We start from the raw sequence: 72,089 nt of genomic DNA on the forward strand, positions 1-72,089 counted from the left end.
ACACATGATTATTGCACCACTTGGCCTGGGGGGTCTAGGAAAGGAGTTAGGTTTGGACAGAAAGAACACTGTTACATGGATATTTAGAGCAAATGATGCTTAGATGGATTTTCGTCGTGTTCTTTGGTTGACGGGAACCCAAGAATACGACACAAATAAATCCAGCTAAGTATTTGCACGTAAAAAGTGCACTTAGGAGTTGTGATTTCATCGCAAACTATAATTTGAACGGCTAAACACTACTACAAACTTAACCGAGGTGGTTAGAAAAGATTTACTGAGGCAGGCAACCCCAACCGCCTCGGAACTAAAGTCATCATAAACGATCTATTTTCCGAGGTGGTTTGGTGTCCGCATCGGTAAATAAAAATAAAAAAGAAAAAAAATCCATGAACAAGCCCGGTGAGCCCATCCACGGGCCCGCCAGTCCCATCGGCAGCTCCGCCGCGCGGCCGCCTCCTGCTACGTCCCGTGCCGCGCAGCGCCCCTCCGGATGTAGTCCGGCATGTCCTACATCACCCCCTCGCACGGGACGGCGCCCACTACTACAAAACTGATTTGTAGAACCCGACTTTTTTTCAGAGACGGACCAAAATTCCACTCGTTGCTACAAATGAAACGGAGTTACTGTAGCATCCGACCCGCCCCTAAAAAATATTTTTAGGGGTGGGTCACCCCCTCACCCGCCCCTAAAAATGAGCGTCATTTTTAGGGGTGGTTCATGGCGTCACCAGCCCTTAGAAATGCTCTTTATAGGGGCGGGTGGCGCCAAGAACTGCCCCTAAAAATGGTGGCATTTGTAGGGGCAGGTCATGGCCTCACCCATTCCTACAAATGCATTTTTAGGGGCGGGTGATAGCATGGCCTGCCCCTACAATTAGTTCCACACACAAAAAAAATCATAACTTTTTTATATGATCTTGAATGAAGTCAAATTTTATATCAGAATTGTAGAAAATGGAGAGATCTAAAACTTTGTAGTTGATGACTTTTTCATTAAAGGTCGTCAAGTGGTCCAAAAAATTATTATTAGTTCTCTAATAGTTATAACTATATAGTATCTCATATAAGTCAAATCATACTTTGAGGTTTCCACAATCTTAATCTTTAGATACACTGAAATATAATTGACATATTTTTTTTGTTTCTATAGTTCACAATAACCATAGTGTAGAAGTTTCACATTTTTTTAATTTGTTTTGCTATATGTAAACAATTAAATGAACTTTAGATAAAATAAAAAATATTTTTAGGCGCGGCTGATGGCATCACCCGCCCCTACAAATCAATTTCCGAGTTAACATAAAAGAATAGCATAACTCATAGGTCACAATTGTTTGTGTAGTATAGTGGTAAGGATGAGTGCGAGGCTGGTGGTGGGCGGTTCGAATCCCAGGTGATGCAAGTGTGTATGTTTCATTAAAAAAATCGTAGGTTGACACTACAGGGCTAGTGGTGGTGGCTGGCTGGCTAGGATATTTTTTTCTTTTTTATTTTGCTATTTTTGATTTTTTTTAACTTTTTTATTTTTTGGACAAGGATTTGTAGGGGCCGGAGAAATCGATTTTTAGGGACGGGCCATGTTGTGACCTGCCCCTAAAAATCATTTGGGTGCATTACCCGCCCCTGAAAATGATATTTTTAGCTGCGAAAATTAGGAGCGGGTACCACATCCGCCCCTAAAAATGCGTTTTTACCCACCCCTAAAAATCGTTTTTGCAAAAGTGGTCAGGTGGTGACGGCGAGCCCACACCGCCGGCGTGGCGATCTGGAGCCCGTGCTACTGCGGAGGCCGACAAGCTTGTGGCCGAGTCCTCCGAAATGCCACAACGAAAACCAACCTCAATGGGAACTCGAGCACATCAAGATCCGCGGGGGAGAAAGAGAAGATGCGCGGACCGGGCGTGCGAGGCATGTACGTACCCTCGGTGACTGCAAAGAAGCCCTCGTGGTCGGCAGCGCGGGAGGGAATGATGTTATTGCATACATCAGATACTCTCACCGTCTTCCTGGCGACCACAACTGGCGAGGAAGCGGTGGGGGGTTCTGCGCATTCCCAGCCATTGCCACTTGCATCTTCTTCCATCGTGCGGCGTGCCAACCCGTGAGTCCTTGAAAACCCACGCGGGGACTGCAGGGAGGCGTGGTGGATCTCGAAGGGAGAGGGGCAGATCTCAGAGGGAGAGAGGGAATGGAGGAGCAGCGCTATCGGGCTGAGGGAGAGGGAGGAGGGTGACAAACTCTCTCTCTCTCTCTATATATATATATATATTGGAAAATTCCTTTCTACACTCGCTTGTAGCTACTCTCATATGTGTATCTCTCATGATACATGATGTATCTCATCCAACGAAGAGTATGTATGTGAAGTATGTGTTCATACTAGAATATATATGATGATATATATGTTAGGTATGTGACCATACATAGAGTATATGGAGATACTTATTTTATATACTAATATTAAGGTATAGTCATAGTATATTTAAAAAATAGGGCTGCTTTTGAAATTTTTCATGTATATACCTTTGAAGTATCTTAGAATAAGTATATGAACATACTCAAAGTGATAAATGAGTATGCGGACATACACACGATGGTATACTGATGATGAGAGTAGCTACACGCGAGTGTAGAAAAAACTCGTCTAGAAAATTCCTTTCTACACTCGCTTGTAGCTACTTCCACATGTGTATTTCCTGATACATGACGTATCTGATCCAACGAAGAGTATGTACGTGGAGTATGTGTTCATACTAGATTATTTATGATAATATATGTTGGGTATGTGATCATACATAGGGTATATGAACATACTTATTTTATATACTAATACTAAGATATAATCATAGTATATTTAAAAAATATGGTTATTTTTGAAATTTTTCATGTATATATCTTTGAAGTATCTTAGAATATGTATATGAACATACTCAAAGTGATTAATGAGTATGCAGACATACACATGATGATATACAGATGATGGGAGTAGCTACACGCGAGTGTCTACACTTGCTTGTAGCTACTCCCATGTGTGTATCTCATGATACATGACGTATATGATCCAATAAAGAGTATATACATGGAGTATGTGTTCATACTAGAATATATATGATGATATATATGTTGTGTATGTGACCATACATAAAGTATATGGACATAGAGTATATGTATATATGCTAGCAACTGGGCTTTTTGGGCTAGACTTGATTTACCAAGGCGGTTGAGTTACAATGCCTGCCTCAGTTAATATATTTTGCGAGGTGGTTGTTGTAACTATCTCAGTTAATAAAATATGATCACCTCGATTAATGCCAGGCATTAACCGTGGCGGTTGGAATTCATGTCCGCCTCTGAGGTGGTTTTCAAAGGTCGCGATTAATCTATTATTGTAGTAGCGGAAATGGACAACATGATCGAAAACTTTCAAAACTGTGAAATTCTTCGCTAAAAATGAACAAAACGTTAACACACGTATCTTGCGAAAGGCTCATATAAGGTCCTGAGCGAATTTTGCTGATCCGATGGGGAGCCATGTTGGTAGCCCTTGCACTGCCGGAATCCGGCTCTTTGCATCCTTGCACGGAGAATTGCGAGCGCATGCCTCTTCGGAGATTGCTTTCACGGGTGCTCCTTGGAAAGTTGGCCCAGCTATATTATCAGACGATGTATACACAACGTGCGTGCTTCGCTGCAACTTGGATAATTGGCATGGTTAGGTACGGACAACTTGAGCACGGGGCGATCGATGGGAGCACAAGGAAGTTGGTTTTGCTCATTCCCACCCTCTATTTATATATTTAGCTATATTAGGTACGGTGCATGGAACTTCTAGTTAATAATGTTTGTCACTCATGTATGTACGTATGGACACTCACCTCTTTCAACATACACAAATACTATTTCTTAAAAAAACATACACAAATTCTACTCCTATGAACACTTCTAACAGACGTGGCTTGCAAATCTTGAGATTGACAAAATCACAGTACCACTACATGAAAAGTGCTGCAAGTTTCATGATTAAATCCAAAAAAATTGCGAGCACCTAGGCTAAGTATGAACTTGAACCTAGTGGGTAGGTTCCACTACATGGGAACACAAAACCATCTGTGCTTGGCTCAATAAGTGCGCTGTGTCTGGTGTTTCTACATGAACTTGTTGACGAAATTAATTAACCGCTCACACAAAAACATATCTTGTTCTTAGTTTAGAACTACTCCTTTTAAATTTTTTTATTGACATGTTGTATTAGCTCCAACTTTGACCAAATTTATACTAAAATATAACAACATCAATACCAAATTTGCTTAATTGAATCCATTATGATATATACTTTGATATTGCATATATTCGATACTATACATATCATTATATTTTAATATAAACTTGGTTGTCAAAGTTGAACATATATTACTTAGGACAAATCTAATATAACGTAAAAAAAAACAGGAGTACTAGACTATAGACAATTATCAGTTTCTGATTATTACGACATGTTCCATAATATAGGTACTGTTAAATTAAAAGATGGAATGTGTGTGTCTATATATATATATATGAAAATTCCTTTCTACACTTGCTTGTAGCTACTCCCATGTGTGCATCTCATGATACATGATGTATATGCTCCAACAAAGAGTATGTACGCGATGTATGTGTTCATACTAGAATATATATGATGATATATATTGGGTATGTGACCATACATAGAGTTTATGGACATACTTATTTTATATACAAATACTAAGGTATAATCATAGTATATTAAAAAATAGGGCTGCTTTTAAATTTTTTCATGTTTATACCTTTGAAGTATCTTAAAATAAGTATATGAACATACTCAAAGTGATAAATGAGTATGCGGACATCCACACACTGGTATATTAATGATGAGAGTAGGTACACGCGAGTGTAGAAAAAACTCGTCCTATATAGATTAGGTACGCATAAATTATTCCGACCGGCATTCAATTATTGTCCTAGTTTGATGACAAAATCATTTGGGCATTGTTTATACTGTACGAAACTTGTGAATAGGAGCAACACATCACTTGTAGATCTGAATAAACCATTCTAGTTTCCAACTGGGCAGTTCGCTGGTACTACCCACGTTTATCTTGGGAAGACATACGACTAAACAACAAAGATTCTGCACAATAACAACTTCAGAAAAAGTACACATGTAGATGTAGTTTCTGTAGACAAAACAAAAAATAAACTACATGTATATATTGCAAGAGACAACAGCAGCTGAATCAAAGTACAATGCTACTATTAACTAGGTTACCTACTCCTTCTGCTATATGTCATTAGATGGCCTTTCTTTCCACTAGCTACACTCTTAAAATCTAGTAGTTGTTGCTATCGCAGTCCTAACAGTAAGCTGCACAGTCTATCAAGAAGAAAAAAAAGGAGGGTGTATTGTGCCCGTGAGCTACTAGTAACGTTCCATGTCTCCTTCACATGATCCGATCCAGACAAAGTAGTTGCTGTTGTCCTCTCAAGTCTCAATATGACCTGTGTTTGGACGGGGCAATTTCTCGCGGATTACCTCCTATCCAAGGAGGTACAATAAAAATTGCAACTTTTTCTAGTCCCTAATGGAAGAGGCATGGATAACTCCTAGTTCACTAGCTGATCACATGTTGATCAAAAGGTCACTTTCTGATGTGGACTCTGTGCTATGGAATTATCCTAACAGCCAAAATTTTCTAATTTAGACTTAGTTTTTAGGCATGAGGCTGAGAGGGACTAAAAGGAAAAAAAAAACAAGTGCACACGCATCCATGGATGTTGATGTTGAACTGCCCAAGGCAAGGCACTACTCTAGTGGTCCTTGCAGGAATTTAAAACAGAAAAGATGCCTGCTGACAGACAGCACCTCCCTCCTCTAATTTATAGCGGAGTCATCGTTGGCACTGAAATCCATCTCTCCAAGGACAGAGCTGCTATATGTGATGCAGGACAGCTACCTAATATAAAAAGAAATAAAAGGATCAGCAATTCATTCATGAGCAACACACACAAATGTTTAGGGGTAGAGTACTTAAACAAAACCCAAAAGCGTGAAAGGGCATGTAGCCTAGTCATTACATGATCCCCGTAGCACGTCAGGTCCTTTGTTCGACTCCTTGTGGGAGCAAACATTCTAAGATTTCACATCATTGTGCTTTCAGTGGTTGATGACATTTCTATTGACAGCGAGGCGCCTGTGGTGACTTCGTCAATATTGAGATCGAGCTGCACTGAGGTTGGTTTGGGTTGCAGATCCATCTGGATGACTTGTTGGAGCATATCAAGAAAAGGAGAGATAAGAATCCCTACAAAATGCTACATAATGTATGAAAATATGTTTTCAGCAAGCATTGGTTTTAAAATACTCGAACAATTAAATATGGGAGATAAAGTATTATGTGATAATAAGAAACCATCAACAACATCTAGGTGTATCAGAAAGTTTATGATGATTTATTCCTTTTATTTGTTCAAATGTGATGTTCGTATCTATATAATATGTCCCTCCCATTGCGCACACTACGGCTTTCTATTGTTTCTCGAATAATGTTTGTATTGCTTATTTTTTGTTCATTTGCAAAATGTAAAATGAAATTTGATCTCAAAATCTTGAAAATCATAGCAGATCTCTCTCCTTGAACATGGCATTGAGTTGGAATACCTTGTGCTCCAAAGAACTGATTATAGAAATCTTATCATTGTGATAACACTACTTCAAAAAATGATTTGTAGCAACAGCCTGATTTTTCCAGAGGAGGCAAAATATAATTGCTACAACTGGAGTGGTATTACTGTAGCTTTTGATCCGCCCCTAAAAATGCATTTCTAGGGGCAGTTAACGCCATCACCCACCCCTACAAATGACCCCAATTTGTAGGGGCGGGTGATGGCCTCACTCGTCCCTAAAAATTTATTTTTAGGGCGGGTGACGGCATGACCCGCTCTTACAAATAGCTCTACGCATAAAAAATTCATAACTTTTACATATTATCTCAAATGAAGTCAGGCTTTATATCAAAATTGTAGAGAATGACAAGATCTAAAACTTTGTAGTTGATAACTTTTCATTTAAGGTCATTTTGTGGTCAAAAAATTATTATAATTTCTCTAATAGCTATAAATGTATAGTATCTCATATAACTCAAGTCATATTTTGAGGTTTCCACATTCTTAACCTTTATATATACAGAAATATTCTTGGTATATTTTTTATTTCTGTAGTTCACAATAACCATAGTATAGAAATTTCACTTTTTTTCTAATTTTTTTGCTATATGTAAATATTCAAATGATATTTTGGATAAAATAGAAAAATATTTTTAAAGGCGGGTGATAGTGTTCTCGTCCCTAAAAATGGATTTGTATGGGCGGGTGATAGCATCACTGCCCCTACAAATCAATTTCAGATTTAATATAAAAGAATAGCACACCTCATAAAGTCATAAGTGACTGTGCAGTGTGGTGTTAAGGAAACAATGCGTGAGGCTTGAGGTAGGCGGTTCGAATCCTAGGTGATGAAAGTGTACATATTTGGTCAAAAAATTGTAGCTCAACACTATAGGGCTAGTTGGCTGTAATATTTATCTTTTTTATTTTGCTTTTTTTATTTTTCTAAAAAATTCATTTTCTGGACATAGATTTGTATGGGCGGACCATGACATGACTCGCTCCTAAAAATAATAATTTTAGCTATGAGAACTAGAGGCGGATACCGCACCCACCCCTAAAATTATGATTTTACCCGCTGCTAAAAATGTGTTTTACACAAGTGATACTACCTAGCTAGTCAACCTTAGCTTGCTTAACTGTAGACTTCGTGGCCTGGTGACTTGGGCTCTTCGGAATGAATCCTAACCTACACGTCTTTTCCACCCAATTGAGCATCTTAGTCAGGAATTCGAATTCGAATTTCCTTTCTTTCCATGATCCAACTACTGCTAGCTCTTACTAGGTAAACTATATATAGAGACAATCGGGATCATGATAGGGATCGGACCAGGCCTAATAGTCGTCCCCAATGTAAATATGTACTAGGAGCCGCCCCTCTAAATTTTTTTTACTTCTTGCAAAAACAAATAAAAGGAAAGAAGAAAAATAAGATAAACTGGTGGTGGTCCTGCTGAGCTGAACTTAACTTGAGTAGAAAAAAGGCAGCGAGCGAAGAAAATCCATGCAAACAAATTAGTAAATCATCTATTAAAATGTTTTTTTCCTAGAAATGGTTAAAACATATCAAATTAGCTAGGTCACATCCTTGACATAAAGTTTTCATAATCAATACCAGACAACTTAAATGTACTATCGACATCAACAGTATATATGTGTGTTTATGCGACCGATTTAATTTGTGTCGCAAATACGAGTAATTATTGTGAAACAAGATTTCCACAAAAGAACAGAAGAGCCCGTGAAAGGGCGAGATGCCAAACAGCACCGTCACCCCCCATGATGCCCAACCAGACAAACAAGTGGAGTCCTGGCCTTCCCCACCTCTACAAAAACGTGGGCAATAACAAGGACCCCTCAAGGAGGCATGGACCTCCAATGGCGACCCTGCCGACCTCGCACCGGCACGGCGGCCCTCTACCCTGATATGTCCACGCATATACATATATGTATCGCCGAATAGTGGGCACTGTCTCTCCCATGCTTCCTCTCTCCTCCATAGGTCCTCTTCTTCATTCGCCCTCTCACTTGGAATTCTTGTCGCAAGTACAGCATGGTCTGCTACATGCTGTGGTTGCTGGCATGCTGCCTATTGCTGCTCTTGTACAGCGTCAGGCTCAGGTCTGGCTGGAGCCATGGCCACGGGCCGAGGAGCTTCCCGGTGATCGGGTGCCTGGTCGCCTTCTACCAGAACCGGTTCCGGCTGCTGGACTGGTACACCGAGCTGCTGGCGGCGTCGCCGACGCAGACGATCGTCGTGGACCGGCTGGGCGCGCGGCGGACCGTGGTGACCGCGAACCCGGTGAACGTGGAGCACATCCTCAAGGGCAACTTCGGCAACTACCCCAAGGGGAAGCCCTTCACCGACATCCTCGGCGACCTGCTCGGCACGGGGATCTTCAACGTCGACGGCGAGCTGTGGTACGCGCAGCGGAAGCTGGTGAGCCACGAGTTCTCGGCGCGCGCGCTCCGGGAGCTGGAGTTCGCCGTGCTCGAGGACGAGGCGCGGGACCGCCTCGTGCCGGCGCTGGGCCTCGCCGCGGCGCGCGGCGACGCCGTCGACATGCAGGACCTGCTCCGCCGCTTCTCCTTCGACGTCATCTGCCGGGTGTCTCTCGGCGTTGACCCCGGGTGCCTCGACCCAGCATTGCCGGCGCCAAGGCTTGCCGCGGCGTTCGACGCCGCGGCCGGGATCATCGCCAGGCGCGGCGCCGCGCCCGTGGCCGCCGTGTGGAAGGCCAAGCACGCGCTGGACCTCGGCTCCGAGCGCCGGCTGCGCGAGGAGATCAGCGTCATCCATGAGGCCGTCATGGACCTCATCCACACCCGCAAGAAGGAGCGGGCCCTCGTCAACGGCGGCGACGGGCGGAGGAGCGACCTGCTGTCGCGGATGATCGAATGCGGCTACCCGGACGAGGCGATCCGCGACATGGTGATCAGCTTCATCATGGCCGGCCGCGACACGACGTCGTCGGCGCTGACGTGGTTCTTCTGGCTGCTCACCCGCCACCGCGACGTCGAGCGGGAGGTCCTGCGGGAGATCGCGGGCGGCGCGAGCCACGCCGCCGGCGGGCAGGGCAAGATGCGCGTCCTCCACGCGGCGCTGTGCGAGACGATGCGGCTGTACCCGCCGGTGGCGTGGGACTCGAAGCACGCGGCGGCGGGCGACGTGCTGCCCGACGGCACCCGCGTGGGGTGCGGCGACCGCGTCACCTACTTCCAGTACGGCATGGGGCGGATGGAGTCCATCTGGGGCGCCGACGCCGCTGAGTTCAGCCTGCAGCGCTGGCTTTCCCTGCCGGAGGACAGCGCGCCCCCCGCCGCCGTCGCCGGCGTGTCGCCGTTCAAGTATCCCGTGTTCCAGGCCGGGCCGCGGACGTGCCTCGGCAAGGAGATGGCCTTCGTGCAGATGAAATTCGTGGCCAGCACCGTGCTCCGCCGGTTTGAGCTCCTCCCCGTCGACGAGGGCCGCGTGCCGGTGTTCCTGCCGCTGATGACGGCGCACATGGCCGGCGGGCTAAACGTTACGGTGAGGAGCAGAGGGGATCAGATCGCCGCCGCAGCTGCGGCAGCAGGCAGCAAACCCGTTGCTGCAGCTGGAACTCCCCAGTTGAGCACTCCATCTGCCAGTAGTTAACCCCTGATTATTGTAAGTACACACCAATTAAAATCAGGATCATTTAGTTCACATATACACATTTATAAATTCATGAGGATTATACTATTGCTGCTTACAAGTAGTGTACACTTTGTACCATATATGAAAGAGATACACAACAAGCATACAAATTTCCATCCATCCAGCTTAGATACACCGGCTCATAATCAAGGGGGTGTTTGGATCCAAGTAAATGATGGCGTCGACATGTCACGAGCCTCGAGAGATCCGTTTCACCTAATACTACAATCTGTCGAGGCAGGTCGTTGACCTTTCTGCGCCATGTTTTTGGCCATGTGCGCGCAATTTGCAGAGAGGTGCCAAGGTAGCATGATGCGAGCTCTGGAAATGAAAGTTGATGGGCCTGGTTGCTATAAGAATAATTATGGGCGTAATTAAGGGCGGCCGGGGTTAGTTGAAGGACATGATGGACGTGCCCACACCGACGAAAGTTAGCCGTCGCCGTGGCAAGAACCGGAGGCCACCCGTTGTGGAAACTAATCGGCCGGCCGGAGACACACGCGCATCGCGATGGGCTGGCTGGGCAACAACCAAAAAGGCCATATGCCTTGACGTCGCCACGACGAATAGAGAAAAATGGGTTTCCGCGTTGGTTCCACGACGCAGCATGGACCACGTGCAGGATATAGAGCCAACCGCGTCGCCATCGCAATCTCGAGATGTGCCCTCCCTCCACACGGAACTACTGCTAAGGTCATGCGTATGATGTGAATGAGCATGTGGGAGTAACTAGCGAGCTAGTTGGTGGTGAGGGTGAATATATTGCTGGCGTGGCGTGTGCTATTTTTCGCGTTGGGGGTGAATGAAATTGCGAGGTATTGAAGTTTCCGCGCTCTGGAAGGCGCGCGGCGTGTGAATGTACGGGTGGATTGAAACAGAGCGGGGTGGATTGAAACAGAGCGGGGGCGTTTGATTTCCCTATGGTTTATTTTAAACGCCGTTACGTGAGATGTTTGATACTAATTAGGGATGTTAAATATAATTAATGATAAAATAAATTTTATAATCTCTTGGCTAATTCGCGAGTCAATCTAATTAGTTCATGTGATGCTACATTAATATGTACTAATCATTGATTAATTACGCTTAATAGATTCATCTTGTGAATCAGAGCTCTAGGTTTATGCAGTTAGTTTTATAATTAGCTTATATTTGATCTTACTAATTAGCATAGAAACATTCGACGTGATAAAACTTATTATAAACCTCCGTGTGACCAAACACCTCTTACTGTAACACTGTTCATAGCACTGTTTTTTTAATGATTAATTAGAGAAATTTTTTTGCGAATAAATTAATTAGAGAAATTTTGTTTGGCATGGACACACAATAGAGCGTCCCACTTCACGCACAAGCCAAAAACGGTCCCCTCCGACCTACACTACTACAGAATAAGCCTTTGTTTCAGGCTATTTGTCCCGGCAGCCTTTGGGCCCGGGACAATAGGTGGCTTTTGTTCCGGGTCCATCGGCTAGCCGGGCTAGCGGGGGACAGGGGCCTTTTGTCCCGATTGGAGACACCAACCGGGACAAAAGGGTAGCCTTTTGTCCCGGTTGTTGGATCCAACCGGGACAAAAGGCCCGCGTACCCTTTTGTCCCGGTTGGAACCACCAACCGGGACAAAAGGCCCCCCTTTTGTCCCGGTTGGTGTCTCCAACCGGGACAAAAGGCCTTGGCCCCCTTATCCCCTTCCCTCTCCCCCCGCCCGAGCCATTCAGCTTACTTGTTTCTTGCTATTCTCGGTTCGGGAGAGAGGAGTTCTTGCTCATTTCTTCACCACATTTGTGAAGATCTTTGATTCCTCGTCCATCCATCGGCGCTAAAGGTTTGGGGCTTGTTTTTCTCTTCTTCCTTGGCTTGTATTGCTCATTTCATGCTTTAGAAATAGAGAAAATGTGTAGCTAGCTCATTTCTTGGACATTTAGCTAGATTGCATATGTATGTGTGATTTTCTTTTAGATTTAGATGAGTATGTGGATAGTAGAAATTTTTAGAATGAGTGTAGACACTTCATGTGATGTACTTGTATACATGACCATATTGTGGATAGTTGATTTTTTTATTCATGAATGAATTAATGAAATGAGTATATTAGAATTTTTTGTATTATGAATGGATTATTTTGACACTCTAGTTATGTATTTATTCAGGCTCACATTGAAACCATCTAGAAGCTAAAAAAATCTTTATTTCGAAACAAGTATACGTCGTTAATCTCCATCCAACGGTGATGGCACTACCTTTCGGGAATACACGATGCGCTATAAGCACGTCGCGAATCGGTTGGTCGCATCACCAGCACTTCCGATTGATAAGAAGACAGCATTTGACGCAGTCAGCATGGCCGTTGTTGTACTGAGAGCATATCAACGAGCATGCTGACTGTGCCAAGTGCTGTGCCTATTAATCGTAAATGTTGGTGCTGCGACTGGCCGATTGGTGACATCCTTGTACCGCACCGTGTCCCCCCGAAAGGCAGTGTCATCACCGCAGGGTTGAGGTTACTGACATATACATTTTTAGAAATAAAGGTTTATTTTTCTTCTAGAGGGTTTCTGGATATTGAAAAGAGTGTACTCCTGGAACTGAAGGGTGTCAAAATAATTAGAAGTTATAGAGAATTCTTTCAATTAATTAGAGATTTCTTGAGGATTAATGATACATTTCGTCTTTTTTATATGATTTCATTGTTATTTGCAAGAGTTATTAATCTGATCATTGTAATTGTAATAGTAAATAATTTTTGCATTGTAATGGTAAGAATTTATAATTTTGTGGAAAATAAAGGTATTTTTCAGTAAAATATGGCTTCAGCAGCTGGAGAGAGTGGCGCCGGTAGGGGTGATCGTTGTCCTTCTGGAGAGAAGGGCACAACTCGAGTAGGTCGTCGGTCCAAAAAACATAGTGCTTTTCATAGGGCAGCGCTCCATTATTTGGAAAAAAGAATATAGAGAATGCATGGCAAGGGGCGAGGAACCTCCGTTTGATCTTGAGGATTTATTGCGGCGTTACGGTTCGTCACCACCAAACTCGGAGGTTTCAGCTCCGCCATCTTCTTCTGCGCCAGCAAGAAATCCGTTAGAGCATTCTACGTTCCAACGCAAGGACGGTTGAAAACCTATGTGTTGTTGACCGAATTTTTAAGTTTCATGTATAGTACTCCTTTGTTAAGTTCTGTATTGGATTAAGTACTCCTTTTAATTAATCAAGATGTATGATGGATATTGCATATCTTTTAATTATTCATGTTATGTTACATTTAGTTTAATTTAGGTTTGATATATTTTATTTATTCGATACGTGTAAAGAATTCAAATCGATTTATATAAAATGCAGATGGACCGGCAATGGATGTACAATGCTGACCAACGTTCGAAAGAATTCATTGATGGCCCGCATTATTTTTTGTCTGTGGCTGAGGCAAACAAGCAGAATGGTTTTATGTGCTGCCCGTGTGTTCATTGCAACAATAACAAGGATTACTCATCTTCAAGAATCCTACATAGCCACATTTTCGCAAATGGTTTCATGGAGAAGTATGTTTGTTGGACGAAGCACGGAAAACAGGGGGTTACCATGGAAGACAATGAAGAAGAAGATTTTGACGACCACTTTTCCGGGAATGCTGGAATCGGTGCATTCGATGACGATATTCCCATGGAAGAGCCCGAAGTAGATGTAGCAGAAAATGATCCCAGCGATGATCTGGGGCAGGCATTGCACAATGTGCAGGCAGACTGTGAGAGTGAAACGGAGAGGTTGAAGTTCCAGAAGTTGTTAGAGGACCACCATAAGTTGTTGTACCCAGATTGTCAAAATGGATTGAAGAAACTTGGCACCACCTTGGAGTTGCTGCAATGGAAGACGACAAATGGTGTATCCGACAAGGGATTTGGTGAATTACTCAAACTTGTTAAAAAAATGCCTCCTAAGGACAATGAATTACCTGCCACAACGTATGAAGCCAAACAACTTGTTTGCCCTTTAGGACTGGAAGTGCAAAAGATACATGCATGCCCCAACGACTGCATCCTCTACCGAGGCGAGTACGAGAATTTGGATGCATGTCCCGTATGCAGTGCATTGCGTTACAAGATTAGAAAAGATGATCCTGGAGATGTCGAGGGGGAGGCTCCCCGGAAGAGAGTTCCTGCGAAGGTCATGTGGTATTCGCCTATAATACCACGTTTGAAGCGTCTGTTTAGAAATAAAGATAATGCTAAGTTGATGCGATGGCACAAAGAGGAACACAAGAAAGACTCGATGTTGAGACACCCCGCTGATGGGTCACAGTGGAGAAAAATATATAGAACGTACCCTGAATTTGATTTGGATGCGAGAAACATAAGGTTCGGTTTGAGTACGGATGGCATGAATCTTTTTGGTGAGATGAGCAGTGGTCATAGCACTTGGCCTGTGACTCTTTGTCTGTACAATCTTCCACCATGGCTCTGCATGAAACGAAAGTTCATCATGATGCCAGTGCTTATCCCGGGTCCAAAGCAGCCCGGAAATGACATTGATGTGTACCTAAGACCATTGGTCGAAGAACTCTTATTGCTCTGGGGCGATGAAGGTGTACGGATGTGGGATGAATACAAACAGGAAAACTTCAACCTACGAGCATTGCTGTTCGTAACGATCAATGACTGGCCTGCTCTTAGTAACTTATCAGGACATTCGAACAAGGGATACAAAGCATGCACACACTGTTTAGATGATACTGATAATATATGGTTGACTCACTGTAAGAAGGTTGTATACATGGGTTATCGTTGGTTTCTTCCCATCAGGCATGCGGTACGAAAGAAGGGCAAGCATTTCAAAGGCCAAGCGGACCACCAAACAAAACCGATGCACCGTAGTGGTAAAGACGTCTTCAACATGGTAAAAGATCTAGAAGTTATTTTTGGAAAGGGATCTGGTAGCCAACCTATTCCGAACGAAAACAGAATGGCGCCCATGTGGAAGAAGAAATCTATATTTTGGGAGCTACCATATTGGGAAGTCTCAAATGTTCGCCATGCAATTGATGTGATGCACCTCACGGAAATTTTTTGCATCAACCTGATAGCATTCTTGGGAGTGTACGGAAAGACAAAAGATAAAGTATGGAAGAACGAGATGCCTTACATCCACAACAGCGAGATAATGGACGACAATACTTAAGTCCTACCAGCTATACTCTTAGCAAGGAAGAGAAAGAAACCATGTTTGACTGCTTGAGCAGTATAAAGGTTCCATCTGGATACTCATCCAATATAAAAAAGAATCTTAAATTTGGCAGAGAAGAAATTTACAAATCTCAAGTCTCATGACTGCCATGTGCTTATGACTGAACTTCTTAAATTACTTAGAGAATATTACTCGACCTCGTCCATCGATCGGTACTTAGTGAAAAAACCATCTAAAATATTTCACAGTCGATACTTAGTGAAATTATAGGTAGAATATTTCGTGTATATTTTTTGAATTACTTAGAGAATATTTCTCGACCTCATCCATCGATCGGTACTTAGTGAAATTATCGATAGAATATTTCTTTTATATTTCTTGAATTACTTAGAGAATATTTCTCGACCTCATCCATCGATCGGTACTTAGTAAAAAAACCGTCTAGAATATTTCATATATAGAATATTTCAAGTTTATTTCTTGAATTACTTAGAGAATATTACTCGACCTCGTCCATCAATCGGTACTTAGTCAAATGCTCGCAAATATGTGGATTATTTAGAGAATTTTTTTAAGGATTTTATTTGTATTCATATTTTAGTTACGATGGACCCGCGACACACAGACACGGAAGACGAACAGTTCTTGTTGAATATGATTGGCGAAGGTCAAGGAGATGTCCCTGAACAAGCTGATGATGGCAGCAATGCCAACATATATTTGAATATGTCCGGTGATGGAATTGAGCCACCATCTATTCAGGATGACGCTGCTGCTGAACAAAGTGCTAATGTACATATCACAACTATACTATTTGTAGTGACAATCATATTTTCATCTGAATCTATATGAATACTATGAATGTTTTTTTATAGCCGTCTGGATCATCGTCGCAGCAGAAAAAGACGAAGCGAGGCCCAACAAAAAAACTGGAAGGGCGGTTCATTATAACGGAAGTTGGTCCAAATGGCAAACCGATCACTCCAGAAGCTGTCGCCAAAAAATTCATAAGACAATCCGGATGCATTGTCAGGGACCACATCCCGATCAGCTTCAGGCTCTGGAAAGCTTCCAATCCAAGCGAGGAATGGGATGCGGTACCCGAAAGAGAAAAAGAATGGTGCTGACGGGAGCTTAAGAAAAACTTCACGGTTTCAGCTGAATCCAAAGAGATATGCAAGCGCTGGACCCTGAGTAATATGGCCGAACAGCTGCAATCATTCAAGAAAATTTTGACGAAGAAATATATCAAGACTGGGACCACACCCATATTTACCGGCGAGCTCTAAAAGCTCAGGGGTCACTGGGATGCATTTGTGGAATACAAGTCTTCAGAGCTTGGGTTTCAGAAGGTGCAGAAGGCCAAAGACAATGCCTCGAAGAAAGTGTACCATCACACTCTAGGCCAAGGAGTCTACAAGCTTGCAATACCCAAATGGGAGAAGATGGAGCAGGATCTGCTTGACAGAGGCATCCAACCTGCGACCATGAACTGGCCTGAAAGGTCAGGGACCTGGTTTTATGGTCACGGGGGAAGCTTGGACCCATTGACTGGTGACTGTATCTATGGGCCAAACATCCAGTGAGCAGCCCAGAGACTATAGGAGGCCATAGGAGGCCATACAAAGCAGCGGCCGAGGGAACATTCCAGCCGGATAGAGAGAGAGGGACGAGCTGACTTACGCCCTTGGGAATCCAGAGCATCCGGGCCGCACAAGAGGCAAAGGCGTGGTTTCGTGGAAGTATGGGTTCAGGGATTACATTGAATCATATAGAAGCCGGCAAAGAAGAAAGAATGATGAGCGGGAGCACTTGCGAAGGCTAGAGGAACGGCTCATGTCACACGATCAAAGACTGGAGGAAGAGGTTCAACACCAAGTGGCCATAGCAATGAGCCAGCAACAACAAGCGCAAACGGTGCCTCCAGAGCATAATGTCGCAGCCGATCACCTGTCTCAGCGGAAAAGCAGTCGCGCTTCCACAGACGTCGTCGTCGCCGAGCCAACGGGGATCCAGGCCACAGTTGAAGCGTCGGCCCCGCAGCGATTTCCAGTGGATGAGATCACCCAGCGGACACCTTGTGACCTGCAGACTGCCGTTAAGAACTTAATGTTCACTGTTGCGTACGGTACCGCCATGCCAACCCAACCAGGCGACGTGTACCATGGGTAGCAAATTCCGCCTGGATACACACAAGTTGGTGTGGAGCAGGTGTGCCAGGGTTGGGAGACGCTCGAGCTTCATATTCCTGGAGGCGATGGGGAGAGGACACTAGCAGAAGCCATTCATGGCTACATCCTATGGGATAAGCGCTACATTGTCCTAAAGTCGGATGATCAAACACCAAGACCGGCATCTCAGCATGCCTCTCCAAGGCCGGCATCTCCGCAAAACTCCCCAAGGGCAGCACTGTCTCGGCAAGGATCACCGGCACATTCTCCATCACCATCATCTCATGCGCCGATGAACACTCAAGCGTCACTGTCGCCTCCATGGTCATCCCCTCCGCCGCCCGCAAAGAAGTAGAAACGGCCGCCGGCAAAGAAGGTAGCTGCACCGGCTAAGGAGCCTCCAAAGAAGAAGGAAAAGGAGAAGAAAACCAAGGAGGCTCCTATTAAACCCTGGGACATGAGCCTTGAAGAATGCGATCGGATAACTCAAGAAAGAGTTAAAGAGCACTTCAATCCGAAGCCGGAGCCGGAGCCCGAGAAAGTCATAAATCCAATAGATTTGAAATTTTTTAAGGGAATGTGCGAAGCAAATAAGACAAAATTCATTCCGAGAGACCCCCCTTCAGACTACGAATTCATTAGTTTTATTATATATTTTGCGGTACGCACTTGGATGATTTGTTGCACGATTCATTAGTTTTATTATATATTCATGTAAATACCTGATAATTTCTTCTCTCTTAAAGTGTATGAGGCAGAAACAAGGCACTGTATTGTGCGCATACAATGTATGCGAGAACATCCATGGTCTGGTAGGTCCTCCAAAGGGCTGGACAGATTGGGAGGAGGAAGTAAGTAAAGAACTTATTAATATTTGAACTCGTATTTTAATTTGTCGAAATTAATTATCCCCTTTTTCCATAGGTCGGGGAGATGCGCGATAAACTCATACCGGAGGAAAAGATTATGGCGATTCAAGAACAATTCTCCGGATTTATTGTTGAGCAAGTCCTCGATCCAAAAGACGAATTCTACTATGATGGAATATCTAATATTGACAATCACAGCAAATATGACAATATACGCGTATATATGTAATTAAGAACAAATATATCTATGTAAATATATATGTGTGTCTATGTATTAAATTTCTATTTATGAGTATGTATGTATTAAATTTCCAAAAGACGAATTCTACTATGTAATTAAGAACGAATATACCTATGTAATTAAAAACGAATATACCTATGCAAATATGATGGAGTATGTATGTATTATTTATATAAGCACTCCAATAATATATATGTGTATATATATATATTTATATAATATTAGTCCTAGACATTTTCATATGTAAAGGAATTCACATGTATAGATATGTGTATACATATATATAAGTGAATTAATTTATATATGAAAACTATTTAGGACAAATATTATATAAGTAACTATATATATATGTATATATTAGTGGAGATCATACACACTGAATTCCAATACATAAGTTTAATTGAAATGCAAAAGTATAATTGAAATAGAAAAAGAATTGAGAAAAGTAAAACATGAAAAAAAGAGACCTTTTGTCCCGGTTGGTAACACCAACCGGGACAAAAGGGTGCGCCAGCCACGTGGGCGCTAGCAGCACCTTTTGTCCCGGTTGGTGTTACCAACCGGGACAAAAAGGTCCTCTTTTGTCCCGGTTGCCAAACCCGGGACAAAAGGGCACCCCCTTTTGTCCCGGACTGGCGTTCCCGGTTGGAAAACCGGGACAACAGGGGTTTCCCAACCAAGACAAATCAACGTTTTTGTAGTAGTGCTAGAAACTTCAAAAGGATAGGCCTCAGCCTAAAAGGTTGGTTGCGAGGTTGGTTTTGCAACGGTCATTTTATATGTCACCTGGTTTTTCCGCATTTCCTCTCCACGTCGTTTTCTCTACCCTTTTATCTTGTGCCTATATCTCTCTATCTAATTTATCATCATTTTTCTTTCTTTTTTTTACTCCCTTAGCTTTCCACTACGTGCAAAATACTATACCGGAACGGGCCTTTCTAATGCGCTCGCTGTGAGAACCGCCCAATTTGCACTCGGTTTAACTGAAAATTATTGATTAATTCATTAAGATGAGAGTTAACACGTGTCTGTCTCTCGACACGTAACGTGTTAATCCACATCTTAGAGACACTTAATTAACACAATTCACCTAAAACGATCGCAAATCCGGTAGTCCCGGTACGTATTTGTCGCATGCCCAGAATTAAGCACACGTATCGTTATACAAGCACGTACATTGCCGATGATCCACAAAGAGCAGTTTTACACATTTAATATTACAAGTTCGATATAGGTCGGTTCAAACTTCCTTTACAAGACTTGGGCTCACGAAAGACATATTAAACCGAAACTTAAAGTTTATTGTATTTATATACTCTCACGGAGTTCGGATACGATAAAAACATACCTAAGATAATGGTGTCTTGCTCAAGGACACCATCATAGCCTCGACGACCTATCCCCCCCCCCCCCCCCCGCACTAGAATCGGCGGGATAGAAGTGGCCGAACACCACTTCCGACTCACCTGCAACTAGGTTTAGAAAGAAACCTGAGTACAAAAGTTACTCGCAAGACTTACGCGATTAAATAAACAAGGATCATGCAAAGGCTCAATTAAAAGATTTAAGATTAAGTAATTATTGCATAAGCAAGAGCTTCCTAAACTATCACCTAGCAAAATTAATTAATCTTGTCCAACCCCAAACAATTTTAGTTGATTAAGAGAGTAATATAATCTATAATTGATCATAGCTGTAACATGAACCATTCCCATTATAACCAAAATTCTACGAGGAGTTCATGGGATAAAGAGCTTGCTCATAACCAAGAGCGCGGCAATTCGAATTGATTTAAACCTTGCAAGGGTGTACTACTTTACCCACATGACGCAAGGACCATGCAACTCACCCAACCGGCCAAAGTTGGATAAGGGGGTACTCGCGTCAACCGTTCCCAACAAGGCTCGATCATTGAAATTTTCACACCTAGCTTACGCGTAGAGACTTAGTTTCCACCGGGGACATCTCTAAACTTTCCTACACATAGGTCCACCCGGGGACACCTCTAAGCCTCTCTGCATAGCCCTTAGCCACGTATCTAAGACTGCACACCAATGATCAAGTTAAAGAAAGTAATTGGCTCATCCATACCATTATATTGGATATGTGGTAGCATGGAAAGGTGCTCAAAACCGACATCATCCACGGACGGTTCTTAATCGGTCCAAACGGACTATGCCCATATGACTTCATTCTCTAGGCCCTACCTTTCCGCTCGAACCTCGATACTGCATTCCACTTGCCCCAGTTGCTCAAGTGCGATCAAGGATAATCAGGTAAGTGTGATACTCCAAACCATTCCTTTCTAGTAAGCAATATGAGTATTCTAACCAGGGTTAAGCATCTAGTCAGATTAAGTTATTAACTGTCTAACTGGTGCCAAGGATATGGATAAACGAATCAAGAAAGGATAATATATGAAAATAGGTACAAGAATGCAATACGTACATAGTATATATATAACCCAATAATACCCAAGTGAGATAACTAAACTAATCAAATTAAATAGGTGCAAGGGATTATGCTTAGCTGCTTGCCTTGGATAGCTTCGGGCTCGACCACGAACTGGACTTCGGTTTCAGGCTCAACGGACTCGGTGGGCTCCACGGTTCGTTCTCCGACGATTCGGTCACTATAATGCATGAATAAGATGCATGCATTAGCATGATGCTATGCTTATGCAAGAGTGATATGACATGAACAATGAATGTCACAATGCGATGATGCACAAACATAACACACGCGATGACAACGATCCCTATTGAACATGCGATCAACGAGGACGCGAGAATTAAGAAAAGAACCATTACAGCAAGCATAAATCATAAATTAAATTGAGCACGCAGAGGACATTACAAGGAACTCATGAAAATTGTATTTGCACCAAAATCATTTTTCTATAATTAATCATAAATATATTAATTTTCAGCTACTCTAAACAATATAAATCCGAAAAGGCATGCAAAATTAACTAAAAAAATCCAATAAAATTACCATAGATACTAGGCATGAATACAAAGCTAACAAAATTAGTTTTTCCATTTTGTAACTTTCCAGCAAAAAGTTCTACATTAAACTATTTTCGGACAGAGCATACGAAAACACACTAAAACTTTAAGAAACAACAAGGAAACATGCAAAATAATATTTTTGCTAAGTAGATATAAACTAGAGGAATCCAACAAAACAAGTTTCATATTTTTCTGAGCTATACATGAATTTCTATGGATTTTAGAAGCTAACAGCTAATTTATGCATAAAAGAAAAAGATACTTTACACCAAAGCCCCTGGACTTTTCTAGAATTGCGCAGCACTAATCTAAACTATTCATATGAGTCATAGGCTTTGCAAAAAGGCCCTGCAGTTTTACCTATTGCTGCATGAGGTCCCTATGGAGGTCAGCGGCGGTCCGGGCCAAAATCCGGCGAGGTGGTGGCCCGCCGGCGGTGGTGGAGGGGTGGAGGAGCATGAGGGAAGCGAGGGCTACCCGGGGGTGTGCTCGGTTGGGGTCGGGAACGGCCGGAGGTGGGGGCGCAGCGTGAGCAGCAGCTTGGTGGCGGTGCGGGCGGCGCTCCGGCGAGCTCGGGCGAGCGGGATCGACGGGTCGGGGTGAGGAGCTTCAGGGGGCCGAGGGCAAGTGGGTTTGGGGGTTGTTGGGGGTCGGCGCGGGCTCGAGCGGCGGTTCGGCATTGAGGGCCGAGCGGGGCCATGGAGGCGAGACGAAAGGCGCCGCGGCGGGACGGAGCAGCAGGCGGCGAGCGGGGCGGAGCGGCACGCGGTGAGTTCAGCTCGCGGCCGCGGCGGGCAACGGCGTGGCTCATGCGCATGCGGCGCGTGGCGTGCGTCGGCGATGCGGGAGGCGACGGCGCGGCGTGGGCGCAGGCGGGAGCAGGAGCGGCAGCAGCAGCGACAGCAGCAGGGGCATGTGAAGGAGTGAGTAGCGGGGCACACGCAGCACGCGCGACATGCTCGAGCGGTGCCGTGGACGATTTGAGCTCCTCCCGATTTGTGCACGGGAGCACTCCAGGAGCTTGGAGAGGGAAGCAAGGAATGACAGGCGGGCCCAATGATCAGGGTTGTTACACTCGCGCTCGCCAGGAGGTCTCCCAACGATCGATTCCAGACATCGCCAAACTTTCCTTTTTTGGAAAATTTTATTTTCACCATTTTCTATTTTTGGTAAGTAATAACTTATGTATATATAATTTTTATGTACAAACTTGTTCAGAATATCTTGTACGTATAAATTATGCTAAACATATTTGTGCAACAAAAAGTTATATATATAACTTTTCCTATAAAATAGCTATACATACAAATTATGCAAGAGAAACAAAACTTATTTAGAAAAAAGAAAGTTGTATCTATAACTTATCCAAAGTTATATAACTTTTTTTCTATAAAATAGCTATACATACAAAACTTAGGACTCTCCGGCTGCCGGGCTGGAGCTCTACGTCCACCAATCGCTCGAGAGAGAGGGAAGGGAAATGAAAAATAAATGCAGTAGGAAAAGGAATTATTTTGGAAAGATAAGCTGGGGCTCGTGACGCGGGAAGCAGGACCCACCCACGTGTCCATCGTCGGTCGCCAGTTTCGAACCTGACGGTCGGTCGCAAAACCAGATTTGCGTACCGGAACCCCTCATTGGAGATGCCAAAAAACTCTCATCAGAAACGAAAAAAATTAGCCTCACCAAATTTTTGTCACCGATGTGAATCCGTCACCAATGAGCCCTTATTAGAGACGCGTTTCTTAATTATCCACGTCTCCTGTTAGGGTTAACAGTGACACACCTTATTACTTCCACGTTTCCCATGTTGGCAACCAGCGACTCCTATGAAGAATTAAAGAAACAAAAAATAGGGGACGGAAATTGATAAAAAAGGCCATATATACATCACATAGTACCTCCTCTGATCACACGTACTGTTAGAATAATAGCGCGGAAGTCATAACCCAAGAACGCAGAACCAAATCACAAGATCACACAAACGAGAACGACACCGAGGCACGATGTTTTTTAACAAGGTTCGGCGATGTGCCTACATTCTCGGGGGCATGACTACGGACGCTCATTCCCATAAATAACAGCTACACCGACATCCGGGCACCACCGCGGCCACGCCGCCGCCCACGCCAGCCGCCCAAGTCGTCTCACGGTTACACGGTAGTGCCCTCATATGTATGGGCCCTAGGGATACAAAGTACGACTCAAACTCTATCCTTAACCTACCAAATTACAACTCAAGTCCAATTATAACCAAAGTGTACATATATTCGACACATATCTAACAAACTCCATCTTGACGAATATTCACGCCACCTTGAAGCCGTCATGCTCGAACCTCCGTGTATCTGACTTGAGTCGTCTCCCTTTGCTGCTCACTTGGAACTACCCGACGAGACCGATCCCGCCGCCTTGTCGACATTCGGACAGAACACCGCCACTATTGCATTACCATCCACAGGCGCAGGGGGAGGGCCATGGGCTAGGGTTTTGTCACCGACATCACCAGATCTGTGAGAGGAGAGGGGGGAGGACGAGTGAGAGGGATTCAGGGGGAGAGAGAGGAGACGTCGGGAGAGGGAGGGGGTATCAGGCATACGGATGGATGTGTCATTGTTCAACGGTATTGGAGAAAAATTTTGGGTCCGAAAATAGTTAATTTGGAGACGCGGCTGGACACACGAGTCTTCAATGCACGGGCGTTTCAGCTGATACATGTCTCTTCTTACATTCGATATTGGAGACGTGGATTGTTAATCCGCGTCTCCTATAACACAATGTTATAGGAGACGCGAGTTGAATATATATAGGAGACGTGGGTCTTCCTGAGAGCATTGGGAATAAACTTATAGGAGACGCTGGTTAATACGTTATTGGAGACAGTTTAGTTTGGCGTCTCCTATAGGAGTGTCTCTTTTGACACTTTCTTACATAGCGAAACAACGCTCCTGAACATGAAAGACTGAGCTAGTAGATCTTGACATTGACAAAATTACCTAAGGTGTATCATTATCAACAATTAAGGACATCACCTGCCAATTGAACAAAAAGATTGCTATAAATATGAGCGCCCCCCCCCCGCTAAGTTTAAAATGCAAACTTTGATATTATCAGATAAGCTTCGTCAATTTCGCATCGCTCCTCACCTCTCTATCTGCTACTCTTTAGGCCACCTTCTCGCTGCTGTTGTGCTCTCGGTATCGCCTCTCTGTCAATCCAATATTAATGTCGTTACGCCATGTGGAATCCCTTTTGTCCTCTTGCGTACCAAGATATATATATAGAGAGATAAGGGCAGACTATGCAATAATGCATGGAATCTCGATAGAAGGGCTATCAACCACGGATAGCATTGACCACCAAGCCATGACCCAGTGCCAATAATCCAATAAAAGGGGGACCGTTAACGCTGCTCATACAGGATACCAAATTTTGCCGGTGCTCCTGTCGAGAAATGGGAGCTGGCCATAGCCAACATGTGTGCTTACCGTTGGACCACACTGCAAATTTCTTGAGCAGGACCTGATGGCTTGGCCATTTCTTCTTGGCGCATCCAGAGGCAGTGTAGCTCCAAGACTGTGAGAGATAGAATGCCACTAAAGCATGAACCTCGGTTAAACGGGGGCCATGAATACAAAACCAGTCTGAAAATTTTATATGGGGTGTAATCAAATATCCAAATTACTAGGGGTATATAAAATTATGCAATCCCTAGAACATAATAAAATTAATACTTAAAGGGTGTAAAATGAACACTAATTTACGTCAAGATCCGTGAATGCAGTCGTGACCACCCAATTATTTAAGTCAGGGGGTGAAAAAAAATCCAATGTTAGTGTATAGAAAAGATTGTGGTATCTTGTACACTCTAACTTCTTGTGCTTATTAGGACAATACGGTTATTAGTTTATCTGAAGATATATGCTCGTCAGATTGTGGAGGAAAACTATGATCTCCATCAATCCCCAGATGTGCAGTCTTGGCTGTTAGCTCATTTTTAATTGTATGAACATTATTTAGTGTTGGGCACACAGTGGACTTGGCACATATCGTAGGTCAACTTCATTGCTAATCTGCAGGAGGAACCAATGTCCTGCCATGCAGGGAAACCGACTTTCTGAAGTGTATTCCGATGACCAGTTTTTACAGCAACTGGTGGACCACGTGCAGAACGTATCCTGCGACATCTCAATCCCAATCTCGATGTGACTATGTATATGTATATGTGATAATTATGAATTGGTCTATATATGTGGGACCAGAACGGGTGACCAGAGGGAGGTGAATGTGAGGCTTTGAAAGCTCAGCGAAAAAATTAATTCCAATTCACTGCCCAGAAGCCCTCTCTTCTAATGGTCAAGATAACATGAGTCAACTGGTGATACGCTTATCCTATAAATGATTAGGAATGCTTGACTCAAAGCGGAAGCCGAAGAAAATCCACTATTAAAAAGTGGTGAGGATATATATCGCTCGCGTTACAAATTAGTGAATCATCGCCTGAAGAGAAAATCGCATGTTTGCATGTGCATTACCTGTGCACGTGTGCATGCAGCATGCAACACGTCTAATCGGTGTTAATTTTTTTCCTCTTTTTCTTATTCTGTAGTTTTTATTCATTTTCCTTCATATTTTCTTTATTCCTTTACCTATTTCATTTTTATTCTTTTCTCCTAATACAATTTACATGATATTATTTATTTCTATCTCCTTTTATATTTTTTTCTTCTATTTTTGTTCTATTTTTAACTGGTTTCTACTTCTTCTTCCATAATTTGTATCACTCATCTTATATCTCTACAATTATATCTCAACAACTTGAGGTATTATTCAATTAATTTTTTTATTTCTCAGGGTCTAAAGCTCCATATCTCTCTACTAGTAGTCTGCAAGCCTACTGCTACTCAATGTGTTGCGGTCAGACTGGAGCTGGCTCGCCATGTGAGAGGCCATGTGCATGTGCAGCTAATGTCCATATTTTCAGTATGTCTTCGTATTTTAATGTTTCATCATTTTCTTTTCTGCGCCCTTCTCTTTCTCCGTGTGTTCGTGTTTCACGATTTTCTTTACTGCCCCTAGCTCTTTCTTGTTTTGTTTTTCTTTTCTACTATTTTTCCTGCCATTAATAGTTTCAATTTATCCCATCTATTTTCCCCTTCTGTTACACTTTCTATTTTTATCCATTCTACAAATACTTTTAGTCTTATTTATTTTTCTATTTATTTCATTTTTCTCTTTTTACTTAATTATTCTTTTCTTCTATTCCTAAGCGGATGGTTCCTTTATTTTATAACCCATATCACTCTTCTTTACTCCCTGTGTCTACATAAATTCATAAATGGTTTTTTAGAAAAGGACTGTGCCTCACATGTTCGTTAATATTTGTCAATTTCATGTTTTCTTATTTTAATATTTTTTCTTCCATATTTTTCCTTTCATTTTTCCTTCTGTTATTTGTTTTCTCACTTTTAACATGTCTTTTCTTCTATTTTCTTTTCTCCTTTTTTATTTTTAGTTTTCTTCCTTGTATTCTACGCTAACTTAGTTTTCTTCCATGTATTCTACGCTAACTTTTCTGGATTACATTTTTATTTCTTTTCTTGCGAATATTTTATCCTAATTCGTGAGTTCATATGACTGATATTTGAAATTATATTTTTCTTTGATATGCTAACTTATTTAGCACATGTATCTATGTGCTATTTTTATGTGTGAAATTATCATAAATTATATATTATTAAATATATATTTGATTGTATTTTATGTAAAAAAATTTATCTGTGTGTAACTAATTTGTTCGCAATGAAAAGTTATTTGTTCGCTTTCTAGATTAAATTGTTCCGTGATGTTGACCTATTTGTTCGTAGTATTAATTTTTATTATTTACTCTATACAATTAAATGTTCGCGATGTGTAATATTTTGTTCATTGTATATTGTTATTTTTTCGATATGTTTAACTTTTTGTTAGCAGAAAGTAAAAAATTTTCATGTTCTTAAAATATTTGTTTCCGGTTTATGAAATTTAGTATTTGGTACTTAAAAATGCTTTTAAAAAATTTCATGCAAATATAGGCAAGTGTGGTCTTTTTTTGGAGATCTTGTGATAAGGAAGATAATAGTGCAATCCATGTTTAATATGGACGCTCCATTTATTGGTTATAACTTTTTTAGTTTTAGATTTGCATGCATGTAAATGATGTCGGTACTTTTGTCATTTTCTGCATGCAAAAACGAATTCCTTCAATTTAGCAGGCAACATGTGCAATAGTTAAATATTAATGGGTCAGCACAAAATAGTATTATCTCGTGCCACGTGCTTGCTTGGTTATCCGAGCCAATTGACCATTGCATGCTATGCGGACGGTGAATGTGCTGCTAGCAAAGACAGCATGACAAGTTCTACTATTTTTTACGGTGAGCGCAACTTATACACTTTTCGCTATGTGGTGCCTATCACTTTGTTTTCTTTTCTCTCTGTTCATGTTCTATATTTTTATTTTTTTCTGCTATTCTTTTTTCTCTTTCCTAGTTCTTTCCATCCATTTTTATTTTCATTTATTTTCCCACATCTTCTGTATCTGTTTATTTATTATTTTGTCTTCATTTTATTTCCTGATTATGAGCCTCACATACATAATCTTCACCTGAATTTATAATTTATTCTTTTATAATTTATGTTAGCCATATTTTTTTTATATAATCACATGTTAACCAATCTATACTTATCTTTTGTTACAGTAGTACAGAATTATTTGTGCATATTTTAAGAACAAGTCATACAATGTATTCTAATTTATTTATATTCCAGACTCATAAGTTGGTATGTGAAATGATTATAACTTTTATATACTAACTTGTTTAGCACGTGTATATATGCTCATAATAATATTTTTACTACGTAGTTGCATTTGTTCTTCATGTAAAATTATTTTCTACATGTAACTAATTTATTCCCAATGTCAAATTATTTGTTCGCCTTATAGATTAAATTGTTCCGTGACATTGATCCATTTATTCTCATATGTAGCTGCATTTGTTTCTCATGTAAAATTATTTTTCTGCGTATAACTAATTTATTCACAATTTTAAATTATTTATTTCCTTTATAGATTAAGTTTTTCCATGACATTTTCTATTTGTTCGTGATATTTTCAGTTAAAATTTTGTTTGTAGTACATTATTATCTGTTCGTCATGTTTAATTTTCTGTGCCTAGAAAATAATCATTTGTTCATGTTGTTAAAATATTTATTCCTAGTAGCTAAAAATAATTATTTAGTATTAAAAATATTTTTCAAAAATATCGTGCAAACATAAGCAAGTTATGTCTTGTTTTAAAGATATTATCATAAAAAAGATAATGATGCAATCGAAATTTAATTTGGATGCACAATTTAAAATTTATTGATTTTTCTGAATGTGAACTCCCCTTGCATGTGAGTGATATCACCAATTTATCTTCACCTGCATGCATGCATTTATTATTGAAAAGACTAAACACATGTTAAGAAAAGTAATACTCCTTCCATTTTTATTAGATATCATATTTTATCTGGGTACACGGATCAAGGAGATAGTTAAACACACAATAATCTTCTCACATGTGAGTTAGGCCTTGTTTAGATTCCAAAATTTTTGAGCCCTACATTAACTTCGAGTGTTTGACCACTAATTAGGAGTGTGGGTGACTGACAAAACACATTCCACAACCCTCGGATGTAATTATGAGATTAATCTTTTAAGCCTAATTAGACCATGACTAGATAATGTCGTGCTACAGCAAACAATCTCTAATGATGGATTAATTAGGTTTAATAGATTCGTCTTGTGATTTTCCCGTCCATTCATGTAATTAGTTTTATAATTTGATCATGTTTAGTCCTTATAATTTTTGGTTGAAAATTACTACAGTAAATTTTGTCCAAATGTTTGCAGAATTTAAACACACGCTTAATATTTGTCGGTTAACGCCACTGGTTGATTAATTCCGCGTCGTAATCTCCCACGCATGCAAGCTGACACCCACTCTACCTCCCCTACATGCAAATCCACACACGCATGCAAGTCTCCCACATGAGATGCAAATCCAGCGACAGCTCAATGCTGCTCGCGCTTGCCGAGGCGTAAATGTAGCATCTTTAATTGCAATATCTCTTGCACCGAAGCAAGATTATGAGTTAAAATCAGAATCGGTAATGCCGGTTAGCGCAGAAACAGTCGAAACGAAATTCTGGTAACGGGCCTGAGATTTGGCCCATCAGCAACGTGCATATTTTCGGATCTATCGAGAAGGAAATTAATTTCGTTTCCAGGTGACGCTTGGCGCTATTGTCGCCTGAAGCGACGCCTAACCCCGCCCAGCAAAAGGACTCTCCAAACAAAATAAAACAAACACTGATTAACCTTTTTTTTAAATAAGCATGCAAAGGTTAGCTAAAAGTAGCAAGATTAAAAAACTAACTAAGCATGCATGGAGTAACTAAGATTAGCAGAAATTAGCAAGAGTAACAACTAATTAAAACTAGCTAACTCTAACTTATTAGCATAATCTAGGAAACAAGAAATAAAACAGATAAACAAAAGAAAGAAGGAAACGCTCACAGTGGGCTGCTTTCCTTTGCTCCGTGCGTGGCACAGCTGGGCATGCTGCCCTGCCTTTCAGCCCGCCCAAGCCAGCCCCAAGCTGGGCTGCCTGATGTGCTTTACGTGGGCTGCTACTGCGCGAGCTGGCCTGCCTGGCCTGTGCTGCAGGCGCGTGTGCTGCTCCGCCTCGGTGTGACTAGCTGTCACCGAAGGCGACAAATCTTTTCCATATCTCTAAATACGATTCACGCGACAAAAGCTGCCCGGCCAGCGTGTCCACATCACCCGTTTTTTCCGGCCGTTCGATTGAGCGCACTAACGGTCTAGATCTTGCAAATCCAAAGATTTTTATAAAAAACCCTTGTACTAATAGAAAATCAACACGCAGTCCCTCTAGCACGTCGACCCACGCCTTGCCGGCCGCCCCCGCTCCTGCTCCGCCACCGCACCTGGAGGAGCCGCCGCCGCTCCACCGCACCGCTTGCCGGGGATCTGCTCCCCGCCATGGCCTCGCGCGGGCACCCGCCATGGCTGCCGGCCAGGAAGGGGGGAGGAGGACGCGCCAAATTGGGCCGCCACGGAGCTCAAGGACGGCGCCGCCACCGCCGTAGCCGGACGTCGATGCCACCAGATCCGGCCGACGCCGCCACGGGCCGAGCTCGAGGCCGTCGGATCTGACCAGCCCCACCGTGGAAGGGCACTGGAAGAGGGAGCCGGAGAGGTCCGAGTGCCAGGCGCCGCAATTCCGCCGCTACGCTCGAGCTCGAGCGCGCACGCGCGGCGGCGCTGCCCTCCTCGAAAACCATGGCGAGGAGGCGACGGAGTCACTGTGGTTGTGGCGAGCTCGTGCTTCTGCGGGTTGGCGCGGTCCTCATTGCGGGCGTGTGTGCGGTGTCGTGCACCTCCATCCCGGCCGAGCGACGCGCCAGGAGCAGCTTCGAGTTTGGCTCCTTGCACGCGTCGGCGCCGCAGTTCCCGTTCGGTTCCTTCCCGAGGCCGGCGTCATCGCCACGGCGCAGCTCCTAAGCTCGATCTCATTTCCATGGTGGCATGCTGCTCGGCTGCTAGCTCTGCTATTTGATTGGAGGGGGGTTGGAGGGGGAGAAAAAAAAAGGAGGCGCAGGTGCTAGCTTCCTGCGGTGGTGGGAAAAGCAAGAACACAAGGGGGGGGGGGGGGTGGGAGAGCTCGTACTTGCTGGATTGCTCACGTAGAGAAGGGAGCTGTCGCCTGCTTGTTTGGTGCGGAGAAGCAAAAAAAAATCAGAGTGAGGAGAGGAGTCTGCCAACAGAGAGAGAGAATGAAAGAGAGCTGCTGCTGCCTCGTGGCCTTTTGTCCACGACAGAGAGGCGGTGAGTGAGAGAGAGAGGTGAATTTTCTGCACACACCGACAGAGTAAATGGGAGAGGTGCGTGCATGTGTGTTTGCTGTGTCCACCGATGGAGAGAGAGATGATACTCTGCTGTTGGCTTGCTTAGGAAATGGATTAGCGCAAGGTTCGCGGTGCAAGGAAGTGCAAGGAAGCACAAGTCAGGCTGAGGTGCCCTCCTTATCCTTGCTTGGTTTTGTAGCCCGTGTTGTGCCTCTGATCTCTGATGGAGCACTGACTCCGCTTCTCTTCAGCTTTTTTTCAACTTATTTTCTCTCACAAAACATTATTGAAACACCCAACAGAAGTGCTTTTCACCGCAGAGAATAGGCTGTATAGTGCCGGTGAGCAGAGCTCGAGCGAGCAGAGGGTAGAGCAAAGCAGTAATCTTACTATACGATTTTCGCAACAAAAGGTGGGCGGAGAGCGTGGCCACATCCACTACTGGAAAAAGGCCCTTAGGCACCGGTTGAATAGGGCCTTAGGTACCGGTTTTTCCAACCGGTACCCCCGCAACCGAGACCAAAGGCTCTTGCCTTTAGCACCGGGTAACACAACTGGTACCAATGGCATTCATTTTTGTCAAAAATATGCATGCGGTGGTGGTTGGGATTCGAACTTGTGACTTCTTGCGTCAGTGCACCTTTCTTACCATCTCACCTACACATCACTTATGATGGGAAGAGAGATATTTTCCTTTTGAAGTAACCCTTGGATGAGCCTTAGGTACCGGTTGGTAACACCAACCGGTACCTAAGGCTCTTAAGGTACCGGTTGGTAACACCAACCGGTACCTAAGGCTCATCCATAGGTACCGGTTGATGGTACCTCCCGGTACTAATGTAAAATTTACCACCCGGTACCTATGGTGAGCCTTAGGTACCGGTTGGTGTTACCAACCGGTACCTAAGGCTCATCCATAAATTCCATCAACCCCAAAAGTACCAGTATGAAGATGAACCGGTACCTATGCTAGTATAGGTACCGGTTCATTTTCATACCGGTATTTTTAGAGTGGACCTTTGGCTTATTTTCTATTAGTGATCGGTTGCTCCTCTCCGAGCCATCGGATCGGGCTCGCGAACGGTCCAGATTATGCGTTTTTCAATTTTTTTCGAAAAAACCCTAGAGCTTTAGCAGAATTAACCCGCAATCCTCGTCTCCAGCTCAGCTCGGCCGACGCACCCCGGCCATGAGAGCAGCACGCGCCGCGGGGCCCTCGGATCGCAGCGCCTCCCGCCAGGCAGCCGCGATGCCGCACCAAGCTTCCCACCAGGCTACCGTGCCGCTCCACCGAGCTGCATCGTCGCACCACCGCCCAACCTGGCTCCACCGTCACGAAGCCCTGCTCGCCGCCGTCGCCGGAACGCGCCGGCGTGGCCGAACCCCGCCACAGCGACACCCTGCTCGGTGCCGTCGCCGGTCCGTGCCGGTCGCACATCAAGGCAAGAGCAGCAACGGCAGCGGAGGCGAAGGCGGCAGCTACGCGAGCAAGCCGTGGCACCCGCCGCTACTCACCGCTGGCACTAAATGCTTCGGCCAGCGGTACACAAGCATATCAAATGCTATTCTAAAATAGTTTATTCGTGTTACACGATTATAGAACAAATCATTGTATTGTAACCAAAGGTGTTTTAGAATTCCAAATAGATTTTGTTCGGTTACAATTTTCTTTTCTTTAAGAAGCCACACAACTTCTTCAAAAAAGGAATCCTAAATATTCTCTTTTTTAAAACCAAAAAAATGTTGCCATCCTATTTTATGCTACATTAGCGTAATCAAAGAGACTTCATATGGAACCCATATGCGATAATATGCAAACATAACATCAACATGATGTTCATATGAACAAGGGTTAATTGGATCTGTGCCATTATAACTTTACCGTATTTGAAGCGCGCCATTACTTCTCGAGAACTATGTCAGTGCCATTACAATTTCACACTTTCTCGAAACATGCCATTTCGTACCGTTTCGATGTGTTTATGAAAAACTTTGGACCAAAATGCCCTCGTCTTCAACCTCTGCGCTATCGCCCGTGCCCGTGCACATACTACTCGGGTCCTCCTCGCCGAGAGGGCTCGTGCTCGCGTGCGCCGGCCTCCTCCACCGAGGCGACATCGACGGCGCTCGGCGCGCGGCAGCCGAAGTCCTGTCCACCGCCGACCCGCGGAGCGACGCAGCCAACCGCCTCGCGCACCACTTCACCCGCGCTCTCACCTGCCGCGTGGACGGCGACGATAGGGCCGCAGGGAGGTCGTCGCCGAGCCCGCTGGTGGAGCGGCTTCTTCTTCTTCGACCTCGATACCGCACACGGCGTGTAGTGGCCACCGCTCCTGCAGGCCATCGCCGACCGCGCGGACCCTAATCTCGGCCCGCCCGAGGTCCGGATCACGGGCGCCGGTCCCGACCGCGACTTGCCCCTACGCACCGGCGACCGTTTCCATGCCTTCGCCGGCTCCCTCAACCTCCCATTCCGCTTCCACCCTCTCCTCCTCCCCTGCACCACGCAGCTCGCCGACAACCCAGCCACGGAGCTGGAGCTGCACCCGGAAGAGACACTGGCCGTCGACTGCGTGCTATTCTTGCACAAGCTCGGCAGCGATGGCAAGGTCGCGGCGTTCCTGAACTGGTCAAATCCATGAACCCCTCTATGGTGACCCTCACCGAGAGGGAAGCGAGCATCGGCAGCGACTGCCCGGAGGACGACCTGCACCGGCGGGTGGCCGCGGCGGTGGACTACTACTCGGCGGTGTTCGATGCCCTGGAGGCGACGGTGTCGCCGGGCAGCGCTAACTGTCTCGCGGACGAGCAGGAGGTCCTCGGCCAGGATATCGACGCGGTGGTGGCGCCGGGAGGACACGGGGGCCGGCGAGCCCGAGGGTTCGAGTCCTGGGCCACCGCTGCTCGCGCTGCCGGCCTCTCGCCACGGCCGCTGAGCGTGTTTGCGATGTCGCAGGCACGGCTGCTGGTGCGGCTGCACAGGCACCGCGGCCCCCCGCGCTCGCCCGAGCGCCGCCGCGCGCTGCAGGGAGGGAAGAAGGGGAGGGGAGGGGGCGGCGCTGTAGGGAGAGGAGGGGGCGTACCTTAGACAGGATAGGGGAGAGATGGGATAGGGGTGGGAGGTTGAAGACGAGGGCATTTTGGTCCAAAGTTTTTCATAAACACATCGAAACGGTACAGAATGGCATGTTTTGAATAAGTGTGAAATTGTAATGGCACTGTCATAGTTTCTCGAAAAGTAATGGCGCGCTTCAAATGCGGTAAAATTATAATGGTACAGACCCAATTAACCCTATGAACAAATACTATGAGTACATTCTAAATATTCCATTTTTGCCCTTCTATGCATTGTTTAATTAGAACAAATTCTAAATACATTCTATAAATTCATCCAAATGCATACAAATTAACCAAAAGTGATCGAACATGTCTTCATGCCCAAACCCATTGAAATGAAACGTCTTCAAATTAAAAAATGTTCAGCATAAAGAGCAACCTACAACTTCGCTACAGAGCAAATTGAGAAACCCGAAGCTCTATAGTAAATCACCCATTGAACCTATAATTGGAACACCGAAACGTCTTCAAATAAAAAAGTGCTCGATATAAAAGTTGCTTGAAATTCAAAATGCTTCTACAATTCATTTATAAAAATAGCTATACAACCGCATGCGAAAAAAATCCAAACATATCAGGGGTACATCCTATGGCAACTCGCGGCAATGCCGCGAGGTTTTCTAGTCACCTGAAGAAGCGAGAATAATTATTGGGCTGCAGCCCACTAGTTTAGTTGTCCACTCAAGGTGGAGCATTACATGCAAAACAGACAAAATTGATGATATTATTCTACGTGCATGTAGATTCAAAACTAAAAAAATATAAATCTTAAATCATGAATCTAAATTAAATTATAATTGCAATAATATATTTTTGCAATAAGATCTTCAAAATAAGACCACACTTAATTATATTTCAATAATATTTTTAAAACTATTTTTGTTATGTAATAATTAGTTTTATCTACTGCGAACACATACTTGTACAACTGGAACAAATGATTCTTTTTACGAATAAAAATATTAAATATAATGAACAAATAAATAGTATATTACAAACAAAATATTAAACATCGGGAACATTTAATTATATAACATAAAAAAAAATATTGCGAACAAATGAGACCATATCACTGAATAATTTAGTCTACAAAAGTGAACAAAATAATTGCATACCAGAACATGAAATATGTCTACATCATGAATAAATTATTATTTCATGTGAAATAAATATATACACATGAAAAAAGTTAGTATATAAAAGTAAATAAATGTACAAGTATAAAATAAGGCGACAGGCCCTGACGGTATTCCAGTCGAGGTGTGGAGGTGCCTAGGTGATATAGCTATAGTTTGGCTAACAAAACTTTTCAACCGTATTTTTCGGTCGAACAAGATGCCTGAAGAGTGGAGAAGGAGTATATTGGTGCTGATCTACAAGAACAAAGGGGATATTCAAAGCTGCACCAACTACCAGGGAATTAAATTGATGAGCCATACTATGAAGCTATGGGAGAGAGTTATTAAGCATCGTTTGAGAGGGATGACGCGGGTCACTATGAACTAGTTTGGTTTCATGCCTGGAAGGTCAACCATAGAAGCAATTTTTCTAATAAGACATGTTATGGAGCGGTATAGAGAGCAGAAGAAGGACCTACACATGGTTTTCATTGACTTGGATAAGGCTTATGACAAGATACCACGGAATGTGATGTGGTGGGCTTTGGATAGGCATAAAGTCCCAACAAAGTATGTGGCCCTCGTTAAGGACATGTACAATAATGTAATGACTAGGGTCCGAACAAGTGATGGTGACATAGATGACTTTCCGATTAAGATAGGACTACATCAAGGATCAGCTTTGAGCCCGTATCTTTTTGCCCTAGTGATGGAAGAGGTCACAAGAGATATACAAGGTGATATTCCTTGGTGTATGCTTTTCGTTGATGATGTCGTGTTAGTTGATGAAAGCCGTGCGGGAGTGAATAGGAAGCTGGAGTTGTGGCGGCAAATGCTAGAGTCCAAAGGTTTTAGACTTAGCAGGACTAAAACTGAGTATATGAGGTGTGACTTCGGCGCCACTCATGAGGAGGGATGTGTTAGTTTGGAAGGCTAAGTAGTGCCCAAGAGGAATACCTTTCGATATTTGGGATTGATGCTACAGAGAGATGGAGATATTGATGAGGATGTTAGTCATAGAATCAAAGCGGGATGGATGAAGTGGTGCCAAGCATCTGGCGTCCTTTGTGACAAGAAGGTACCTCAGAAGTTAAAAGGCAAGTTTTATAGAACGGCGATTAGACCGGCAATGTTGTATGGTAGGGAATATTGGCCTACAAAAGGCGGCACGTCCAACAATTAAGTGTTGCAGAAATGCGCATGTTGCGTTGGATTTGTGGGCATACAAGGATGGATCGAGTTCGAAATGATGATATACGGGATAAGCTAGGGATAGCACCAATTGAAGAAAAGCTTATCCAACACCGGCTGAGATGGTTTGGACATGTCCAACGGAGACCGCCAGAGGCACCAGTGCATAGTGGTATCCTAAAGCACGACGGTAATATGAGGAGAGGCAGGGGCCAGCCGAAGTTGACATGGGAAGAAACAATTAGAAGAGACTTGAAAGACTGGAGTATACCTAGAAATTTGTCCTTGGATAGGAGTGCTTGGAAAACCGCGATTCACGTGCCAGAACTATGAATAATGGTCTTTGTTGGGTTTCAAGTCTAGTCTACCCCAACTTGTTTGGGATTAAAAGGCTTTGTTGATGTTGATGTTGATGTTGATATAAAAGTAAATAAATCATTCTGCATCATCAACTAACAATGAGTCAATAATACAGATGAATTAGTATAAATTAAACCTAAGTCATTCTTCGATGTGATGAATAAAACGTTCGCTATAAGAAAAATCAAATATAGATTTTTTAACATTAAATTATATAAGAATTAAAGTAGATAAAGTAAATTATTAAAAAACAAATTACAATCATGTAAGGAATATATATGTGAGGTTTATAATAAAAAAGGAGGTAGAGAAAAAAAATAAATAGTACACGCACTAGGGATTAGCAGAAAAAGAAACAAATAAATAGAAGAGTAGAAGTTAAGACGAAGAAAAAGAACGTAAGAAGAAAAATACCCATGACCTTTTGTAATAAAGAAAAAAAATAATAAAAAAGAGAAAGAGCGTTGTATCCTACTAGTCTTCCATATAACTATATTTTTCTATATCTGATAACCACAAATCTGACAACCAGATTTGACAAGAAAGGCACGTTCTTTCACTTGGTGCACCCAAATACCTGTTCTCTATGTCAGACCTGCTATATGCATTATTCATGGGGCACAAGTTGTACCGATAGTTATGAGCTGATTTATTTTATTAGTCCGTGTGGTTCCTTCAGGCGATGGACAATATATTTGTAGCGCGGGTGATGCATAGCCCCGCGGGCTCCGTCTGCGCCGCTGACTCCCAAGCACCTGGATGGCTGCGCCGCCGCTCACTTGGTAGGCTGCCTGCGTGTGCCGCCGCTTGCCGCAGGCACAACGCACGAGCGCCGCGCGTCGCGCAAGCGCTCTGCTGCTCGGGATCAGGCAGTGAGCACCCCGCTGTTGTCTCCCCTCCCTGAGCTCGGTATCCACCCAATGAACAAAGAGAGAAAAAGAACTCGAGGGGAAGAACAAAAGAACCACTGAGACTTCAGATCCAAAATACTCACTCAAATAACAACGATTCGAAACCAAACTCAAGTAACAGAATCACAACCATAGGGACTAACAGATACAAGAAAAAATTCGCGAAACGGTGGAGTAAAATTTGCAAATCGAAAATCGCACAAAAATACCCTAAAAATCGCAGAAAAAGAAAAACACCGAGAACAAGAATATGAACTCCAAAATCACTGGATCTTGACGCCCATCGGACAAAAGGAGGTTAGTGCCTCCATTTTCAACAAAATCTCTAACAAACCCTAACACGAAAATCATAAGGAAAAAATAAAAATGAGAGAGGGGAGTGTTGACACTGTTTTTTGACACATGCCAAGAAAGATAATATTATGAAGGAAATGTTGTCGATTTGGAAGAAACCAAAACTTGTACAATATCAGGGCTGATTTGAATGCAGCCGACGCGTCAGAAGAATTTTCCGTGAAGATGCTGGTCCATGCATTTTGGTGATCGGCAGATGAGAGTTGCCGATGAGTCAGGAAGAAGGAAGGAAGTCCGAACTTTACAAGGATTTTGATGATTCGGTTGTAATCTTTAGTATAGTTTGTTTTAGAAAGTATTTACTTTTTAGTCAAGTAATGTATTTGCCGTAATCGGCTAGAATTTGTTAGCGTAGACTATATATAACAGTTGTACGGGACCGGAAAAACTTGATACACATCCAATACAACAAACCCTTTACAATTTCCTTGCACTTTACTTTTCCTGTCGGCGACTTCGCTATTTTCTTTTCGGCGAGTTCTTTCAAGTTGATCAAGGACGTCTCACATTCGAGCGACTTGATTTGCTAGTGAGTTTTTGTTTTACCGAGTATATTTGAGCTTTAGCTACCGGGCGCATCGCTGTGGCTTCGTTCAAATCTATTCAAAAGTTATCGAGTTTATCTAGGCTTTGATCTCGGGCGCATCGCTATTTTCTCATCTAGATTTATTCACAATTTATTGATATCGGCTAGATTTGTAGGCTTTTTCCTATGTTTTTAGCCATTATCACATTTATCTACTTAGAAACATATTAGATCGGCTATAGAATTTGCAGCAACATCTTGTTATCACAATGGCCGGTTTAGATCTGTTTCGAGCCACATTATCTAAGTTACACATTCGTAGCTTAGATCTTGTTACACACGTGCAATCGGCTCCTATTAGCTGATTTTGTCGTTTTCCGCATCGGCTGAAACTGCCGACGCGCTCGCTTATTCTGTACCCACATTTAATATTCTTTTGTTGTTTTCCCTATCGGCAGAACCTACCGATACACCTGTGTGAGAGATATTAGAATTTAACTTTGTTTTATTCCTTGTCAATTGCAGGTCAAATTAACTGGCACGCTTGGTTAACTTTCCGGAGCTTGGCGAGCACTTGTCCTCGGATTCCAGTGTGTTGATTTTTGCGTCAACACATCTTTTGGCATGCCCGGTGGGACAGAAGCTTCAACATGGCAAAAATTAGTACTGAAACTGAAGTCAGTGAAGACAACTACGTCCCTGTTGATGAAATCAAGCTCAAAGAAGACCAACAAAAAGAATATCTTGAATCTGTTGAGAAATACAAGCGTGAATGTCTCAAGTCATTCAGCACAACTAGATATGGTGATGTGATCAAGAAGTTTGACTTCCCATCTTTCTAGCCATTGACAAAGACATAGCGTGAGAATAAGATGATAGATGCGGTGTCTCAAGCTGTAGCGCAAGCATTCATCAAGAGCTCGACAGTCATGGGTAACACGGTGCACAATGCAGTAGTCAAAACCTTCGCGGAGGGTACGTTCCCAAGCTGTGTGGGTTCTTGTTATATACAGCCAGATCAGATGAACTATGTTCCTCTAGAAGTGTCTATGGCAGCAGCTTTGTCGGCTCCAAATAGCCAATCAGAAGCGAGTAATAGTCAAGCATCAACGCAGGCTACTACTGCAACATCAACAGCTCCAACGGCTCCTATCTATTCAACTCCCAAGCCTGCTCCTATAGTTGTGCAGGGAGGATCTGCATCTGGATATCCAAAAGAATGGAATCTAGTGACTGTGTATGGTATGCCATCTGATTTCTTTACTTCACAGTCCAATGCACAGTTTAATGTATCGGTTACTCAACCGATGGTTCCTCAGTCTGATGCATCGGCTACTCAGCCGATGGTCTCCAAGCAAGGTGCATCGGCAGCACAGCCGACTGCTCCGAATACATGGAGTCTACAGATGGCTGCACAATCCAATGCATCGGCGCCACCGCCGATGACCCCACGACAGCATCTTGCGATCATGCTCCAACCCAAGTCTCCTTTAGAAATTCTGATTTCAATGTCTCCTCATCAAGGTTGAGTCAATTGGGTTTTCCATGATCAGGCAACTGGAATATTGCGATATGTCAATGTGCCATACATGGACTCTACTAGTCAGCAGTCAGCTAGTCCGTCGGCTCAACAACCGGCGACCTCTTCCGCGCTGGCAATGACTCAGCAGTCGCCCAATCAGGTGGCTCAGCAAGCACATCAGATGGCATCGGCGGGACGGCCGATGTCCCCTATTTCACCTGCAATGGTGACAAATCCAATGAATATGGTTTCTCCTCAGTAGATACCGGTAGTTGATCAGCAGGTTGACTAGACTTCCAAGAGAGCAAAAGTAATGAGGGAGCAGTTTGGATTAAGACCAAAGCAGCAGTCTGTTATGTACAAGACTCTCTATCCTTCGACTTATGATCAGATTCCTCTCTCACACAAGTACAAGATGCCTGATTTCACCAAGTTTTCAGGGTAGGGAGAAGTTTCTACAATGGAGCACGTTAACAGATTCCTTCTGCGGCTGGGAGAAACAGCCAATCAAGACACACTCAGAGTTCGGTTGTTCTCCTTGTCTTTATCTGGATCGGCCTTTGCTTGGTTTACTACTCTGCCAGCAAATTCCATATTATATTGGGCCAATTTAGAAAGACAATTCCATCAGTTCTTCTTTTCTGGAATCACCGAGTTAAAGTTGACCGATTCGACTAGCTTAAGGCAGAGGTATAATGAATCAATGGCTGCTTTCATTCAGAGGTTCAGAGATGTCAAGAACCGGTGCTATAGTTTGATTCTGTCAGATCAGCAATTGGCTGATGCAGCCTTCAATGGACTCTTGCCACACATCAAGGACAAGTATGCATCGCAAGAGTTTGAGAGCATCAGCCAAATCGCGAGTCGAATGACAGGAGAGACTCGATCATACGAGCCTAGAAAGCCTTTTAAGAAGAAAGTGAACTTCATGGAATATTCTGCTGATTATGATTCTGATGAAGAACATGAAACAGTTGCATCGGTTGAGTGGATTCAGAACAACAAGAAGCCGATGATGTGTCCGTTTGGAAAAAAGGAACCCGAGTCGTACGGGTTTGATATCACCAAAGCCGATAAGATCTTTGACTTGTTATTGTCGGAAGGGTTGATCAAATTAAAGCCATATCACAAGATCCCGTCGGAAGAAGAGCTCAAGAATATGAAGTACTGCATGTGGCACAATGCCACGTCGCATGATACAAATGAGTGCAAAGTCTTCCGGCAGCATATTCAATTGGCCTTTGAGCAAGGGAAGCTGAAATTTGAAACTCCTAAGAGGACGATGAAGATTGATCAGCATCCGTTTGCCACCAATATGGTGGATATGGCCAAAGACAAGAGTCTTCCTCAAGCCAAGATCCTGACGTCATCATCGGCTAAGAAGTCTGGAGCCATTGATCCCAAGGCACAGATAACAGCCGATGAGGTCAAGGGGAAGGGTCCACAAGAAGATGCCGAACATTCTTCGGCACCACAGAGGCGTGTCACGTCTCAGATGCTGTTGAACAAGTTCCAGCGTGACCGTGAAAGACAGTAACGCAGAGAAGAGGAGGCACATCGATAGAAAGAACATTGGAGGCGTCCTTTCTTTGTTTACTGATGAGATGAAGGGTTGACATTGCCATTGGCATATGATTGTCCCGGGTGCAATGGTCAAGGCAGCCGATCATATATGAAGCCACGTCATGGTGATGTGTCTTACAAATGTGAGCGTACTCCTGTGCATGATCGGCTAGGAAAAAAGGTATCGGTGCCTGATCGACTGGGGGGCAGGACCATGCTACGTGACCCTGTTGGAAGAAGATTACTTGCGCATGATCGGCTAGAGCAGATGGCCGATGACAGGGTGCAAGATGATTAGCCGATGCGTAGTGATCTAGAATGTGAGCCGCATTCAGATCACACTAGTCAACCTCAATTTTGTCCAGGGGGTTTGACCAGATCACAGAAAAGGCGTGTTCAGAGACTACGCCAGCTGGAAATCATAGAAGAAGTACAAGAGCAAACTCTAAGTAAGAAAGGAGTCAAATCACAAGTTTGGCGTGTTAAGCCGAAAGCTGATGACGATCAAGATTCTGGATCATCGGTTGCGCCGGTTAACATGGTTTTTATAATGCCAAAGGAATTCATGGAACCAGATGACAAAGATCAAGAGCCAGAATTGGAAGAAGCCATGGCACAGTTGAATTTGGAGCCATTACCGGCAACATTTGAAAAGCCAGAGGATGATAAAATGAAACATCTTATGGCATTGTTTTTGAAGGGTTTTGTCGATGGCAAGCCAGTTACAAAGATGCTTGTTGATGGGGGTGCAGCTGTGAACATAATGCCCTATGTGATGTTACGCAAATTGGGAAAAAGTCAGGATGATTTGACAAAAACGGATATGATGCTCAAAGATTTCGAAGGAGTCGTATCTCCTGCATTGGGGGCATTGTGCATCGATCTAACAATTGGCAGTAAGACCCTACCACTTTCTTTGTTATTAATGGCAAAGGTTCCTACAGTTTACTCCTGGGTCGAGATTGGATTCATGCCAATTGTTGCATTCCGTCTACTATGCATCAATGTTTAATTCAATGGATTGATGATGCTGTCGAAGTAGTATCTGCCGATTTATCGTTCAGTGTGGCATCAGCTGAGGCTCACGTAGTAAGTTATGACCATATGAATTGCCTTTCTGATCAAGCGTGGGGAGAAGGATTTCTTTCGAGTAGCTGATTATGAAATTACATCGATGCAAGCTGGGAATTCTTCAGATGAATCTTTATCGATGAGGAACATGGCCGGTTGTGGTATCGGCCGGATTATTAGTTATAGCCAATACTAAAGAGTATTACCTTTAGTGCAAAAATTATGTAAAGCCGATTGTAAGTTAGATACATCGATTGTAACATGGCCGATGCGATATGAGTCGCCCTTAGAGCAATAAAATATAAAGAAAGCATGTTTCTGAAGTTTGGGCAGATTGTTTGCAACTTCCGAAGATTACAGTACAAAATATTAGAAGAAGTTTTTACAGTAATCCTAGATTCTCTTGGATCATTTTTATCGCACGCAGGCGAATCTGATCAACCTCTTGAATTATTTGGTTATCACTCTCCGATGAACCAGGGATCGGTCGCTGACTCTTGTGAAGCTGATATGCTCGACGAGCGTGATCTTGTTTTTCTCCTTCGAGTCTGGTGATGGCCGATGGAATTTGTGAAAGATCATGGTCTGCAGTGTCTATTGCTTGGTTTACTTGAGTAAGCTCCTGCAGAAGGCGATCACGCTTGGCTTCCAGTGCAGCTTTGTTTCTTCGGATAGCAGCCTGGGTGTCATTCAGAGATTTAATTTCATCACAAGATGACTTCACCAAAGCTTTAGAGTTGTCTCTCTGACTGGCAATATTTTCTTGCTGAAGGTGATCGGCGAGTTATTTCTGAGTGCTGAGAACTTGCACACGATGGCTCTCGATGAAGGCTGCGGGAGTTAACACTTCTTCAATTGATTCTGGGAGTTTGCCTTCCAGATCTTCTAAAATAGCACGAATCGGCTTAGCATTTCTGTCTAATTGGCCGATATCTTGATGCAGAAATTGAAGTGTCTCCTGAAGTTTGGTTTTAATATCATCAGACAACACAATTGATTCAGTTGATATTTCTCCTTCTTCTTCTTGAGATGTAGCCCCAATTTGGAAGGAGAACATACTGTTGTCTGGGGATTCTTGTGCCTAACAAGAGAATCAGAGTCAGAATAGCCGATAGAGAGCAATAGATGTTGTGGGATCGATTGAGAATAATGGTACTTACTTGCTTCAGGTTTATTTCATCAAAATTAGAGCCAGGAGGAGCAAGAGGCAATGGTGAGGAAGCTGGAATCATAATGCTCGGCTGATCAGATGATCCAATTAGTGCTTGATCGGCGAGCTAAAAAGTAATTGTCAGAAATTTGCAAAATGAGTTTGCAAATGAGTTCTGGAATTTTACCTGGATTAATGGGGAGTTTGTATTGGATTTCCTGGGAGCTGAAGGTGAATGTTGCACCTAATAGAGTCAAAGAAGAAGAAGTGTCAGATTTAGGGTCATGAAAGAATTCAAGCATTTACAGAATGGCTCAATACCTGAATAATTGATGATGTGCGAAGAGGTGTGCTTTGAGAATCTTCTTCTTCTCCTCTAGATTGATCCTTGGGGATGTCTTGATAATGAGAAGTGATGATATGGTTAGTGTCAAAGTAGGCACAGACATGAGAAAATTCAGAAAGGTTACCTTCTGAAGAAGAGGAAGGGAGACCCGTCAGATTATTTATCTGTGATGTTGCTATTAGAGATTGGCCTGGAGACTTCCTCTTTTTGTGAGTTGTTGTCTTGGTACTGGACAGCTTGTATTTCTTCCCACTAGCAACATCTGTGAGAGATGGAGCACCGTAGCCGATGTTGGGCTTGTCGGCTGGCAGAGCATAATCAATTGGCTGGCCGCTTCTGCTGACAGTTGGAGGATCGGAGCTATCATCCTATCAAAAGTGATTGTTAGAAAATGCAGATAAAAGATGTTGTGAAATGTCATAAGGATCGGTTTGGTTTGTACCTCATTCTCGGCTGCTTGGTAGTTATTGTTCAGAGCAATACAATACAGGTTGACAGATCTGTAGAAGAGATGCTCTTGCCATTCTGACCTCCATTGGGTAAAAGGGATAGTGATGAAAGGCGCAATCTGCCAGTCGGCTAGGAGTGTCATATCAATATTGGGTTCCAAGTCCTTCAGCCGATCGTAGGAGAGAGCATTGCTGATGGCTCCCTTGAACTGGACTTTGCCTGCAAATAAAGGGAGAGGTGGCACTTGGCCAAGTCCCAATTGCTTGGCTGCTGTTGATGGATTATAGAATTCAAAGGTGGGTGCCTCTTTGCCAGATGTGAAATTGGCTGGCAGGATTCTTGGAGAGATTATTTTCTTCCTGCTTTTTGTGGCATATTCATCGGTCTTCCAAGAATCAAGCTAGAATTTGAAGGGGTTTTCATAATTGGTATTCTCATCATGATATGCAAACCAGATGGTGGAGATTTCAGGGAAACCATTATAAAAGCACTTGAAAAAGTCAGTTATGCCAAAGGTCTTGGGGTCATTCGCAATCATTACAGCAGCTTCACCGAATGATGTGCATCAGCGGGTAATTGTATCCTCTTCTTCAAAGAATTCTTCTGATGGGAATTTCATCACTGACAAATCGACTACCATGGTCTTGTGCATGTACATGTGTAGCCATAGCTGAATGAACCACTAGGGGCCTTCAAGATTGGTGATCGGCTGATCATTTCTGAGTCGAACCGATACTTGGTAAAGCAAATGGTAAACTGCTCCCAAGAGGTGTTTACCAAGAGGAACTATGTTTCCATCGGCCAAAGCTTCGGCCAGCTTGAGATTATTATTTGTTGGGCCAACAGCTTTGCCACAAAAGATGAATTTTTCAAGCCACATATTGAGGAAGGCAGTGTGCTCTCCGGATGATACTGATCCAGTCTTCATGTTTTTGCTAATGTATCTGACGGAGGTACATCCGGGTACCTCCCAGCCGAGTAGTTATCTCCTGACTGGGTGCCTACTCGGCCAGGGGCACTCTGCACGACTACCCGGCGGACAGGCACTCGGCTGGACGTCGGAAGGTTCCTCTGTGGATCAGGATCAAGGCGCGGATATGTATTCTAGATATCTAGGGATCTCAACCGACCTGATTTCATGTAACAACCCAAATAGATATCATCCCTTACTTGTAAACCACGGCACCTGGCCTATAAAGGCGCCATGAGGGTACCCATAGAACGCATCGCATCATCCCATCTCATTCATCATCAAGCTCATACAATACACACAACACAGGACGTAGGGTATTACTCTCCCGAGCGGCCTGAACCTGTCTAAACCCTAGCGTCATCTCGTAACCATCTAGTTCTTAGCTCCAGAATCCTCCCTTCACCTACAAATCTACCACCGGGCATGCCCCTGGTGGACATACCGGATAAGCAATCCGACAGTTGGCGCGCCAGGTAGGGGAGATTTCTCAGGAGTCCTTACAACGAGCTCGATGGCATCAAGATCCGGCTTCTTCTTCTCCACCAACGTTAGCATCCAGATGGAGGCCGCCGCCGGATTCTCCTTCACCTTCGGTAGTTTCCCGGAAACTACGGTTCCCCGGAACCCACCCACCAGCACCTCGAGCACCGAGAGCGGCAACTCAACTAGCGTCAGATCCAATCTGACAGCTCAGAGCTCCATCGCTCGTCGAGTTTCCGAACTCGAAATCAACGATCCTCCAATCATTCGCCCCAGGGCAATGCGTCGCCCTGTCATCTCCAATACCGATCTAATCTCCGGAATAGAACGTGTCAGCAGATTCATCACCAAGTGCATTCAACTCGGCGAAAGTGTGCTGGGTCGTCCAGGCGACTCGGCCATCGCACCATATGGGCTACGCAATAGTCCCGCGGTGTACTCGGATCAGGTCCGCGTACGCATGGGAAATCTACGCATCACTGAGTTGGATCAGTCCTACTCGGAGCAGATCCGATCTGACTCGCCCTCATCGCCTGAGGCTGAGTACGAGGTTGCTGTCTTCACCCTCCTGACCAACCGCAACAACCCCAACGGCCGTTGCCAGATCTCGGTCGTCTCGTTGGACTCTGACTCCTTCACTGGCAAGGACGACTAGCAGTGGGCGGAGCGTCTTCACCGCAATGGCCTCCGCGCGGATCGTCGGGCCAATGAGGAAGCCATCCGGCAAGGTGAAGAAGATCTTGAGAATGCCGAGCGCCGCAACCCCAGGGTTGGACGGCGGTGTCCATCTCCACCGAGGCCCAGGAACCTCGAGAACGAGTTCGTCCTGGACTATGACGGCCACCAAGTCTTCGCCACACCATCCGCCAACATGGCCGCCATGCTCCAGGTATTCGAAGGTCTCCCCCAAACTCCCGAGATCGAAAAAGCTCGCGCTCGTCTCCACGTTGCAGCAACCCAGGCTTAGGGCCTAAGAAGGGAGTACTCCAACTACCGGGCGCAGTCGAGCTCCAACCTCTCGGTGCGCCCCCACCGCCGCGACGAGGAGGTCGACCAACCAGATCTCCGCGATCGCCTTGGCGACCACGATCTTCGACCCCGCATCGATAACCGCCATCGCGAACGGGACGACGCCGAGCGGGAACGACGTCATCGCTACGACGAGGAGCACGGTGCACCCTGCGCCAACCGGACGGACGACCTCGACGGCTTCTCCGCCTTCTTCGACAGGTTGCGAGCCATCTAGTGGCCCGCTACCTTCAAGCCGGTCGGCATCGAAAAATTCGATGGCGAATCCAACCCCAAGACGTGGCTGCGCACCTACACCATCGCCATCCAAGCTGCGAACGAAAACAATGACATCATGGCGGCATACTTCCCAGTGATGATGAGCCGACAAGCACAGAACTGGCTCGAGTTCCTCCCTGCCGGCTCGATCAACAGCTGGCAGGACCTCTGCACCTCCTTCGTCCAGTACTACCAGGCAGCCTGCCCAGGCCCCAAAACTAGATGGGATCTGGGCAGCGTCACGTAGCGTCCTTCCGAGTCCCTGCTTGACTATATCAAAAGGTACTTTGCTAACCGTAACACGATTACGGAGGTTGATGACAGGGATGTGATCTACCACTTCCACCAAGGCCTCTATAGTATCAAACTATGGAGGAAGATGTTTGAAAGCAACCCCAAGACTGTCTCCGATATGATGGCCGTCGTCAACAAGCACGCCAACATGGAGGACGCCGAACGCGCCCACCGACGCCACAAGGACCGTTGCGAGCCCACCGATCGTTCCTGCCAAAGGGATGACAACTCGGCTCGCCCAGGCGGAGATCGTCCTCCACAGCATGACAAGAACCGCGACCGCGCCGAGTCATCCAAGGCCCGCGATCGCAAGTACGGACCTGACAACACCGTCACCATCGCCGATCGACCCCAGTAGTGCACCTCCCTCGACCAGGAGGAGCTCGACAGTATCCTTGATGCCAAGTGCCCTTGGCACAAGGATGCCAACCACACGGCGCATGAGTGTCGTGCCCTCTCCAACAGTGTCGCTCCAGAGGAGCCCAAGCGACCCAGGCTCGACGATCGCGAAAGGTCGGGTAGCTCCAGAAGCTCCCGTGGCCACGGTCGAAGGAACCGCTCGACCAGGCGAGACGAGGAGAACCAGCAAGGCAACAGATCGCCCGGCACCTTCCAGGAGGAGCAACGGGTGGTCAACATCATCTTTGGAGGCTCCAGCGTGCTATCCTACAAGCGCAGCATCAAGCTGCACAACCGCTACATCAACTTGGTGTTCAGGTACCCGGTCGAGCCGCTGCGCTGGTCCGAGATCCCCATCACCTTCGACCGATGCGACCACTAGGTGCACCTGCCCAGGCCGGGTGCTTATCCACTCGTGGTCAACCCAGTGATCCGCCAGATCCGTCTGGCCAGGGTACTCGTTGACGGGGGCAGCACCCTCAACATCATCTTTGCCAAGACCTTGGAGGACATGGGGTTCGACATGGCCAAGTTGGTCCCTTCGAATTAGGCCTTCTACTGCATCATCCCGGGCGCTGGCTCGACTTCGGTCGGCAAGGTCACCCTCACGGTCGCCTTCGGCACTCGGGACAACTACCGCACGGAGTCCATCATCTTCGAGGTGGCGCCGTTCGAGACCTCCTACCGTGCCATACTTGGGAGACTAGCTCTCGCCAAATTTATGGCGATTCCGAACCATACGTATCTTCTCCTGAAGATGTCGGCTCCGAATGGAGTCGTCTCCATCCATGGCGACATCCAGACATCTCACTTCTGCGAGACGGAGAACATCAACACCGCCGAGGCCTCGGAGAGAAGCAGCAACCAGGCCTTGGTCGCCCAGGCGGCAAAGGCCCTCATGAAGGATCAGCTCCAGATCCCTTCCAACAACCCTGCGTTAGGGTCGTAGATGCACCCTGACAGCCAGACGAAGGCGATTGTCCTCAATGACAGCCACCCTGACAAGACCACCTTGATTGGGGCCGAGCTCGACTCCGCATAGGACGCGCCAATTGGGACATCTTCGCATGGAAGCCCTTCGTCATGCCAGGCGTACCAAGGGACTGAGCACTCCATGGATCTCAACGAGAAGGCACGGCCCGTCAAGCAATGGCTACGCCGCTTTGCTCAGGATCGGAAGGAGGCTATTAGGGTAGAGGTAGCCCGACTCCTAGCCGCTGGTTTCATCTGAGAAGTCACACATCCAGAGTGGCTGGCAAACCCAGTCCTTGTAAAAAAGAAAAAATGGTGAATGTAGAATGTGTGTTGACTATACATATCACAACAAACACTGCCCTAAAGATCCCTTCCCTCTCCCACGCATCGACCAGGTTGTTGACTCAACAGCCGGGTGCGCGCTCCTCTCTTTTCTTGACTGCTACTCAGGTTACCACCAGATCGCCTTGAAGAAGTCGGATCAAGAGAAGACCTCCTTCATCACACCCTTTGGGGCGTACTGCTACAAAACCATGACGTTCGGCCTCAAGAACGCGGGTGCTACCTACCAGAAGGCTATCCAGAAATGCCTCTAGGGGCAAATCGGGCGCATCGCCGAGGCCTACGTAGATGATGTCGTCATCAAAACAAGGTTCAATGATCAGTTCATTGCCGACATCCAATAAACATATGAAAATCTTAGGAGATTCAAATGGAAGCTAAACCCCACCAAGTGCGTGTTCGGCGTCCCGGCCGGGAAGCTACTCGGCTTTATCGTAAGCAGTCGGGACATCGAAGCCAACCCAATGAAGATCAGTGCTATCAGATTCATAAAGCCACCCAGGTGCAAGAAGGATCTGATGAAGCTTACAGGGTGCATGGCCGCCTTGAGTCGGTTCATCAGCCGACTCGACGACAGAGGCCTGCCCTTCTTCAAAACTTCTCAGGAAGTCGGACAAGTTCGAATGGAACGAGGAAGCCACCACAACTTTTCAGTAGCTCAAAGACTTTCTCACAACTCCACCCATCCTCACAGCTCCAGAAGATGGGGAGACGTTACTCCTCTACATCGCGGCAACTACGCACGTGGTCAGCACCGCCCTGGTCGTCGAATGAGACGAGCCAGGCCATGAGTACAAGGTACAACGACCCGTCTACTTCATCAGTGAAGTACTCGGCAAGTTCATGTTGCGCTACCCCTGTTGGCACTCCTTAGCCTAAATAAATTACTCCACAAGCATACATAGACCGATGTAGCCTTCATCAGGGAGTATACCTGGGATATCGAATCCAAGGAACAGTAAAGCTTTGACCAAATCTAGAACTACTCAACCGGACACACCAGAAGAGAAAAGGTAAGAGGGAAGAGGGCCTAACTCCAGATAACTTACTATTCTACCTAGCGACAAGCTAACTACTGACTCGATCTACTTCGGCGGCCTCAGGGAAGGACTCAGACTGGGGTGAGAAGGGAGTCCAACGGCAGTCAGCACTACAGCTATGAAAACACCCAAACGTGGTGGACTATGAGGGACTGACAGGGCTGTCACCATCTGCCAGCTACCACAATTGTACCATGGGGTGGAACACAACCTGAGATAGCTAACCAAGTCTGGGCACCAAGCCCACAACTATCGAGCTACTTGCTCCTACCGTGTACTTAGATAGAAAGCAACCTCAGATAAGTAGAACTTGCTACTTACGCAGACTCAGGAACTCGTAGATCAAAGAAAGTAAATAAACAAGTAACTAATGCAGAAAGTAAAGCTAGCGAGAAACTAAAGTTGAGACGAGGAACTTACTCAAAGATATATTCCTCTGAGGTGGATACAAAAGATGGAGTAAGACCCGAGAGAACTCAAGCCCGCTCCTTTAAGCTTGGTTTGCACCAATCCTTCTCACCTCACTCTCTCCCTATTCTAATAAAAAGAGGATTCAAGAGTGAACACTTCTCTCAAGTGGATGGCGTATGTGACAAGTGAGAGAGTGAGTCCTATTTATAGTACTTCGAGGTCAGTTCAGAGAGTGGCGTCAGTTGTAAGCCGGTAAGTCAGTTAAGCTTAACTTCCACGCCAAGGGGGAGCTCCAGAGGCTGCCATGTGGGGCCGGCCGGCCTTCCCTAGGTCGGCTGACCTGGGGATCGGACAATCTGGCACCGACCTTCCTCTGGATGGATTGGATTCTCTCCTGGAGTCGGCTGTGAGCTACTAGGCATTTTCCACGTGACTCTTAGGCCAGCCGGCCTCACCTAGGCCGGTCGGCCTGGCTCTGGCACATCTCGGCCCTCTGTTGTCGTGTCACGTTGATCCAGGGTCTTGTGATGCTCCTCAAGTCGGTTAGGGCCTTGGTTGAGTGGTTTGTCACTAATTGTAGACCCGAATAGACTTTGTTCATGCCTTTCGATTTTGATTGATTGTAATCGTGTCAAGCACTTCATCCTTGATTGATATATTGTTCAGGACCATCTCCGAGGAGTTGCACGGTGGAATTGCTCAGAGGTAGGCCGGCCGGCTGGGGATTTCTCCATTTTGGCTCAATTTTGTATGTTGTGTTCTTGAAATCACAACTGCACCAAAACTTGTGGAACTCATTAATGTTAGTGAAAATTGGTGTATTATGGTCCTGAGAGCCTGAAATCCGAAGGAATGTTGGCAGTAGAAATCACTGAAAATGACCGCCAACACACCTCCACACCTAGACTTTGCTCGTCCCGAGCAAAAAGAGTCGAAACAGATCCTGAGGATCAAGCAAAGTCCAGGGTTCATAGGATTGGGTATGCAAAAGCATTATTCCAAAACTTTCCCTTCATACCTCGGATTCTGGGTGGCTAGCGCTGTCGTCTTCACCGATTGATCTCTAGAATGAGTCGATGAGAGTTGTCACTAGTTCCTGCTTCGTAGTACTTGGAAGGGTTTTCTGAATTTTATAAAACCAAGGTGTACTCTCCTGCTCAAACCACTCATTCACTCATCTTACTCAAACCTCACTTTGTTTGCTCGATTTCTCTCTAGGAATATGTGGGGCTCGGGTAAAGGTGACCGCATGTCTTACACATTCATTTTGCAAGTGCAAACGTAATGTCTCATGGTAGTTAGAAGGTTCATCACTTGGGTCATGTGCAAGTGTAACAGAAATGTAAGTCCTCAGTGGCATTCAAGCATCTTCCATTTCTCCCCTTTCTTCATCATTTTTTTTGACTCGAACTAGCATGAATGGCATTCATGTGTTTCTTTTCTTATTGTTTCAGGGGGATGAAGAGCTTTATGCAATCACATAGAGGACTTTGGAGTGATGACCGTGTACGTGTATAACCCACAACGATAAACAATCATAACTGCTCAGAGGCATGGCTTTTGCACGAGCTCAGAATTAGGAAGACAGCTATAGGTTTGAATTTGTATGTAAATGATGTAAATGCTCTGGAATGGGTATAAGGCAAGCTGAGCACAAGAGTTGCCTTGTTTTGTGTTTTCAAAATAAAAACTTCCAAGACATTGAATTAGGAACTCACACAACCTCATGTCATCATGTCACAAGGATCAATAAGCAAGACAACGAGTGATCCTAAACATGCGTTCCAAGGTAGACAGGTACTTGTATATGAAATAAAACTTAGCACATTCTGTTTCGATGAAATGATTTCACTCTTCCAATGCAATTCGTTCATGATTTTATTTGAATTTAATCAGGGTGAATTTGAACGAGAGTAGGAAGGAAAGGGTAGTAGAGGGATCGAACCAGCACCACGAGAAGAATCTCGCTGCCCCTGTGGCCAATCTCCGTGGCAATTTTGCAGACGTGCAGGCTCGGTGTAATCTATTCCAGGTAGGTTGCCTTGGCCAATTTGACAAAAAATGTAGGCCAGCCGGCCTAGTTTAGGCCGTTCGGCTTGAATTCTCGTCATGTTTCATTCAAATTTCTCTGGAACGCTGGTTCTATTCTCCTTATTTGAAATCACTGCGTACTCGGCGAAAGATCAGAATAGGGGTGTGGTTGGCACACACATGTGCACCAACCACAAGAGCACAAGGAGGAATAACTCTTAAATTTTATTTTATTCAAAGCAAATTGGGGTGCTGCTGCATACAATTGAATGAAACAAAGGAATTAAAAATGCAGCACCAAAACCTAAACCTAAGGACTCTTCCTAGACCTACACCTACTTCGGGTCCGAAGATCGATAGAGATCCTCATTCCCGGTCACCTTCGCAAGGCATTTGATCTTAGAACAAACAGCCTTACGAAGGGTGTCTACCCGATCACCCAACTCCATCCAGTCGATCTCCGACTCGGCCACGCGCTCATCCATATTGTTGAGGCATAGCCGGAGTGCCATGAGCTGTGCACGAAGAGAGGCGATGTCAGTAGGCTCCTCCTCCTCCTCTTCCTTGTCCTCATCCTCAGTATCCGTGTAGGCATGGATCTCAGGAGGGCCACGGATTGGCGGCGGCTTGATGTGACGCCACACCGCGTCCGGTGGGAATCGACGCCACTGCGATCCAATGGCGGGGTGAGCACCTTCCCTCGCCCGACCTTAGTCCCGGTCACGTGGTAGCGTGGAGGGCTAGGACTAGCAGGGGAGTACTGCGGGGAGTACGTCGGTGAGTCTACTTGCACCACTGAAAGTGCAGCGATTTGCGCGACACGTCCCGCGGAGGACGTTCCCGCGCGCTTGATAATGACCTTTCGAGGGGAAAGGACCCCTGTTGTAGGTCGCACCAGGCTGAGCGCACGGGAACATATGAGGGCTCCTACTCCTGGCGCCTGGGTGGTGCTCTCTGCCGACCTGGGAGACGCCCGGCCTCGAGGTGAGGACGGCCGGCCTCCTCTAGGCCAGCCGGACTTGGGCTGATGCCCCTGGCCGGCAGGCGGTGACGGAGAGAGGGCGGCGACCTCTTGGGATCCAAGGATCCTGACGCTGCTAGATGTCGCGCGTGAATGGCTTGACTTTGAGGGCGATTTTGAGTTGGAGAGCTCCATGGGCGCAGATTTGGGAGTTTTGGGTGGTTGCGCGTCCATGGGTGTGATCTCGGTGGTGGAGTGGAAGAACGAGCGGAATTCTGGTGGAGAGGGTTTGAATGAGGGAGAGGGAGGATGCCTCTCGTCTTAAATAAACTCAGATCGATCCAAACGCCCCAGAGATGAACGTTTACAACGATTTGAATGTTGCACGAAAGGATGAGGGCGAACGGGCTCGGGGCCAGGCCGTCCGGCCTCCCTTAGGCTGGACGGCCCCACCTTGTCAGGTGTGGCCCCGAGCTTCTGGAACATTCTTCCTCAGTCTTTCCATTTTTGGGCATTAAGGTGCTTTGGTCCAGAAAGGGAAAGAAAAGCATGGGCGAGAGAAAGAGAGACACTAAACCTAAGATACAACCTGTTTAAGGTACGACGATGACCGTAGATGCGTGCTCTAACTCAGATAACTCGTAGACATCTACCTCTTCGAGTTCCGGTATTTTGGGCTCGAGGAATATTTTCAATTGTTGGCCATTGGCCTTGAAAATGTTCCCGTCATCGTCCTGGAGGGTTATAGCGCCGTGGTTGGCAGCGTTAAGCACTAAAAATGGGCCTTCCCACTTGCTTCTAAGCTTACCATGACCAAACAAATGAATGTGGGAGTTAAAGAGTTGTACCTTGTCTCCCGCTTTGAAATGCTTGATCTTGATTCGCTTATCGTGCCATCTTTTCGTTCGCTCCTTGTAGAGCTTGGAGCTGTGGTAGGCCTTTTCCCTCCATTCATCCAGTTCAGCCAGTTGGATTTGTCGTTTGATCCCTACTGACTGGAGGTCAATGTTCCACCTCTTGATCGCCCAATGGGACTTATACTCGAGTTCAACTGGAAGATGGCAGGTCTTGCCATAAACCAGTTGACATGGTGTCAACCCTATCAGAGTTTTGTAAGCTGTCCGATAGGCCCATAGTGCCTCGGGTAGTTTGCTTCGCCATCCTTTCCCCATGGCATTGACCGTCTTCTGCAAGATATTCTTAATTTGCTTGTTGGACGTCTCTGCCTGACCACTTGTTTGGGGATGATACAGAGTAGCAATCCGGTGATCCACTCCTGACTTGCTCAGGCACTTCCTGAAGGTTGTGTCGATGAAGGGTGAGCCTCCATCGCTTATCTCGACTCTAGGAACTCCGAAGCGAGGAAATATGATTTTCTGGAACATTTTCTTCGAGCTCTTTGAGTCGACCGCAACACAGGGAAGTGCTTCAACCCATTTGGACACGTAGTCCACTGCCACAAGAATGTACTCACACTGCTCTGACATTGGGAAGGACCCATGAAGTCGAGTCCCCATATGTCGAATATTTCCACTTGAAGATTTCTCTTTAGTGGCATTGCGTCTCGGGAATTGATATTCCCATGCTTTTGACATCTTGGGCAACGCCGCACAAATTCTTTTGCATCTCCATACATGTTTGGCCAGAAAAATCCGCTCTGCTAAACTTTTGCATGGGTACGGAAGGCTCCGTAGTGTCCTCCATATGGCGAGGAGTGACAACGCTCAAGAATTTTGTAGGTCTCACACATTGGGATACAACGTCAGAGTAGACCATCAGCACAGACTTTGAATAGATATGGGTCGTCCCATAGGTGAAACCGGCTAAGGTGTATCAATTTCTTCTTATCTTTTCCTGGAGGTATGTACCCAGTCACCATGAAGTTCACCAGATTTGCATACCATGGACTGGTTGTAGTAACCTTCAGAAGAGTATCATCTCTCAAATAGTCATTGATCGGCAAGTCCAATCCTTGTATTTGCATTCTGGAGAGATGATCTGCTCCTTTCTTATCTCTTATATCCAAGTCAAACTCTTGGAGGAGCAGAATCCAACTGATGAGTCGTGGCTTTGCATCCTTCTTGGTTAGTAGGTACTTCAGTGCTGCATGATCCGTGTATACAATCACCTTAGCACTGACCAAGTAGGATCTGAACTAATCCATGGCGAATACAACTGCCAGAAGTTCCTTCTCCGTTGTGGCGTAATTCAACCGGGGTCCGGTCAGCTTCTTACTGGCATATGATATAGCGTAATGCTGTTTAAATCTGCACTGATGTAACACCCGGTTTATAAAAGGACATAAACCGAGCAATCATATACGTGCCAGGATCAAGTCACACGTATATACAACAGAATGAACAGTATATCATAGCACATATCACGTAAAAAGATATAATAAAGCGAATACGAATGTTATTTATTACATTAATGACAAAAGTCTGGTACAGGGTATGCGGAAGCGTAATACATAAACGATAACTCACGTCGGAAGCTAAGCAGGGCGCCACGGGGACGTCGACTGGGAGACGAACGCCTAGAAGTCCTCGTAGTCCTGGTAGCACTGAGCGAACTCCCTCGCGTCGGCAGGAACTGAGTAGCAGTAGCGTATCCAAGAGGAAAAAGTAGAGAAGAGGCAAGAGTGAGTACACAACTTGTACTCAACAAGTATAACACAAACTATGAGGCTCTAGGTTGGCTGACTGACTGCATTAGCTTTTAAGTCTTGGCAAAATTTTATTAAAGCTATTTACTACAAGTTGATGAATTAACATAAACCCAGTTACATAGTAATTAATCAAAATTAAACATGTTACTACTGAGAACCAGACCACAACCATACCAAAACCCTGAGAGGCACCCCCTCGTCGGAAGGAGCTAACCCCACTAATCAAAAGGAGGATCTGGGCCGCTCTTGACCGTGAGCACGGCTAGTATACCAGTTTTACACTATGTAGAGGTTTCACATCTTTACCCACAAGTCGTGAGCTATGCTAGTTGTTCATCACACTTCCTTAGGTGAGATGACTAGCGACTCACTACGAGGCCGTTACAAAGGACACGTTGGTAAGGTGTAACCGCTAAGGAATCAGGCTCCGCAACGATGGTAACCACCTCGAGGGGTACGCACACCAAGCCTCGTAGCCTGGCCACCATTGAAGCTCACCACCCCCCATGCCCCGTCGGTAAGTTACTCCCGAACCAAAATGACCTAATTAGTAAGCCAAGACCGTCCCATTCCAGTCTTGTGGTAGTGCTGTTGTCCCAGGTTGTCGCTCTATGAACCGGTCCTTATGGAGAGTGGCCAACCCAGCAGTAAGCACCGTGCTGGCCCCCTAAACCATGTTTCTAACAAAAACCAATTTTAACGAGACGTGAGCCACTCAAGCCACACAGAGGGCCACTCTCAGAATTAAGTTGCATATACCATTAATCAAATTAATTAAAAAGGACTATTATGTGTTATAGCGCGGCACCTAGCACAACTAACCAAAAATGCAACCCAAGGATACATATAAAGGATATAAAGTGGCTAGGAAAGTCCTTATAGGCATACAGTATTAAAATGCAGTATGAAATTGTATTTAAAAGTGATAGGTTGTTCATGTTATACTTGCCTTCCTCGTACTTGCAGAGTTGTACATCTCTCGGATTGTCTGCTTGCATGGTGTGCCCAAGAAGATCATATCTGACAGAGGGTCTCAGTTCACTTCTCGATTCTGGGAGCAGCTCCATGATTCGCTGGATACGAAGTTGCGTTTCAGTACGGCTTATCACCCTCAGACAGATGGGCAGACAGAGAGAACCAACCAAGTGTTGGAGGATATGCTGAGAGCTTGTGCCATTCAGTACGGTACTAGTTGGGATAAGTGCCTGTCTTATGCTGAGTTGTCATATAACAACAGCTATCAGGCCAGTCTGAAGAAGTCCCCGTTTGAGGCATTGTATGGCAGAAAGTGCAGGACTCCTCTCTATTGGGATCAGATTGGTGAGAAGCAGCTCTTTGGCCCTGAGATCATAGATGATGCAGAGCAAATGGTTCAGGCTGTGCGAGAAAATATGAGGATTGCACAGAGCAGACAGAAGAGCTATGCTGATGGCAAACGGAGAAATCTGACCTTCAGTGTCAGTGATTATGTGAACCTGAAGGTGTCTCCGATGAGGGGAATCCGCAGATTCAATGTCAAGGGGAAGTTAGCACCTCGGTATGTTGGTCCATTCAAGGTGCTAGAGAGGAAAGGCGAAGTTGCTTATCGCCTGGAGTTGCCCACCAGCCTCTCAGGAGTTCATGATGTCTTCCATATATCTCAGCTGAAGAGGTGTCTGCGAGTACCCGAGGAGTAGGCACCACTGGATGGAGTAGATGTGCAGGAAGATCTGACTTATACTGAGCATCCGGTGAAAATTCTGGAGACATTAGAGAGGGTTACACAGAACAAGCGCATCAAGATGTGCAGAGTTCAGTGGAGTCATCACAGTGAAGCTGAGGCTACATGGGAGCGAGAAGATGAGCTGAGGAAGACCTATCCAGATCTCTTTGCTAGCCAGCCCAGCTAAATCTCGGGGACGAGATTTCTTTAAGGGGGTAGGGTCTGTAACACCCTAATTTAAATTTCAGCATTTTATAATAAAGTTAATTGGCTTTATTTAATTTTCTAAGGTTTATTGTGTTAGACTTGCATTTAATCTAAAATTTTGTTCCTTAAGTAATTAAAATTTATCATAGGTTTAAATTTTTTTTATGTTGCATTCATACTGGTGCATAGTTTTAATTATTTGAGTGTGGTTTGAATTCAAATTTATATTTGAATTCAAACTTTGTTTGAATTAGAAATAGAAAAGAGAGAGTAAATAAAAATAGAAAAGGGAAACCTCAGCCCAACCCAATAACCCAGCCCGGCCTTTCCCTGTTCTTGGCCCAGCAGCACCCCGGGCCCAGCTCTTCTCCCTCTACCCAGCCAGCCCAGGCAGTCCAGCACTCGGCCCGGCTCCACCCGCCTCCCTCCGCGATGACCCAGCCGCGCGCACGGCCCACGCCCGCAGACCCCGCGTCAGCCAGTTCCTCCCCGCACAGCCCGCTCACCCCTCCGCTCTCCTCAGCCCGCGCGCGCTCCCTGCCACCTGGGCCCAAGGCGTCAGCGCCCGCGCCGCTCGCCCACGCCCCGTTCCTCGCTCACTGCCTGGCCGGGCCCACACGTCAGGGTCGTCCCCTTCCTCCGCGCAACGGCCGAGCCTCCCCGCAATCACCGGCCGCGATCCCCGCGGCCCTCCCATCCCTCCTTCCTCACCAAGAATCTCGGCCCTTGCTCCTTTAAACCACCCCGACCCCCTGCGCCTCCTTCCCTCCAGCAGCGCGCTACCACCAACCCTAGCGCACCGCCCCGCTCTGCTCCGGCCAGCTCTGCTCCTCTGCGCCGCCGTGAAGCCGCCACCCCGCTGCAGCTCCACCACAACCGGTCCTCGCATCGGCTCCACCTCGCCACCTAGACCCTCACCGAGCCGGCCTTGCCCCACCTTAGCCCTCGCACGCGTTGGTTTTGCGCCGGATTCCGCCATCACAGGTAACCCTTGAGCCGAGCAATTGCTCGTCGCCGGTGAGCCACAAGCCAATCTAACCCTGGCAACACCTCTACGACAGGTTTGCGGCCCTCCCTGTGAAGACCAGACGCCGGGGGACCCCTGCAGCATCCTCCTCCACGAACGCCGCCGCGACCCGCCGCTCGACCTCGCCGCCGCCGAACCGCTGCGCTACAATTCCGACCACCTCGCGCCCTCGGTGAGCCACGCCCCAGTCTGCTCTACTTTCAGCACTAAATCTCGGAGCCATAGGCCACCTAGTGGTCCCTGCACGCCGCACGCCGGCGATGTCCTGCCGTGCACACCCGCCGTGGCCACACCGCGCCGCCATGTGCCCTGTAGACCCCCGTATTGAGCCCCAGTGGATCACGCGTGAGGTGTGGAGCCCTCCCGACCCAAAAACCTGTCAAGTTGACCTCGGGAAGGCCGTGTTCGACCTTCTCCGGCGAGCCCGCCGCCGCGGGGCATGACTCCGGCGACTGAACGCCGCCGCCCCGCGTCCCCTTTGCCCTGGACCGCCAGATCCGAAAGCAGCGGCCTAGATTAGATCTAGGATCAAGCCGCCTTGAACCGTTAGATCCAGATCCAAGCATCCTGAATCAAACATACCAGTTCGCCTTGCACGTTTTGCTAAAGAGCCCCTCGGCTTTCTTGAAATTAACCCGCGATCCATCTATATACAAAACTAATTACAGTTTAGGCCTGTTTTTAACACATAGCCCCCTGAGCTCTTTAGAAATAGTACCCACAGTCCAGACCCTGTATTTTTGCACGTTAGCCCTTAGATTTAATGGTTAATTACGTTTTAGTCCTCGGTTTTTGCAGAAAACCCCCTGGAACTTAGTTTTTCTCGCAGATAAGCCCCTAGAACTTGTTTTTAGCCTAGATTTTGCGTTTTAACTTCGTTTTGGGCGTTCTTTATGTCCACGCGATCGTTGTGACGCGGAGAATAGTTTTAGACTAGTTTAGTGTGCTGTTTTTATGTATTGATGTACTGTTTCTTAGTTTTTGTTAGTGTTTGCTTGTATGCTTATTGTTGTGCATTGTTTTTGGCCATGTGTTCGTGAGTAGACATTGATCCATCTGAGGAGCCCCAGTACCAGTACCCGGAGTAGCCATCTTCTGACCAATTTGAGCAGCAGCAGGAGCAGTACGAGGAAGGCAAGTATAACATGAACAACCTATCACTTTTAAATACAATTTCATACTGCATTTTAATACTGTATGCCTATAAGGACTTTCCTAGCCACTTTATATCCTTTATATGTATCCTTGGGTTGCATTTTTGGTTAGTTGTGCTAGGTGCCGCGCTATAACACATAATGGTCCTTTTTAATTAATTTGATTAATGGTATATGCAACTTAATTCTGAGAGTGGCCCTCTGTGTGGCTTGAGTGGCTCACGTCTCGTTAAAATTGGTTTTTGTTAGAAACATGGTTTAGGGGGCTAGCACGGTGCTTACTGCTGGGTTGGCCACTCTCCATAAGGACCGGTTCATAGAGCGACAACCTGGGACAACAGCGCTACCACAAGACTGGAATGGGACGATCTTGGCTTAATAATTAGGTCATTTTGGTTCTGGAGTAACTTACCGACGGGGCATGGGGGGTGGTGAGCTTCAATGGTGGCCAGGCTACGAGGCTTGGTGTACGTACCCCTCGAGGTGGTTACCATCGTTGCGGAGCCTGATTCCTTGGCGGTTACACCTTACCAACGTGTCCTTTGTAACGGCCTCGTAGTGAGTCGCTAGTCATCTCACCTAAGGAAGTGTGATGAACAACTAGCATAGCTCACGACTTGTGGGTAAAGATGTGCAACCTCTGCAGAGTGTAAAACTGGTATACTAGCCGTGCTCACGGTCATGAGCGGCCCAGATCCTCCTTTTGATTAGTGGGGTTAGCTCCTTCCGACGAGGGGGTGCCTCTCGGGGTTTTGGTATGGTTGTGGTCTGGTTCTCAGTAGTAACATGTTTAATTTTGATTAATTACTATGTAACTGGGTTTATGGTAATTCATCAACTTGTAGTAAATAGCTTTAATAAATTTTTGCCAAGACATAAAAGCTAATGCAGTCAGTCAGCCAACCTAGAACCTCATAGTTTGTGTTATACTTGTTGAGTACAAGTTGTGTACTCACTCTTGCCTCTTCTCTACTTTTTCCTCTTGGATACGCTACTGCTGCTCAGTTCCTGCCGACGCGAGGGAGTTCGCTCAGTGCTACCAGGACTACGAGGACTTCTAGGCGTTCGTCTCCCAGTCGACGTCCCTGTGGCGCCCTGCTCAGCTTCCGACGTGAGTTATCGTTTATGTATTACGCTTCCGCATACCCTGTACCAGACTTTTGTCATTAATGTAATAAATAACATTCGTATTCGCTTTATTATATCTTTTTACGTGATATGTGCTATGATATACTGTTCATTCTGTTGTATATACGTGTGACTTGATCCTGGCACGTATATGATTGCTCGGTTTATGTCCTTTTATAAACCGGGTGTTACAACTGACCCAGCACTGCCCCCACTGCGTAGTCGCTTGCATCACACATAATCTCGAATGGAACTTTCCAGTCAGGTGGCTGGATGATGGGCGCTGATATGAGTGCCTTCTTGAGGGTGTAGAAGGCTACGAGGAATTCCTCGTCAAAGTTGAACGGGGCATCTTTTGCCAACAAGTTTGTCAAGAGCCTGGCTAGACAGGAGAAGTCCTTGATGAACCTCTTGTAGAAGCCAGCGTGGCCCAAGAAACTCCTAACTCCCTCGACATTTGTCGGCGGTGGCAACTGCTCGATAACATCGATCTTCGCCCGATCCACTTCTATCCCTCTTTCGGACACTCTATGTTCGAGGACTATCCCTTCTCTGACCATGAAGTGACACTTTTCCCAGTTAAGGACTAAATGTGTCTCTTGGCACCTCTTGAGAACTTTGTCCAAATTCTCAAGGCATTGATCGAAATCCTTGCCGTAGACTGAGAAATCATCCATGAATACTTCCATGATGTTCTCAATCAGGTCCGAGAAGATTGCCATCATGCACCTTTGAAAGGAAGTCGGTGCATTGCAAAGACCAAACGACATTAGGTGAATGTTCCATAGGGGCAGGTGAAGGTAGTCTTACTCTGGTCATCAGGATGGATTGGAATTTGATGATAACCAGAGTATCCATCGAGATAGCAAAAGTATGAGTGTTTTGCCAACCGTTCAAGCACATCTCATCGATGAAGGGCAGGGGGAAGTGATCTTTCCGGGTGGCCTTGTTGAGCATCCGGTAATCGATACACATTCTCCATCCGGTGACTGTCCACTGAGGTATGAGCTCATTTCTCTCATTCCGGACAATTGTCATGCCTCCCTTCTTTGGGACAACTTGAACTGGGCTGACCCACTCACTGTCTTGCATGCGGTATATGATACCCGCGTGTAGTAGCTTTAATACCTCTTTCTTGACTACCTCCCTCATCGCATCATTGAGCCGTTGTTGATGTTCTCTTGATGGCTTATGTTCCGGTTCCATAGGGATGCGATGGGTGCATAACTTGGGGCTGATCCCCTTTAAGTCTTAGAGAGAGTACCCGATGATGGACCGATACTTCTCCAGGACTGCAATGAGCCGCCGAGTCTCACTCTCTATCAGCTTATCACTGATGACGACTGGCATGGCTCTTTTGTTGTGGAGGAAGGCATACTTCAAACCAGGAGGCAGCGGCTTCAGCTCTGGAAGAGGAGGTTGCGGTGTCTCCTCCTCACTGAGCTTACTCTTTCCGGCCGGATCTGATTCCTGGGTGAAGTGTGAGACATCTTCTTCGGGAATGGGCTGAGTTTGCTCTTAATGACTGATGTTCACTGCTTCCTCCAATGGGTCATGCTCCGGTCTAGCCTCTGCAATGGTATTGCAAGAACAGACTAGACTGACCGGGATCTTTTCTTTGCCAACCTTAACCTCGAGCGTTGCTCGGTCACCATTTGGGTTGACAAGTGGTTCTATTGGCCATCTGATCAAGACGAACTCTTCACCTTCTGAGATATCGAAGACTTAGAAGTCCAGGAAAACCTTGTTGGTGCTCATTTTCACGAGCAATACTTGCAGAATTCCTTGACTTTCCACTATCTGGCCGTTGATCCACTTCAGTTGTTTATGAGAGAAGGTCAGGGGTTCTTCAGATGCAATGTGATTTTCCAAGGTTTTGGACATCACATTCACCCCGACCCTCGGATCGTAAAAGGTTTCTTGTGGTACGGCGTCCCCAATAGAACAGAGAAGTATTCTGGGTCGGCGGTATATCTGGATGATACTACTGCTGGCCTCTGCTTCCTCTGTCCATTCCTTACTGATAATCGCAGAAATAACCTCTATCTGCGATGAAGCTTCTGGAATGAACGCCTCAGATCTCGAGCATACACACTTATGCTCCTTCGGCATGCCTGAAACATTGCCAAGCTCCATGTATTCCTCTTCTGTGAAAAGGTCTGGTATGAACATTGGTATATCTTCATGGAGAGGCTCTTGATCTTAGGACTTTGGTGGTTCGGTGATTTCCTCTATATGTGGTGGAGGTGGAGAGGATGCAGCTGATAGGACCTAAAGTTGTTGCGTCTTGTAGGGCCGGTCTACTGTTTTAGGTGGATCATCATATATGCTGATATACTTGGTGTTGTTTAGGACCTTTTTCAAGAGAGTCCTTACTTCGGCCATTATTTTGTACAAGACCGACCCCTCGGAGGACACATTCAGGAAATGTGCACTCTCTGACTTGAGACCGTAGATGAAATGTTGCATCAGTATTTCCTTCGGGATTTGATGTGGTGGCCCAGATTCTATCAGATGCATGAATCTTGCCCACGCTACTCCAAGTGACTCATCTCCTTGCTCGAATGTCATCAGTTGATTTCAATGAGCAATCACCTTGGAGATAGGATAGAAGAACAAGCAGAACTCGTCCTTTAGTTGTATCCAATCTCCTCCAACTCCTCTTGCAGTCCGCTTGTACCAAAGTCTTGCTCCTCCCGTCAGAGAGAACGGGAATAGCTTCCACCGTAGGGTGTGTTGAGTCATATCGGGTATAATTAGAAGAGAATAATTCTCTTCGAAGACCTGCAAGTGAGCATAGGGGCATTCGTCCTCTCTACCAGAGAAGGACTGAGCACAAACCATGGCTACGAGACTGGGACGGATCTCGTAACCATCAGATAGTATGGGATGGCAGGATGGTGGTGGTTCCAAATACTCGCTAGATAGAACTACCGGATAACTAGGAGAAAACTCCATGGGGTAAGATAGAAAGTCGTACGCTGACTAACTCTAAATCTAGTGTTGTTACCGTTCCCCGGCAATGGCACCAGAAAGCTTGTTGGCACTCTTATCCTAAACAAATTACTCCACAAGCGTACAGAGACCGATGTAGCCTTCACCAGAGAGTATTCCTGGAATATCGAATCCAAGGAACGGTAAAGCTTCGACCAAATCTAGAACTACTCAACTAGACACACCAGAAGAGAAAAGGTAAGTGGGAAGAGGGCCTAACTCCAGATAACTTACTATTATACCTAGTGACAAGCTAACTACTGACTCGATCTGCTTCGGCGGCCTCAGGGAAGGATTTGGACTGGGGTGAGAAGGGAGTCCAACAGCAGTCGGCACTACTGCTATGAAAACTCCAGAACGTGGTGGACTACGAGGGATGGACAGGGCTGTTACCACCTACTGCCTACCACAACGGTACCATGGGGTGGAACACAACCTGAGATAGCTAACCAAGTCTGGGCACCACGCCCACAACTATCGAGCTACTTGCTCCTACCGTGTACTTAGATAGAAAGCAACCTCAGATAAGTAGAACTTGCTACTTACGCAGACTCAAGATCCCGCAGATCAAAGAAAGTAATTAAACAAGTAACTAATGCAGAAAGTAAAGCTAGCGAGAAACTAAAGTTGAGATGAGGAACTTACTCAAAGATATATTCCTCCGAGGTAGATACAAAAGATGGAGTAAGACCCGAGAGAACTAGAGCCCGCTCCTTTAAGCTTGGTTTGCACCAAAGTTTCTCACCTCACTCTCTCCCTATTCTAATACAAAGAGGATTCAAAAGTGAACACTTCTCTCAAGTGGATGGTATGTGTGACAAGTGAGAGAGTGAGTCCTATTTATAGTACTTCGAGGTTGGTTCAGAGAGTGGCGTCGGTTGTAAGCTGGTAAGTCGGTTAAGCTTAACTTCAACGCCAAGGGGGAGCTCCAGAGGCTGCAATGTGGGGCCGGCCGGCCTCCCTAGGCCGGCCTCCCCTAGGCCGGCCGGCCTGGGGATCGTGCCATCTGGCACCGAACTTCCTCTGGATGGATTGGATTCTCTCCTGGAGTCGGCTGTGAGCTGCTCGGTGTTTTCCATGTGACTCTTAGGCCGGCCGGCCTCACCTAGGCCGGTCGGCCTGGCTCCGGTACATCTCGGCCCTCCGTTGTCGTGTCACGTTGATCCAGGGTCTTGTGATGCTCCTCAAGTCGGTTGGGGCCTTGGTTGAGTGGTTTGTCACTGATTGTGGACCCGAATAGACTTAGATCATGCCTTTTGATCTTGATTGATTGTAATCGGGTCAAGCACTTGATCCTTGATTTATATATTGTTCAGGACCATCTCCGAGGAGTTGCACGGTGGAATTTCTCAGAGGTGGGCCGGCCGGCCTGGCCTAGGCCGGCCGGCCTGGGATTTCTCCTATTTTGGCTCAATTTTGTATGTTGTGTTCCTAAAATCACAAGTGCACCAAAACTCGTGGAACTCATTAATGTTAGTGAAAATTGGTGTATTATGGTCCTGAGAGCCTGAAATCCGAAGGAATGTTGGCGGTAGAAATCACTGAAAATGACCGCCAACAACCCCTAGGTGCAGAAACTCCTTTACGCGATCCTCATCACGTCAAGGAAGGTGAGCCACTACTTCCAGGCGCACAAGGTCCAGGTGGTCTCCTCCTTCCCACTCGGCGACATACTCCACAACAGAGACGCCAACAGACGGGTCATCAAGTGGTCGGTGGAACTAGGGGCCCTGTCCATCGAGTTCCTCCCTCGCTCCACCATTAAGTGACAAGCCCTGGCCGACTTCATCGCTGGGTGGACAGAGAACCAGGATCCTCCACCCGACAAAAGACCCGAGCACTGGATCATGTACTTCGATGGTGCCCTCAACCTCGACGGCACCGGTGCAGGCATCCTCCTCATCTCCCCGAGAGGTGAGCAGCTAAAGTACGTCCTGCAGCTACTCTTCAAGGCCACCAACAATGCGGCCGAGTATGAGGCCCTCATCCATGGCCTCCGGATTGTGGCATCCCTCGGCATCAAGAGGCTCCTCACCTACGGCGACTCCAAAGTCGTCATCCAGCAAGTAAACAAGGACTGGGACTGTACCCATGAGAAGATGGACACCTACTGCAAGGAGATACGCAAGCTCGAGGCCCACTTCTATGGCTTGGAATTCCATCACGTTCTCCGGGACTACAACGTGGCAGTCGACGTACTCTCCAAGCTGGGTTCAAAGTGGGCACTTGTCTCGGCCGGAGTCTTCATGCAGGCTCTCAACTCCCCCACCGTGAAGATCGAGGAGGAGCCTCCAACCAAGCCTGACCTAGTGCCAGCCCTAGGCCAGGAAGTACTAGTCACAGATCCAGATTGGCGAGCTCCAATACTCGACTTCATCATCAACAACAAGTCCTACCCAAAAGACAAGGAGCACGAGCAACTCGCCCGCAGAGCCGCAAACTACATCATCATTGGAACTAAGTTTTTCAGGCACTCGGCGTCCTCAGGAACCCTTTCCAAAGTGTATCTCTCAGCAAGATGGAGTCTGACTCCTCGGCGAGATCCACTCGGGAATCTGCGGAAACCACGCAGGAGCGTCAACTCTGGTTGGCAAATCCTTCAGATCGGGCTTCTACTTGCTGACGCCCAGGTCATCGTCAGACGATGCCCAGGGTGCCAGTTCTTCTCAAAGCAGCAACATGTCCCGGCTCAGGCCCTGCGGACAATCCCTCAATCCTGGCCATTCTCCTATTGGGGACTCGACTCGGTGGGACCGCTCAAGGTAGCATAAGGTGGTTACACTCACATATTCGTCGCCATCGACAAGTTCACCAAGTGGATTGAGGTGAAGCCGGTCTCATCCACATCAGCAGCCAAGGCAGTCAAGTTCATCGAAGAAATAATGCACCGGTTCGGAGTGCCTCGGATCATCACAGACTTAGGCTCCTCCTTCACCGAATCAGAATTCTGGGACTTCTACCAGGAGAGCTGCATCGACGTGTACTATGTCTCCGTGGCTCACCCCAGGTGCAACAGCCAAGTGGAGCGCACCAACGGCTTGATCCTTCAAGGGCTCAAAGCCAAGATTTTTGACCCGATCGAAAAATACGGCTCCCTGTGGATCCAAGAACTACCCAGAGTAGTATGGGGGCGGCACACGCAGAGAAGTCGGGCCTCCGGCTACTCCCCCTTCTTCATGGTATACGGTTCTGAGGCTATGCTCCCGATGGATATCGCCTTTTGTGCTCCGCACACCCAGAACTACGATGAAGGTGAAGCCGAAACAACTCGGCGAACAGACCTCGACTCGGCCAAGGAGCACCGTCTAACGGCAGCCCTCCAGCACGCCCGATACGAGCAGCAGCTACATCGTTATCATGACAAAAACGTCCAGCAGCGCGACTTCAACATCGGCTACCTGGTACTTCGGCGGGTCCAGTCCCCCAGAGGCAAGCTAACTTCCCCATGGGAAGGCCCCTTCATCATGAGCAGCGTAATTGTCCCAGGAACCTACAGGCTGCACCGAGAAGATGGAACGAACATGGGCAACCCATGGAACATCGAGCACCTTCGTCGCTTCTATCCGTAGAAGAATGATAAATAAAGCTATGTACTCAACTCATCAGTTATTAACAAAAGTTCAAAGTTTCAGTTACTTGTACTCATCTCTCCCCTTTTTCCCCAACTTGTTCAGCACAATCGGGGGCTACGCATCAGTCAGTCCGACTCGTCCTCTACACTCGGGGGCTTGGCTCGGCCAGCCCGATCTACCCAAGTTTGCTCTGCGCAGACACCCCCAATGCAACCAGCTGTTGCGAGCACAACCCTGCTAGTACTGGAACCACCCCGCGTCCCCTCTTACTGATCGCCCACTGGATGACCAGCTCTCAACTCGGCAAGTAAAGGCACACCACAGGGTCGTCTTTCCTAACTACTAGGTCAGCTCGGCAACTTCCCAGATTGCGGAATCAAACACGAACACATGCAAATTTATTTACATACAAAATAAACATTGCTTCTTGGCCATCCGCTGACCATTTTCCTAGCTTCTACAGTTACAGGTCGAGGTCAACCGCCACGCGCTTCGCGATCGGCCGGGCGTCGGTGAGGTAGTCGGTCCAGGCAAGGTCCGAAGTCTCTGGCGCCATCCTGTCACCCACCGGCTCCAAGTCGACCACTAGGTAGTGGGACTTCACAAGTCCCAGGGTGTACTGGGATGCATCCTCAGCAACCTTCCTGGCGAAGACCTCAACCCGTCCGCACGCCGCCTCCAGCCGCTCCTCCAGGTTCTCCACCGCAGCCGTGCCTTCCGGCTCAAAGGTGGTGAGGACGGCGCCCACCTTGCCGGTGAGCTGCCCCAGGGCCGCAAGTGCCTTAGCCAGTTGAGTCTCCGCACCTGCCAGCAAGGTCCAACTTCAACTCCATGCAAGCTCATTAGAACCGAAAACAGGGTGGTTCCCGAACCATACCTTCACGCGCTTGGTGCTCCATGCAGAGCTTGCCCTCCATGGTGTCCTCCCTGGCCTCCGCGGCCTCCCGAGCTTTTTGCAGCTCGGTGTTGGCCTTTTCACAGGCCGTCAGGTCGCGCTTCAGGGTGCGGACCTCCTTCTCCAGCCCTGAGAGGGTATCAAGGAGTCGGCGTAAAGCGTGGCATGCTCCTTACCCCGCTTCTCGTCTGTGAGGGTCTTCTCTGTCTCCACCCGCTGTTTCTCCAGCAGGCGGTTCTGCGCCTCCACCTCGGCCAGCCGAGCCTCGAGCTGCCCAAGCTTGCCATCTGCAGTCGGCATGCCCCGTAGCCTCTTGGCAGCTCGCTGGCTCAGGCCGGCCAGAGACTAGGAAGAACAAGGCAATCAGCAACGAAGCCAGCACAACATGAACAACTACATGGCCAAGAGGTGTTATCTCACCTCGGCCGACTCTGCTGCGCGGCGTGCAGCGGCACAGAGCTCTTCTGCTAGCTGGGCTGACTCGTCCTCCTCGGCCTCCTGCAGCTCTTCGGAGACGGCCCCGGGCTGGATGGGGCCTTGGCGAGCCGGGAATAACTCCCGGCCCGGGTTCACCTATGGCGGATTCGGCGGCGACACAGGCGGCATTCGTGCCACCTCCACTGGCGCAGCCCTCTCGGCCGTGGACCGCCTGGCGTCCTCCGCCTCCTCCTCCTCACCCAACGCCGCCTCCCGACGAACGCGGGAACGCAGCGGGCTCCCCACCGACGGAGGAGACATAGCTGCCTCGACCCGATGGGTCTCATCAGCAGACTCCTCCGGCTTCCTCTTCCTGTGAAGTCAAGAATTCCACAGCATCAAGATACAAATCAAGACTCAAAGCAAAAAAAAAGGGGATTGCAATTACAAATTCACTCAACCCCCGCTGGGGCGCGCAACGAAGGACATCTTCAACGGCGCGGCGGGTGGCTGCGACCCGGGCGCGAGCAGAGGAGACACGAGGCCTCCCATGTGCGTCAGTCCCAATGCCGCCTCCCCTCCGCACGGCCGGCGCCAGTTCCGGCGTCCTCTCCAGACAATTCGGGGGCGTCCTCCGCCCCCGGCTCCTCACTACCCGACCTCGAGGCGGCAGGGCCCCCTTTCAGTAGGGCACCCCTCAGGCCAGCCTTTGAGGTCAAGATCTTTCGAATGGCATACCTCTGCTGCTTTGGCACGGATGGAGGAGCGGTGCTCCCCACGACCTCGACGTCCAAATCGCCCGCAACGGACGAATCGGACGACGCCTCCAGATCGGCCGCCTTCGGCTCCTTTAGCTTGGCCGAGGCGGCGGCGTCCTTTCCCACATCCCCCTCTGGTAAGGGAGTAGGGGACCAGAATTCCAGAACTTTGGCCTGCAAGCAAGAAGATGTTCTGAGTTGATTTCAACCCAATGGGTGCGCTGCATACAGAAAGTAGGGAGGAAAACGACTCCAAGGCAAATACAGAACAACTCAACAAAAAACAGAACAACATGGAAAGACGAAGAAGTCTTACGGCTCTGGTCGGCCGCTTCAAGCAATGTGCCTTTGGGCACCCTCTGTCACGGATCGCCCCTTGCATCATGCGGGCGACCCGGCTCGAAGCTTCCTCCCGGGGGACATTTCGGTTCTGCCCCCGGGTCGGGTCCTGGCGACCCCAGTACTCGAAGCCGGGGTGCACCCTGTCCCGTATCGGCTGCACCAGCCGCTTATGGAAGGATAGGGCGACCACGGCACCTGTCAGTCCCTGGGCCGGCGATCTCGTTGAGGAGGAGGTTCACTTGCACCTTCTCCTCCTCGGTCGGTAGTTCTTCCCAGCACGCGCGGGACTCCAGCGCGCGGCCGATGCGGGCGGGCAGACAGGGAGTCGGGTTCGACACCATGAACCACTCCTTCTCCCACCCCTTGTTGCTGTCGCGGATCTCCAGGGCCGGGTACGATCGGCCCTGGCACAGAGAAAAGCCGGCGCCGCCCACTATGTTCCGGCGGGCGGCGGACGGGTACCCCCTCAGGTGGTACAGGGCCCACCACAGGTTGAAGTGCGGGGCGATCCCCAGGAGCCGTCGCACAGATGGATAAAAATCGCGATCTGCGTGATGGAGTTTGGCTTG

General features: G+C 46.4%; 2 protein-coding genes and 1 pseudogene across 2 annotated transcripts; all 3 read left to right on the forward strand.

The window, feature by feature from the left end:
- The first annotated feature begins 8,503 nt into the window (after positions 1-8,503).
- On the forward strand, positions 8,504-10,483 carry LOC120644341 (cytochrome P450 94B3-like). Its single transcript, XM_039920956.1, has one exon. The coding sequence runs from the start codon at positions 8,738-8,740 to the stop codon at positions 10,319-10,321; it is 1,584 nt and encodes a 527-aa protein (XP_039776890.1). The 5' UTR covers positions 8,504-8,737; the 3' UTR covers positions 10,322-10,483.
- Positions 10,484-22,670: 12,187 nt separating this feature from the next.
- On the forward strand, positions 22,671-40,203 carry LOC120645599 (annotated as a pseudogene).
- A 27,180-nt stretch (positions 40,204-67,383) lies between these two features.
- On the forward strand, positions 67,384-69,105 carry LOC120645600. The gene is made up of 2 exons (XM_039922382.1): positions 67,384-68,298; positions 68,344-69,105. Exons 1-2 carry the CDS (start codon positions 67,384-67,386, stop codon positions 69,103-69,105), a joined length of 1,677 nt encoding a protein of 558 aa, XP_039778316.1.
- The last annotated feature ends 2,984 nt before the right edge of the window (positions 69,106-72,089 follow it).

The sequence above is a fragment of the Panicum virgatum genome, chromosome 8K, assembly GCF_016808335.1.
Source record: "Panicum virgatum strain AP13 chromosome 8K, P.virgatum_v5, whole genome shotgun sequence".
NCBI lineage: Eukaryota > Viridiplantae > Streptophyta > Magnoliopsida > Poales > Poaceae > Panicum > Panicum virgatum.

Excerpts from the sequence above, each read along its gene's own strand:
- LOC120644341 (XM_039920956.1), top strand. The coding sequence starts at position 8,738 with ATGGTCTGCTACATGCTGTGGTTGCTGGCATGCTGCCTATTGCTGCTC.
- LOC120645600 (XM_039922382.1), top strand. The coding sequence starts at position 67,384 with ATGTACTTCGATGGTGCCCTCAACCTCGACGGCACCGGTGCAGGCATC. Across the intron at positions 68,299-68,343 it reads ACTCGGTGGGACCGCTCAAG|TTCACCAAGTGGATTGAGGT; the intron begins GTAGCATAAGGT and ends GCCATCGACAAG.